Source organism: Salarias fasciatus, chromosome 9, assembly GCF_902148845.1.
Source record: "Salarias fasciatus chromosome 9, fSalaFa1.1, whole genome shotgun sequence".
NCBI lineage: Eukaryota > Metazoa > Chordata > Actinopteri > Blenniiformes > Blenniidae > Salarias > Salarias fasciatus.
Window position 1 is genome coordinate 16376800 of NC_043753.1, and position 72089 is coordinate 16448888.

The window sequence follows — 72089 nt, forward strand, 5'->3', positions numbered from 1 at the left end:
TGTTTGTGTTGGAGACAGGTGCCACAGTGTTGGCCAGTTTAAAGCTGATGGAATGAAAGATTCTCCAGTTCATTTTAAAAAAACCACAATTAAAAAGGACATAAAAAAACAGTAATGCATTGCTTAAATGATGAGCTAATCTCGCTTAATACTACAATGGTAATTTCAGTCAATGAAGTTGAAAACCTTAAAGTTTTTTTGTCAATAGTCTTAAATTGGTAGATTAAGTGATGAAGCGATTAGGTTGAGAACGAAGAACAAATTACCATAGCGTCGTCTTTTTAATGGATCACAATTGCCGCGATTATTACACAGTAATTATTGTAAATACTGAACGTTTAGTGATCGTGTGTGGGGTTATGATAATGAACAGTGTCATGAAGTGAAACCCTTGTTTTGTAGTGAAGTGAATGAGACTGGTTGGGTGAAAGCAATTGATGTTTATCTGACAAGTGCTTGATTTGTTATTTAAAAAAAAATCACTGCTAATATTGTAAAATGTTAAGATAGGGCGTGCTCTGTTCTTCACATTTCCTCCGCTGTCTAATGTCTTTGATAATTTCATGAGCTGCAGTTCCTTCTGTGGCCACCAGTAGCTTAGCAATGAAGGGGACACCAAACCAACCAAGCTGACTCTCCAGTGTCCCCTGCCTCAGTTTACATCTCCCTGTTATACGTTGCTCAACATGTGTGGAGATTTTGACTTCATCCTGACTTTTAACCAAGTGATCAGAAGGCCCGTGGTTTGTTCCTGTTGTAAATGAATGCTTAAACACATCAATCACAACAAACAAAGTCCAACTTTCTGCCGCTTTTTATTACAAAAAATAAGAACTGCTTCCATATGTTGGACTTGCCTTCCTTTTATTTGGTAGGATTTACTCTCAACATCTTTTGTTGACTTCATCTTTCATGCAGGTAAAATCTGGACTGTCCTTACTCTGTTCGATTTTTTTCTCCATTTCTATCCATTTCAGTGGAGTAAAGACTTGTATGTGACCTTATTTGTTTGGGTCGTCTTATTTCGGCAATTAATCTCAGGCAGATATATGTAAGACAAAAAGTTGAATTTATTTTCCACTTCACAGGAACTATTAGTGTATTAAGTGTGTTTGTTCCTTTGCTGCTGTTCGCCCTCAGTTTTTTCCAGGGTTGTTAAAACCCCGTGTTTATTTAGATGAGTTGGACGATACCTTATTTACCTTGTCCTCTTTGTCCACCATCAGGTTCTTCCAGATGTTCTCAGAGTGAATGATGCTGCGGTCCTCAATATTAAACAATAAACCAGAACATGACAAATGGATTTAATTTACCCCTTCTTCTTTTTTATTTCATCTTCAATGAGCTCCACGCGATGCTTGGAAATGTGGATGAAAGATTCCAGCACTTTACAAGATGTTTCCTCCAGGAGAAAAAGACAGTCCCATTAAGCATTTAGGGATATTTTTTTTTTCTCCCCAGTCCAGCCCAGGTGTATCTATCTGTCCAGCTAAGCAATACAACAGTTACACCATTTATGGACTGCCCAGTGTGCAGGTGGCAGACGAACTTCTGGGGCACACCTGCCAGCTGATTCGCCCATTAGACGCCGCACCGCGCTGTCTAAAGCCCCCGTTCCCCCGAGGTCGTCCCTCCGCACGCAGGTGCGCAGACAAAAACACGGTGACGGATTACTCCAGATTTAGCGATTGCTTCCTCGAAAACCTCTTTCACCGAATGTAAATGAGGCGGCTGGATGCGTGTTTTCTGTGCATTCCGGAGAGAGATCTTGTTTTCTTCGAGGAACGTTTCCAACTGGAAAGCATGCAGTGGAGTCAAATGAGGTGACCGTGTTGTTTTAATGCTAGGCCAGGCTTTATTTCATAAGACTGAATTTAGACTCCAACGTTGTAAAAATAGTTGTGAAATGCCTTCAGCTTTGAAGAGCTTTGCCCTCAGCCTAAAAAAATACATGTATACGTGCAAAAATATGGACTTTCACCTCATCAGAACCCGTGTTTTGCACTCTTCAGTTATTCTAAAATAATCAAATCAGATATATATATGTTTTACGTCAATAAAATTAAAGCAAAAACAAAATTGTTAAAAGTCTCCACTCCTCCCAAGAGGATACTTCGCTCAGCAACCAAACCATACTCCGACCACATGGTTCAGAGATGCTGCCAGGTCCAAGACCAGAAAAACTCTGCAGGAAACACTCATGGACGCAATAAAACAAAAAAGACCTCATCTTATCCAATCTATAAATCCGCATACCAAAAATAGATTTAATATCATGACTGATAATAATTACTATATGAATCAGATTTACCTTAAAGCTTTGTGAAATCTTTTGTTCATACAGGATTCAAACAGCAAAGCAGCTAATATGATCCACCAAACAGTGATAAAGGATGCGTTCAAGTGCTTTTCTCATGGTGGGAAATTTGCCAAGATTAAAAATTAAATAAAGAAACTGCAGATGATGAACTTTTCTTCCACAACGTAACAATATTAATTTGTCAAAGCTGGAAATGAACACGATAAACTTCATATAGAGCAGGAATTTATGGGAGAATATAAATAGATGGTGTTCCATTAATATTCTTAGAGGAATGCTTAGGCCTGGTGTTATTGTCCACCAGATTCATCAATGTTAGTAGTTATTTCCCAGACCCCCCACGGTTGCAATCCGTTATCCTTGCCGTCTTAGTAAACTGAATAATTTAGTTTAAGGAAATGCAATTCAGTTGCCTTCACACATTTGGGGAGACTCAGACTGACCCAAAACAAATGTATGACTCACGGCTGAGTGTACTTAAGTTATTGCGACCGGAGCCTAATAAATGCGTCGCGGTGAATTGTCTCGAGATCATTTGTTTTCACAGTGTTCAGCGTTTTTCTGACTTTGCACCAGAGGGCTTCAGTGAGGACACATTAGCTGGGCAGGGGAATGCCTTTTCCCAGCGTTATTTATGTTTTGAGCAAGGTACAAAGAAAAAAAGACCTGAAATTATTCCATTTGACCATCACTCCATTTCCAGAAGTCGTGACGTCTACTGTACATGCAGCTGTGATTTACATCCAGTTCTTTTACTCTCAAGGTCACGACTTAACCACCGTGCACCATCGGGGTGACCAGCGGACTGGAGACGAATAAAAATGATGAAGTTATTTGAAACCAGTTAAGACAGTGGCAGACTATACACCAAGACAGATATTTTAAATTAAAAGCATCTAACTAGCCCCGGAGGAGCGGGGCTTTCCATCGCATGTGGATCTCAACTCGAATCTATTATGATGTGACATACAAATGACTACTTCTCATGAGACAAAGCCTAAGAGTTGGATCGATGTAATGTGGTTGAAGCTCCGAGGGAGGGCTCATCTTTCCACCCTGTTCAAACCCCCTGCTTTAGATGACTGCCTCTTTACATAAATCCTTTGTTTTATGTGAACACGATGAACCAGAAAGTCAATATAACTTATGTACGTTACTTTGGAATTGAACAAGATGCCGCTTCATCCGAGCTGCGCAACCGATCGATTCTAGAAGAACACAACCCAAATTAGGAGTGAAGAGAAAGATTTAACTACTCCCCAAAAAGCATTTGCATTCAGTATTTCTGCACATGTAAATGATCCATTTGGTGTTTTGAGAAGCTTTTACATGCCGCTGCGTTGTTTGGTGTGGCGCGGTGATTTCATGCACTTCATCAAATGAAATTCTGAGTGCTGTATTTATCCTCGCCCATAAACAAAATAATCATTAACCAGCAATGCAAGGAAAGTGTTGTTTTTTTTTTTGTTTTTTTTTTGTTTTTTCATCTGGGTAAAATATGAGACCAGGTGAGGCTGTGTTTCTTGACAGGTCGCCATTTTCAGGCCCCTAATTTGGTCTCACTTGTGGCAGTGGCAACTCCCAGCACAGCAGCCAGACAATTATATCCAGGTGCAAGGATTTGATTCAACAAATTCTAGGTGGATCATTCCAGCTTGCTCCGAACTCCCCCTTCCCGCCCGCCCCTGCCTTACCCCCCTCTTCACAGTGTTGTCTCTCTTCTGGGCCAGCTTGGAGCAGATGCCCTTGAAAAATCTACAGCTCTCACGTGTGACGGAGGACCTTGACAAAAAAAAAAGGAAAGAAAGCTGAAGCACTTCCAGAAACTTGAAAGTCATGAACTGCGTTGTATATTACAATAATTGGAATGGCAGCAACTGGAAACATTCCCCTGAATATTCCAGAAGATAATGGGACATGCTAATGAGCATGGAATCAAGCCAATCAAAAAAATGAGAAAAGAGAAAGACAGAGGGGTGGAGATGGGAAGGTGCCCAGGAAAAAAAAAAAAAAAAAGAAGGAGAATCAAGTGAATGGTGTGGGGTGTGTGTGTGTGTGTGTGTGTGTGTGTGTGTGTGTGTGTGTGTGTGTGTGTGGGTGGGCCGTGTGCATCTGTGATGTATGTGTGCTCAGTCTTCTTGGAACAGCAGCACAGTCGAGTGTAGAACAGCGTTGTACGGCCCCGCCTGTCAAAACTGTTGATGCACATTTGGGGGAAAAAAAAAGTATAATTTGGGATCTCGCACCTGGCAGACGGTGGGATTTCATGCTATGCTGCGATGCCAGCGCGCTCCAGCGATGCCACTCCACAACTCACAGCTTATATCCTCTATTCGAGACACACACACAAAAAAAAAAAAACAACAACACAAGGGGCCCTTAAATATCAGCACTTCTCCCATGTAATTATACTAAATTTAAGCCTGCTTTAGACAACTCGGAGGGAACGTTGCCTGGTATCTAAATAACAAAGCGTTTTGTAGTAATTCAATTTATTTTAATATAGAGGAATGTTAATAGCAAACAGACTAGAAATTTATAACCAGCTGTGAGTCGGTTTTGTCCTGGGGGAGCAAATTATGTAGAATTAAACTAAAAGTAAACCGCTTGATAATTTATTGGTTTACATTAGGTTTTAAAGCGTTTAAATGATAATTATTACCTCAGGATGAACTTCTGGAGCGGCGCCTTATTAAAAATGCTAGACTGCATCTTCGGCGTACTGCAGATTCTGTCATCAGTGACACACTACATCTCAATCCTGCGGACAGCTGATTGGATTTACTCAAAAACTTGGGCTGGAAAAAGTCTCACGCTGGGAGTAAAATTGACTTAGGCCCGTATTCAGAGGGAAAGATGAAGGGCATCCAGTCTTATCGTTCTCCATCCCATGTCTCCCCGCAGCCCCGCGACTCTCCGTGTTATTCCAGCAGAATTTGCTACATGTGATGTCAACATCAAGCCGGGACGCCGAGTCGAGGGAGGCACAAGGAGTTGGATCAGAAGTGCTGCCAACATTTTTACAGCTTTGGAATCCATGTTCAGATGGATGAAAGATCACTTTGAGAGATAGACGCCGCAAAGCTGAGCAAATGGTGTAAATGAAGGCGTTTCTCCATGTCAGAAGTCCTTATCGTTTATTATTCATTCAGGCTATATTCGTATACGTATTTTACACCGAATGTAGAAAATGAAATGATGCTCTGCGTACATCATTCATGTTCACTCTGCAAAAGGGTAACATTTTATTGCATGTAGCGTGCGCATCTATTAGATAAGCCTTAACAGGGTTTCTAGAACTGTAATATATAAAAATGCAGACAGTGTAACCAGGGGGGCCGCGCATAATTTCATTCCCACTGCATCCTCACTGGGGTGCTGGTTCTCAGACTTCAGCCAGAACACAAGCCTTTATTTGATTTAGGGAACTCCCCCTCTCATGTGCCTCCTCCGCTCATGAAGTGTCCCAGTATGGAATGTCTGCATTATTACACTGCTGACAGAGATTGATGCTTCTCCAAACCATCTGCACATGCAACAATCCTCAACTTGAATCAACTTAATTGCAGACAAAGGAGGAGAAAGAGGGGGGGGGAACTTAAGGAGAAAAGAGGGAAAAGTGGGAAATGATACAAACTATTTAAATTTTGGAGGTTTTCCGGGCTGAAACATATGTTTGGAAGAACCCAAAAAAACAAAAACAAAAAAAGTTTTGTGATTGATGTTTGAGATTTTTAGTCAAACATCATCAGCAAACGTGTCAGGAATGAGTGATTTATTGGCTCGCTGCACGTGGCCACGCTTGGATTGGGTTGGGTTTTTTTTTTTTTTTATTACAGAGGCAATGTAAAGCCACTGAATGACATAAACTTCCAGTTGCTGATGAGTGAATGACATATCATCAGTCAGACGCTCACATTTAAGTCCTCTTGAAATAGACAACGCTAAGTGTCCTTTTGTTTCCTTCATTTATAGCGTCGTTTATAGTCAAAACCTTAACTCCGTGTCACTCGAGCCGGAGATGAAGCTAAAATACGGCACGCCCAGCGACTTTTATATCCTCTCAGTTTGAATAGAACACACATATGATTCACATAAGCAGGTATGTGATCATCTGCGTTCTCGACTCCTGAAGGCCCTGAGAACAAAAGCTGCTGCGCTCTCGTAAAGAGAATCAACCTGGAACCCGGTGGGATAAACTGTTCAGGCCTTACAGTACGTCACCATTGTGTTTAACAGGACGAGGGATCACAATGCTAATCCCCTGCTTCACACACACACACACACACACACACACACACACAGTCTCCATTCAGTTATAATTAACTTGCAGGGCTCTACTCTAACTCTATTTTAAAGAAGCATTTCTGTGGACTGTGAAAGACACAATTTAAAATTCAAAAAAATGGAAAACTTTTTTTATTCAAAGCATAATAAAGTTTGACTGTGATTTAACATCTCATTCCATCACTTTCTGGAATGTATTGAATTCTTGATCACGCAAATCAAAATAAACAAAGCCAGCGTTGCAGTGGCAGAGTTTCAACACTGAGGCTCAATTAAAGACGGCGGCTTTAAGCGTAAACCAATTTGACAGACTATACACACAGACTAAAGAGCCACGCAGAATGAAAATAAAAACATATATTAAGATGATTTGCAGAAGTGGCTGCATTCAGACAATCATTCCACTCGCCATTAGGTAGCAACATGCCGCCATTTATCTGCGCGGTGACGGACAGATACTGGCATTGCACAAGTTTGTAAAGAACCGTGAGTGAGAAGTTCAGCTGGACGCTCTTTTTCAGGACTTATCAACACTTGTCCATTAGACGCAAACCACTGCTGTGCGTGGCTTTGTACCAAATAGCTGAGTGTGGACGCAGGGCAGGGGGCTGTCATACATTAAGAAAACATGGAGCTGCAGACAAGTCATGTGACACTTGTCTTGCTATTAGCGTTGCTTCGAGTAAACAGACCCAGTGGCGTTAAATCATAATCTTATATTAATGTAGCACATATGATGATTCTAATGAAATGCCTTCTTCAGTGTTTGTGCTGCATGCAGAGCTTTAACGTTAACAAAAGCCGCTGACAGGTTCCCACTAAGCCTGAAAACGCCGCCGCGTCTGGCCTTAGGCTGAGCTGCGATGCTGCTTTTCCACAAGTGCAAAAGTTCCATCCGGATCAGAGCTACATTCCCATTATTTCCACCAAGTTTTGAGGTCGTTAGGCGTTCAAAGCTACGCCGTTTTTTTCAGATGGCAGTCTCATGTAGGGACTTGACCTTTTGTGAGTGCTAACATTTCATTTGCCCTTTCGCTGGAGTGGTTTTATCAAACCTGAACGCAGCAGAACTTGGCGCTCAAGGAGGACAAGTAGCCCGGATGTTGGATCGGGAGTGTCTTTAAGAAAAATTGAAGTTAAAGAGAGGGAGTCCACATGATTCACGACAAACAAACAAAGAACAACACGTCCCAACAATTACACACTTTGCAGTAAAAGCCTTTATTAATGCAGCATTTTTGTCAGACATTCCTCTTTGACAGCGAAGTGCTTCCATATGGACATAATGTCACGTACTCTCCAACGCAATGAGCTCACCTCACTAAAAACCGGATCCCTGATTAAATCAGGCTTGTTGTTTTCAGAATCCTCCCTCACTGACCGCGCCATGCTGCGTCACACAACAAATGCAGATGCTGCTCAAACCAAGTCGTAAAAAAATTTTTTTCATATGTTTTCAAACGTAAAAAAAAAAAAAAACACACACGCTGGCGTATTTGGATGTTTTGTTTGTTTGTTTCTCAGAAAGTGGCAGGGTGAGCTTTTTGGCCACAGTTGTAGTGTAATTTCCATTGCAGGTGGAAAGACCAATTAGTGATTAATTGGCGGGGGTGGAAAAATAATAAACGGCAAACACCTGGACCAAGCAGATTTGGACCAATCATTATCAATCAAACCATGAGTGAGCAACGGGCAACTGGAATTAATGGGATACACGCGCCTCGCGGCGTCGGAAATGTGTAGCATTTTATTTAGGAAATGATTATTAGCGTCCAAATTGAATCATCACAGTTGCCACTGTCACTCGATTAGATCAGATGGATTTCTTGCTTGCCAACGTGTTTTTGTACGACAATAACCGTTACAGGAAAACAAAAAAAAGCGTGGATTTGTTTTTGGACCATTTTCACGGTGGGAGTCAGGATGGGCCCCCATCGCACGAGCTGAACCGCACCGCCAACTCTCACATGCTCCGTCTCACGCCAAGTACTCATTTTTTGGTTAAACGTTGGACTTTAATGTTTTTCACATTACGTTTTGATCCAAATGCAATAAAAAAACATAAGTTTTCTCATGCAAACTTATGCCGCCTTTTTTGTTTCATTTGTAGTTTTGCTTAAAAGCTCTTGAATTATTTCACTATATTCACACTTAACGGAATGGGAAAAGGCTTCCCCCTGACCCTCTGCTGTCTGCTTCACACTTTCAAAAGTGCCGCTCTATCCTGAAAGGTGTGTTTATGTGTGTTTATAACAGTTTAAAATCCGCCCTCTTCCCCACTCGGCTCAGTAATTTCAACTTTTTAACACTTGATGTTGAAGAACAACCAGTTAGTCATGGGTTGTACTGTGTCCCAGTGGCTCACTCAGCTCAGGCCAAAATGATTCCAGAGCCGCCGGATGTGTTTAATATTGACGGCGAGGCGCTTTCTCACCATTTCTTCACATCCTTGTCAAGGGAGCAGAGGTCAGCGCGGCGTGCGGGAGCGGAGTGACACTGGTACATCACAGATTTTCATCTATTTTCACCTGAACCACTTTGTATCGCTCACTTAACGTTGACATGGGGGGGAAGGCAGAGTCGGAGGACATAAAATCGAAGAGTGTGATACTTACAGGGGCCGGCGGCCGGTCAGACCATGTGCTGTGCATCAGGCCATCAAATTCAAGGAGCTGGTATGACTTACTTCTCCGAACCTCGCCGTATTTCACTTTTTTATTTAGTCAAACAACATTTCATTTTGGACAGGCTTGGATGGCTCACACACTCGCTCTATTGAATTTCCAGCAGGCAAGATTTCAATTTTTTTTTTTTTTTTTGTTATTTAGTTTTCATTTCCAGTTGTAACTCCCCCCCCAAAAAATTCTAATTTTCCACATTTCTTCATCCTCTCTCACACAGATAGTGTGGACAGCAAAAGACAGCTGAAATGCTGCCCACTCAAGTTCAACACACACACACACACACACACACACACACACACACACACACACACACACACACACACACACACACACACACACATTGCTTCCAGGTCTTTCTTGGCGTCCAATAGCAGTCAAGTTGCATTTCCACCTGTGTCCTGCTGATGCAGCTGGTGAAAAAATGCTCCGTGCCAAGCGCACTGCTCTGATGATACTTTACGTACCACATTTCTGTTTGCCAACATTCACTTTTAATCACTCTTTTTCTACCATGCTTGTTCGATTAGAAGTGAGTGCGCCGTCAATGCAGAGAGGTGTTTGTAACATGCTGATTTGTTTAATTCGCCTCGTCACGGTGGAGCTGTTTGTTTAGGTCGGCCGTAATGTGGCTCTGAGGATTCGTTCCTATCATATTTTAAGTCGGGGATGGAGGTTTTAAGATTTGCAGGCACTGCCACAGCTCTATGTCAGAAACGCTTGAATAATAATGAATGGAAAATGTCTACAGATGCACAGACTCTCACAACAAACACACATTCAAGCATGTGCACTGGACTCTAATGATGGATGTACTTCCATTATGGGAATCAAACTGAACAACACTGAGCCAGAACAATTACAAAGCACCAAATGTTTTCAGAGAAGGAGGGGGAAAAAAAAGTGTTGATATTAGCATTGAAAATAGCAGCAATTGTGCATGCACAAGCCAACTAAGCAGAGAATTATGATTTCAAGGGGAGAATGAGTTCCTAGCAAGAAAGGGAAGAAATCCATTTTAATATATTTGTCCTAAAAAAAATAAATAAAGGGATATACATCCACCTTGTCTCTGGTAAATATACATTTTCTTCCACTGAACAAGACCCCAGCACAAAATTAAATCAAGAATTACTTTTTTTTAAAGAATGTGTTAATTTATTTCTGCTGTTACACCTCTTGCTTTTTTTCCCCCTGTGGGGAAATTTTAATCCACTGAAGGCAAATTATAAAATTAACTCTTTATCAGACAAGTGACCACGTTTGGCGAGCTGTGCGTTTGTTCTTGGTCCCTAAGAATAATAGACTAAAGAGATCCACAGAATGGAGCATGAAATGAAGTGTTGTTTGTCATCTGCTTTACACTTATGATCATAACACCATCATGTTTTCATCCAAGTTAGTGCAACACTGCATCTGATTTAAGTATTTCCCTTTAAAATATTATTTTTTGAATAAATTTGTAAAAGTATAGCCTATCTTACTTTAATGCAAATCACAAAAACACTAAAATCACAGAATTTTGGCATATACAAATAAGACACACGAACACCTTTACCTCAGTAAATGAAGTGAAACCAGTTTCTTCAAAACAAAAACAAAAAAAAAATCAATACCTCTCTAATCCTGTTCAAACTAATCAAAGAGAGAAATGCTATTAATGACATGCATATGGAACATATGCAGAAAACTAAATGGGTTAATCTAAACTAATTGCTGGAGTCTGTGAAGCACAGAGGGGCCATGCAACAGGATGAAATCTAAACATTTGTTCATATCAGGCTTACTTAATGTTGCAAAACACAATTAAATCTCGAGCTGTCTGACTGCAGCCATGTTTGCCTTCTCCACCTTCTGATGCTCTGTGACAAAAGACACTGTGGATCAGTAGAAACCTGTCAACGATTATCCCTGGCTGGTCATCCTCTTTGCAAAAGGAGGAAGAAGGGACAAAAAAAAAACAAGAGTCATTATCAGACTCATCAGATGAGCAGATGTCGTCAAGCTGCTCTGTAAGTGAGAAGACCTCTCCATTAAACAGAGCATTAAGGCGCCATATGCATGCCTCTTTTAGCCACATCACATCACAAATATGAAGCTGATTGGATTGTTCCTCGTGAATTAATTAAAAAAGAAATGATATGATTTTTGGGGTGTGGATGTAAACAAAGCAGGTGATGGATCATCAAACCTAGACTGTTGGTTTGACTGACAGCTTTTGTAATTTTTCATAAGTGCAGCTGATTTTTTTTGTTTGTTTGTTTTTTTGTGGGAGATAAAACTGAAAAAACAGCTTAAACAAGGGCGTGATAGCTATAAGATGCCACTATTCCCGAAGTGCCCTTGGGCCATATCCACAAACAAGAGGGCAGGTCTGCGTAAAGCGCGTCCACCTCAGTCCCTCCTGACTAAATAGGCTCTAGGTAAATGACACGGGGACTGTTTGCTGCTGCTGCTGTTGTTGTTGTTGTTGTGTTGTTGTGTTGTTTTTTCGGGGGCCGCGGAGGTGTGCAGCAGCCTCAACGCGCTAATTGGAGTGGCCTCATTTAGCAGCGCGTCAAAGTTGGGGGGGGGGGACGCGACAACACCGTGTCAGCGCCTCCACAAATCTCCCGCACGCTCCAAAACTTAATAGCGTGTCACACATCACGACTGATGCAGTGGGGGTCACCGTGAGCCGATGTTTCACCATAACGAAGCCTCCCCTCAGCCCCGGAGCCGGGGCCGCGCGGAGATTAATGTCCCAATCAATGTGCGTAAATACGAGGAGAAGAAGAAGGGGGAAAAAAAGGACGTGAACTTTGAACTGTGTAAGTCTGCATGATCACGAACCTGACATGTGGCAAAGGTCGAATGGAAATAACAAGATCATTAGAATAAGATTTTTTTTTTTTGTTCTCTTGAGTGTTCATTTAATTTAAATTCCAGGTTTTGTTTTTAAAGAAGTCGCGTGGAGTCAGTGGACTTTTCAAACTGCCTGCAAGAGCAGGAAATAAATCAATAAATGTAGAAAGTTTCAGCTGGAGGTTTCCCAAATTAAACGTGAAAGAAACTTGTGTGACTTTCAGACGAAATCGACTCCAAAAAAAAAAAAAAAAAAATCTTTAAAAAGTTTGATAATTGCGCGTCTTTAACAATTAATGATTTTAATGGAATAATTTGTCTTTTCCACCCACCCCAAGAATTCTGAGCAGTAACTTTTAAAAAATAGAGTTTAGAGCCACGTGTCAAAAAGTGCACACGCAAAAAAACCCTCCACTAATAACAGGTTGCATCTGCGCCCAGCCCCTCATGCATGAAGATAATAAATGGTTTTCTGTAAAATCAACGTGTGGATTATCATCGCATGCAAACTTAGATGTTCACTGTGGGATGGATTGCTCCATTACCCAGACTCTGGCAATGAAACAGTTTTATAGCTGCAAAAAAAAAAAAAAAAAAAAGTCAGAGTTTCTTGGAGGCGTTTTGAAAATGTCTGCATGCCAATAAACTAAAGTGGCCTTGACTTGAATTTGACCTTTTTGTAGAAGGACTCTTGAGCTCAGCAGATGGAGACTGTAGGACATCGTTTTTTTTTTTTTTTGCAAGTTATTTCACGCCTTGGAGTGTATAGCTTGCAGACTTTTCAAACTCCGCAGTGTTGAAAAAATAGATATATCACGTGTCTTTCCAGCCGCCGGAGACTTAATAGTTAAACCAAACTGCAAATGTTTAACTTATCGATTTAGATCTCAGTGAGTGACGGCAGCTGGGCATGCAGATCAGAGCGCTGGCAGAAGCATGGGCACCTCATCCATCAAGGATTAGAGCCTCCTTCTATTCTTAAAACTACACTCTGTTTATAGATGCAGGTTCCGGGGAAAAAAGGTGCTCGTTTAACTTGCATTTATCTACATTTAGAAAAGAAAACAATCTGCCTCTGGAGGAGGAGATCATCACAAAAGCCATCCAAAAAGTATTGAACAGCAATCAAGATCTTAGAAAACGCAGCTATTATTTCCCAGGAAATGAATGTGCTCTTGTGTGTTAAACATTTTGTCGTGATATAGCCTGCATCCGGAACACATTGTTTTCAGTAGGCCCACAAAAAAAAAATAAACTGCTAAATTTGACTTTTAAATGAGCACAAAGGATCGAATAGAAAAGATGGAGCTTTATTTTGTGTGATATTTTGGCGCGCAGATAAGCTGCAGAGTGCCTACCTTTGGTAACACAAACGTCAGGCTCGCTTTACTGGCCACAAGTGCTTGGTAATAAATATTCATGACGGCGGCGCCTGCGCTTTCCCGATATCTGAGTGTTTGTCATTTCCAGACATGAGCGTAAATACATTTAAAGTGGATGTTTTTCCCTGCGCTCCTGTTTGATCTGGAGTCACCGTCAGCTCCACAGCGCGGTGGAAGACGCGCCGCAGTCTGTCCTCGCTTCTTCTATTTTACGCGCATTTTCTTTTTTTTTTTCTTGCTTTGGACACCGCGTGCCGATCAGAGTAAAGTAACGCAACGTAGGGTCAAAAAAAAAAAAAAAAAGAAAGAAAAATATTAACAGAAAGCTATGTAGTTTAGGCGTGGCATGCAGGGTTTGCAGCGTTTGGTTGCGTTTTTGGACTCAAAAGTTGCAGCTTTTGTTTAGAGGATCAATGAACTCCAAACATAATGATGCAAATAACAATGCAATGAAACCAAACGAAACCCTAATTTATTCCAGGAGACTTTTTTTCCCATCATTACGACGCTGGAATGTTCTTTTTTTTTTCTACATTTAATGTACCAGATGGAGGCAAATCTGTTTCTATCTGATTTTGTATAAAACGCACGTGCAGGATCTCCCCAAACACACACACACACACACACACACACACATTCACACACGAGCTGTTTTTTTTTTTAACACGTCGACTTTAAACTATTTATATTTCCAGTTACATGTGCACATTTTCCCCATAAAGCTGCAAAGTGACTTCCTCGAACGAATTCCCCCGGAATGGAGTGCGCCTTTTCTCTGGCAAGTGCACCGGAGCAGCATCTTGCACTGGAACCAGATAGATAGTGTTAAATAGAGTCGAAAAAGTCATTTTATTACCATCCTTCATTTATCTCCAAATTTAATAGTCCGTGAAAAGAAAATATGAATACATTTCAATACATTTCAACAAATCATCTAAAGATGATGGGAGTTGTTCCTGTTTTTTTTTTTTTTTTTTTTTTTTTGCTGATTCCAAACAGGCACGCACACACACACACACACACACACACACACACACACACACACACACACACACACACACACACACCTTCCCCCTTGGTGCTACGTGTATATATTTTAAGGTTCAGATCGCCGTGTTTCTGTTGGGGTAGGGCGCAGCGGTCTTGACAAAGCAGCAGACTGACAGATCGTGGCTCCCTGCGCACTGGCAGTGTTAACCATGATCAGTGGCGGCTGCTGATGTGATCTCTGCCTAATGGGGCGGTCAAGCAAGCTGCAGCCAGGAACAATGAGGGGGCCACACTGACTCCCCGGCTCTGCCCAAACTCTATGCAATCCGACAAACGCAGGGGGAGAAAGGAGGAAAGGGGGGGAAAAAAGAAAAAAAAAAAAAAGGAAAATAAATTAGATTGGAAAATTAGATTCCCGAACAATTAAGTAACGCGGAATATTCCGGTTTGCACTGAGGAACAACCGCCGTGATTAATCGATTTAATTTGCGCATTACTGGAGGGCAAAGTGCTGGATGTTAATTTTGGATAAACAGAAGATGCAGAAGGGGGAGAAAAAGCATTTACTTATTATCGACTGTCAGGGAAGTTGTGACAGAGGCGATCACAGAGAAACCTTTTGGATTTAAATGAACACACGTACACACACACACACACACGCACGCGCCAGCACACACAGCAAAGAGTTGAAAATATCCCCAAAACGTGCAATATTTTTGATCGAAAAGTGCTCCAATCAGTGTTCTCTGAGCCTGGAGTTTCACACACAAGCATTCAAGTTGAGATCAACCTCAAACACTAAGAAAACCAAGAACCTCCAACCCGTTGCATTATTGTATTTTTCAATCCTTTAATATAGTACGAAATGTATCCAAACATTGTTTGTAAACTAAATTTTACATAACGAGCGCATTTCTCCATAAATACCGATCATTTCTAACATGTTACCGGTCCTTTACATGCGGATAAATATGGAAAATTGAGCTACTTACATGTAATAATACTTCCTTTCAGACAAAGCAATTGACAAGAGATTTTTATATTTATCACGTACATAAACAGATTGACACGGAATTTCAGGCTTTCACTACACGATTTATCGACATGACATTAAATAACAACAATGATACTGTGCTACTCAAACTGGACCTTGGACGAAAATGTTGCACTGAATAGGCTACAAAAGCACATTAATACTAAGAGTCGGTTAGGTCGACGTGTAGACTGTAGTAATACTGAATAATTCACATTTGGTACACAACTATAACATTCTTTTCAATGAAGTCTATTCATCGCAATATTCTTAAAACCATCTCATTTTTCCATATATCTAGGGACCACATTTTTTCACAAATTTTTCCCTTAAACTGTGATAGAACTATTTACAAAATAAAATATTACATTTTTTCCCCCCAACTCGGTGAAATCCTTATGTACAAAAATTCAGGCCCCTATACCCGCAGATAGCATGCTTTTTTCCCCCCAGATCTCTTGATCAGTCTCTCGGTAAAAATAAAGAAAAATATCGAAGAGGGGTGAGGGGAGGAAAGTAAAAATGGGTGGCTGTCTTCTCCTCCTTTTTCTTTTTTTTTTTAGTCCATGCATTCTCTTTCTGTGAAATTAAAAACGCCGTTTTGGGGCCTCCCGTGTTTTCTCAGTCCATGTTTCACTGGCTGACTTCATAAAGTCTTTCAATCCAAGCAGTTTTTTTTTCTTCCTTTTTTTTTTTTTAAATCAGTCTCTTTTCTTTTCTTTCTTTCTTTCTTTCCTTTCCAAAAATATTTACACGTACCATTCATTGAAATTTGACGACAGCGTGCTGTGGCTGGCTGTGTGGTGGACTGCTGAGGCTGCTGGTGATATGGAGCTGCTGCTCTGGTTCTCTGTGGACGGGGACACTATGGTGGGAGGCGTGGACGACTCGTACCCTGAACTGGCCGCTGGAGATGGCTGCGATCCCGGATTGGTGGATTCGTGGACCTGCGATCGTGGCAGAAAAAAAAAAAAGGATTTATTAAATAAAACACAAAGGAGGAAAAAAAAAATCTAAAAATAAATCGAAGACATGAGAATTTCGTCAAAACAAATTAAAAGTCCTAATCCGTCTGTGGGATTGTAAAACAAAAGCATACCCAAAACACAATTATTCTCATTAAGATCTTAATCTGATTTGTCGGCTGAAAAAAGAAAGAAAGAAAGTGTCAAAGTGAATTAACTCGTGTTTCTCCAATTGTGAAAGGAAAAGGGGGGAGGAAGGTGAATAAAAGCACCAGGATCTTTTTTTTCCCCTCCAGTTTAAGAGTTTCTTCCAGCAGAAAAAAAAAAATAATAAAACAGCAATAATAAATTCTACTATTTTACAAAAGCAATTCAGAGAAAATGCAGACACAGCAGAGGTTTTACCTTCATGTGTTTTCGGAGGGAGCTGGGGTGTGTGTATGACTTGTCGCACATTTTGCAGAGGTAGGGCTTGTCCGACGTGTGGACGTGCATGTGTTTCTTGCGGTCACTGCTGTTTGCAAACCGCCTGTCGCAGCCGTCAAACTCACACTTAAAGGGCTTCTCACCTGAATGAAGCAGGAGAAAAATGCAAGACTTAACAGTGGTAGAATTTAAATAAATCTTATCCAACATAATTTCTTCGTAAATTATCTAAAATTGTTTTAAAAAAATTATCCTCTTCCTTTCTGGTGAATAACTATTTCCACTGTAAATAAATTAATCTAAATGAATTTAAACATCTGTTATAAATAAGACCTTCCGTGAGAAATAACAAGCGCGTGCGTATTTCCTGAGGACTGAACTGTCAATGAAAACACTCCAGCTGCCAAATAAATATCATCCTGAATCTCATGCATATTTTCTTTGGGTGGGATTTGGACATATAGTCAGCACTGATCTGGCAGTAATGAGGCGCTCGGCCACTGCGGATCTTACCGGTGTGAGTCCTTTTGTGAATTTTTAGATTTTCCGATCGCGCGAATACTTTGCCACAGCCGGGGAACGGACACGGAAAGGGCTTTTCTCCGGTGTGAACTCTGATATGATTTACAAGTTTGTATTTGGCTTTGAATGGCTTTCCTTCTCTGGAGCATTCCTCCCAGAAGCAAATGTGGTTGGTCTGCTCTGGTCCCCCCACATGCTCCACCGTCAGGTGGGTCACCAGCTCGTGCATGGTGCTGAAAGTTTTGTTGCACGACTTTTTGGGGTTCGTCAGCTGCTCCGGCTCGATCCACTTGCAGATGAGCTCTTGCTTGATCGGCTGCCTCATGTATCGGAAGAAGGCCCCGGCTCCGTGGTGCGCGGCCATGTTCATATTCATGGGGCCGTAGCCGTGCAGCTGCGTGGAGGCGTAGTGGTCGGACCTCGGGCTCGTAACGTGGCCGTACTGGTCGGCCCGTCCGTACATGTCCCCCGAGAAGCCCAGCCGCATCTGGCTGTTGACCACGTTCGACGACGCGTGGCTCGCCGCCTGCTCGTGCAGCCCCGGGAAGAGCAGGTGCCCCGCCGCATCCGAGTGTCCGTGTGGCCCTGCAAAACTTCCGGAGGCGAACAAACTGTGCTGCGCCCCGGCGGCATCTCCGAAGCCCCGATTTCTGAAGAGAAAGTCCCTGGTGGAGTTGAAAGCCGCCGTGGAGTAAGAGCCAACGTGGGTCGGGTGGTGGTGGTGTCCCAGCGCGGCCGCCGCGTAGCCGGGCGCCTGGGAGGAGAACGCCGTCTGTCCGGAGCCGATGTCGTGGGAGCTGTGGTTTATTTTGAAGGCGCCCATCCCATCCGCGAACGGATTGATCCCCAACGCCACTTCTCTCTCCGTGACTTCGCCTGTTGAGTGATGCCGCGAGGAGCCGAAAGTAGTGACTCCTATGGTGGGATACTGCGGTCCTGCGTCCAAGAGCATCTTCAGTCTAGACTCGCCGAGACGACTGAGAGCAGAAATCAAAAAACCACGCACTGATATTCTTCCTCCCCCTCTCTGTATCTCTTGAAGCGCACAGGACTGAGCAAACTCTCCAATCCACCGGTTTTCTGTTTACTTTCTAAGACGCGAGGAATTCCCCTATACCGCGCATCCGATGCACACGCAGGATCATGTATACATGCAATATTGTCTTTTGCGGTTTATCTTCCTGTGGCGCAACTTTCACCTCCTCAGTCAGGCGGTGAGCTCTAGACTGATAGTCGCAATCATTCCTGCAGATAAATGAATTGAAAAGACAACACAGTCCAGCCCTGATGAATGGGAGAGGAGGGGGGTAGCCACGTGACCCCGGAGCGGCGCGCCCATTGGCGGAGCCTCCTTCCCCCCAATAACATCCACTCACCAAATAACAATCCACGGTGCAGGGCCCACACTTCTATTGGCCTCTTTGCATCATCAATCCCAGATATTGTGAGATTGCTGACTGTGAATTTGCTTAAAAGGGCTGAATAACAGCAAAACAAAAGTTGAGGAGCGGCAGACAACAATTGTGTGGAGGAGTAGAGAGTCAAAGCACGTTCTGCGGCCACATTCAGCCCAGAGTTTATAAACCAAACGTGTCACATTCTCTTTGTTAACCTGGGGCAATTAGGTTACCAAGCACGCCCCTTTGTTGTGTAATTGGAAACGTTTTGTCCAATTAAGAGATGGATGGATGGACGGATGGATGGACGGAAGGATGGACGGACAGGTTTAATGCACGCGAATGCAATACGCCAACATAACTCAGCCGAGTAAACAAACCTGGGGGCAGTTTAATGTGCGCCCACATGTGTGACACTTCCAGGTATGCGGATCGGAATCTAACGTGTTTTCCTTGAGACCCCGATGGGAAGGAAGCCCCGAGGTCTGATAAAAAAAAAAAAAAGTCCGTCCACTGTCATCGCCGTCGTAAAAGACCTGTTATTATCAACTTATCCCGTCTCACTTTGAAAGGAATCACGTTTAGTCGCGCGCGCGCGCTCCGTGTTTTGCAGGAGCGCCTCACTCGAACACGCCGTTTTCCCGTGTCCACTGGAGCTCACGCCGGTGAAACATCTGTGCTTTAGATTTCCACAGCACCCCGCGTCCATTAAGGTTACCTTGGATACGCAGGCCTGTATTTAACTTGGATCTAATGTATCCATCACGGTTTGGCTGTATTTGTGCAACTTGCTCATTTTTTTTTTTTCCTTTTTCTTTTGCAGGCCAGTGATGCATGGCCTTCGTGTAAAACGTTGTGGGTTGTCGAAGTTATCAAGTGGGATTTGCGGCGCTCTCTGCAGGAACCTCCGGCTGCTAGAGTTCAAAGCCACACGAACAGACGTGCCATGCGAACCATTAAAATATCTTCTTGGCTACCAGACTAGTTTCTACAAGGCATTCTCCAAGCCAGTCTTAGGAGACCAGGAAAAGAGAGGAAGTTTGGTTGTTCTCAACTTAACAAGTAGACCCTTCAACTTGAGGTGTACCACTATTCTGCTTTACGCAATTTGGAAGGATATATCAACAGGTGGAAAACGGTAAGAATGGAATATCACCGAGAGAAAAATATGGATAGTCAAAAGTGGAAGTCATGTACACAGAGTAGCCACAAGTGAGAGTAAATAGGAAACCGAGGCGAGGGACACTCGCTAGAGTTATGCACAACTTTAGAGTCGCGTTTTAACTCTGTGCGCCTCAAAGTGACTCTAACATATGTACTTCTACTCTGCAATAGATGCAACCTAATTAAAAGCCCATTAACCTTTTAGTGGCATGATCCTAATGTGCAGAATTCTAAAACTGCTTCCAGGAACTATTAGAGATTTACGGTAAAAGTTTCAAAACCAAAACTGCAAAAGGAGTAATTTAATGAGACCTCGCCACAAAAATCTGCTTTTTTGAGGATACCGTATAACTCCTCAGCTTAGTTGTCCCTGAGAGTGAGTGAGTGAGTGAGTGAGTGCCTGCAGAAGTTGGACCAGAAATAGCACTTCAAAGTTTTGCATTACGCCAGTGTTGTGATGCCTCTGAAGGCTACAGCTGTGAGCTGTGAACCCCATGCGTAAAGGCCATTTAATAAACATCTTTTAGATCCGTCATGTCTCAAAATATTGACTCAATTTCTAACGTGCTGGATAGGACGCTGTCAGCAACGACTTTGACAAGTCAATTCAGTGAAATTACCCCAGAAGAATATCGTTTTTAAACTTATTTACAAAGACTTTAACCCACTGATACGCGCTCAGGAGAATATTACAAATCAATCACTCCGATTTAAATAATACACATTGAACTGGCGCGTGAAGGTTTCCACAGGAAAATCTTAGCCACGGGAAAAAAAAACTGATAAAATAAACGGCTGTTATGATACATTTGTTTTGAACTCTTACATTCTTTACAAATGACTTGTATCTGAAAAACTAAACACTTTTAACACTTTTGACACCCAGAACTATGCGAAATTATTTAAAGTCCCCTTTAAGCAAGTTTTATCTCCTGACATATAAAAAAACAAATATAGTAGATGGATTAAAAAATAATTCAAATAAAAAAAATCATATTATATACAGTGTTTTTATTAAGAAAGTTAGTAAATAAATAATGAATAAAAAATCTGCAATTTCAATAGTTGTGATTTTTATGGAAAATGAGGCATTTTGAATCGTTACGCAGAGAAGTTCAACATTAGTGGTGACAGCAACATCCACACACTGGTCAACATTTGAAAAACTACTTAGTTTTTTTAAGGAAGGTCCGGTGCCCGGCTGTCGATTAACCCATGTTAGGATATTTATGAGTCATTTGGAGAGAAAATATACAACCACGCGGAATTTTTACATGATCTTTAACTGTAAGTTTTTTTTTTCTTTCAAACATTCAAACAAAATCAGAAAATACCATTAAGAAGGATTTATTTTAAGATGGACGAGATTGTAGTAACTGATACTTACAGTGCACACACGTTTTATTTTGAGCCTAAGTCTGCCACGGCACCACCTCCTGTGACCCTCATCTGCTGCCGTCCGGGGTCTAAAGCAAAATTACCCCGGATCATAACAACAGGTCCCGTCCATTACATTTTTTTTCCTCGGGACAATGGCCGCAGCTCGCTCTGCTCGCTCGCTCTGCGCACACGGATCCCACCAGGCAGAGCAGCGAGTCAACGCTGTAGAACGCGCTGAAGGACAAACGCTTGGATTTATAAATATGGACATTTATCAAAGCGCTTAATAATGGTATGTACTCCGGACTATTTTAAACGCCCACGTGGACTTTTTTCCCCCTTTTAACGACTACGCTGGCATGCGTAAAGCCGTGCGTAATTTGTGCGTAAAGTTCAGTCCTTCAGTCGCCGCAGTGCAAAATGAAGATATCACTGCATTATTTATGATCCTCACAACTTTTATAGGGACAATATGCATACTCTTGCGTGGCAGTCTGTTTTGTTGGCGCATAATCGGAGTGGGGAAATTGCTGTTTCATAGCCGCGCAGCCTTTGTTCGCCGGGACAAAAGAAAGGCGACTGTATATCTGGATCAACTTTTTTACGAGTTTTATTGTACAATAACCTTTGCATAACAACTATTTTTCTCAAGCGTCGCCCGAGGCAGTGCGCCTGCGCGCTGGCTGCTTGCTGTCACTAAGACATTTTTCTTCACGTTGGAAACTGTCACTGGTGACGTCAATCACGGAGCTCTGACCAATTAGAGCGCAGGGTGATTGTTTAGCTCCACGGGCTGCAGCGCCTACCATGAATCTCTATTCAGTATCAAAGCGTCCTGCTGCTGCCTCTCAACCGAATGGGATTCCATGTAGTCTGCAGATAGACTTAACTTTATAAAGTTTTTTTTTTCTTTATTTTTCATTGCGATTAAAATATATTTGTCATCATCATTATTATTTTGCCTGCTGTCAAGTTATTCTAAAATTAGGAAGTAATGAGCGTGGATGCATTGGGAAGCCCCGTGATGGACCCTACGTTTTCCAAACGGAACACGGCGCTGAGATTAGTTGACTTGGCAGGGGCTCACCACCATCACCATCATCACCACCATACCCCTCAGAGCGTGACAGGCTTCCCGGGGTTCAGCAGCCATCCACACTCAATGGCTCACTCGCACCCTGGGGAGATTACTGCGGAACCCCGCCTGGGGCCGAGTCCATTCGGGCCAGAACACATGGGGCACTCCGCGGCCCTCAAAATCAGCCCAGCCCATCATTATCCCCACCACCATCACCACCACCACAATCATCATATGGCAGGCCACAGTGAAGTGGTCTCCAGTCAAACGGGAGCTTTTGGCCCGGTTCAGGCGACGCCGGTCCCTTATTCTATGTCTCACACGGCCCAGGCTCTATCCGCAGGTAGGGATTTCCTCATCCGGAGAGATCTGACAGCTCAAGCCATGCCAGTACTGACTGACCAGCCTGCAGGTTCAGCCTCTCACCACGGAATGTTTGTTTCAACAACAGGTAGCTATCCCGGACACTATGGTCATCACCCCGACGCTGGGAACCATACTCTTTTCTCCGGACTCCATCACGAGCAGCCTTCTAGCGGATCACCGGGTGGCCAAGCCTTGAATGGACAAATAAGGTTAGGACTACCTGGAGAAATGTACGTTAGATCCGATCACTTGAGTCAAGTGGCAAGCTCCAGGGCTGATCCGTTCTCCGGCTCGCCTTTGCATGGCTACGGCGGTCTGAATCTGAACATGAATCTGAGCGCGCACCACCACCACCACCACCACCACCACGGAGCCGGGGCTTTTTTCCGCTACATGAGGCAGCCGATAAAGCAAGAGCTGATCTGCAAGTGGCTGGAGCCGGAGCTCTCGCCGAAGAAACTTTGCTCGAAAACTTACAGCACCATGCACGAGCTCGTCACGCATGTCACGGTGGAGCACGTCGGAGGACCGGAGCAAGCCAACCACATATGCTTTTGGGAAGAGTGTCCGAGGGAAGGCAAACCATTTAAAGCAAAGTACAAACTTGTAAATCACATCCGAGTGCACACCGGGGAGAAACCGTTTCCGTGCCCGTTCCCTGGCTGTGGGAAAGTGTTCGCGAGGTCGGAGAATCTAAAGATCCACAAAAGGACGCACACAGGTCAGTGGCTGCATTTCACTCTGCGAAATGTTGTAGAAATGTTGCAAAATGCGCTAAAATTAGTACAGTAAAATTAACAAATCGCATGCTGTAATTCTGATTTTTACTTTATATTCTCTGTCTCTGTGCAAGCAAGGAGTGATTTCTATAATTTATATAAAATGTAATTTGAAATTGTATTTTTTTTTTTTTAAATTTACATATAGAATCGTTATTACCGGGGGTAATTAATCAGTCAGACGCGTCAGGACGCAACAGCTCCTGCATGGCCACCTGTTTGTTGTTAGTTACAATCGGTGCTCGCAAGTTTTTTACAAAGGTTGGCTGTGGGGATTATGGTACAGCTCACTCAGGCGTTTGACGGTTCAACCTCTTGTTTACACCACAGCACAAAGACTGAGGCCCACGTCAGGTCCTGTCCAAGTAGTTCAGAGCATGCCAGACGTGACTGGCTGCAAAGTTGGGAAGGTGCATCTTCACATCAGTAACCGATATGATGATGATGATGTTTTTATTACCGCTATTTGTTTATTCACTATTTCTGTGCGTGCCTCTGTATTAATAATAGCTTGGATTCCTGGTAGTTTGGGATTTATAGTGGCTAATTTTACTTTAGTTTTAACTTACAAGTGTGCAGTGGAAGTTGAGCATCCTTCGTCTTATTTTCCCACTCAGCAATGTGAGAGTGAAATAAACTGTTTTAGGGGCGATCGAGTCTTTGCAGCCTTTAGCCAGAGCAACAAGTTGACAAGTGCATATGGTTTGAGGGATTTCCTAACAGGTTAGCATGGCTGCCTGCATGTATAATGGCTGAGTGTGGAGCTCCAGCTGAAGGCAGCTCTGGGTTTTACAGCAAAATCATGCAGGCTGATTATGCAAAATGACTCTTTGGTGGAGTGGTTTGCTTTGGATCTGGGAGGAGATAAAGGACTCCAAAATCGCAGAGTCAGATTTGTAAATAAATACAGTATCTGTATTATTTTTATTTTTATCCCCCCCCCCCCCCTGCATGCCACACACTCACTCTGCTCCATTTTTTTTCTCCACTCTGTGTTGCTTATTATTCATATAATTTGCTCACATTACCTAAGTACAAATCTGTTAAATTATTTCTGTGTGTTGACTCCCAAGGGGCCTGGTCCTGGTATCATGTTTAAAACCTATCCGAAAGTGTGGTTATGACTGGGGCTGCCCCTGGGGTCTGTTCCTCAACGGTTTCTTGTACTACACTAATATCCTTGATTGGCTCTCTCAACCCAACAGCTGAAGGTCAAATTGATATTCAACCCGCAAGTGTAATTAGACAGAGGCAATTACATATTCTCAAAAGCTTTAATCGGAGGAGAAAAATCAGCAGTGGATGATTTCCGTGTAATTTATTCAGATTGTCTTTTTTTGCCTTGTCATAATCAGGTAGAAATACTCGTTATTAAGGCACAAAATTAGACCAAGTCCATGAAAAAAAAAAAAATACAGGATTGAAAAAAGCAGGCAGACAGTGTGCGTTAGCACACAGTGGGTGAAGGCTGGCTGTGGCAATCCTTTCATCTATCATTGTTTTCAGTTGGTTTTGGGCCTGCTATGTCTGTGCTCATAGCTTGTCTGTTTTGACGTATGCCTGGATGCATGCAGTGTGCAGGTATAGACCCAGGACAGTAGGGGTGCAGCCCTCCTGTTTGCAGCAGGCTGAGGCAAGGGGGGTGGGGGGGGGGGGGGGGGGGGGATGTTTACTGAGAGAAATTAATAGAATTACTTCTTTATTTTTTTTTAAAGTTGCTTTAATTGCATTGTTACATCCCATTTTTTAAAATTAGTTTCACTTTTCATGCCTCTTTAAAGTAGTTTCACCACCAAAGACCTTGTGCATAGATGGAATTCTCACATGCTGAATATTGAATACCACTTTTGTTCCGTGCACGTCTCTGATTGATATTTTATCGTGTGTTTTATTTGCCCCGAACAGGTGAGAAGCCCTTCAAATGTGAATTTGACGGCTGTGACAGACGCTTCGCCAACAGCAGCGACCGGAAAAAGCACTCGCACGTCCACACCAGCGACAAGCCCTACAACTGCAAAGTGCGCGGCTGCGACAAGTCCTACACGCACCCCAGCTCCCTGAGGAAACACATGAAGGTGCACTGCAAGTCCCCCCCGCCCAGCTCGGGCTACGAGTCGTCCACCCCGTCCCTGGTCTCCCCGTCCTCGGACCTGGGCCGGGAGCCAGGCGGCGGCGGCTCCTCGGTGCTGTCGGAGCCGGTGGGGGCCTCCCAGCCCGCCAACCTGAGCGAGTGGTACGTGTGCCACAGCTCCGGTGCCAGCGGCCCCCAGACCCCGCCCAGCGGGCAGTCCACGCCGGACCCCTCCGACGAGCCGCCGTACAGGAACCCGGAGAGCAGGGACGCGTTTTAACGCAGCTTCGGTGCCACGAAACTCTTTGAAAAAGCTTAACTATTTAAATTAAGAAAAAAAAAAAAATGGTTTGGCTTTTGGTGCCTTTACGCCTGTGAAGGCCTTCTTGGTCCCCAACAAACAAGACGCTGAAAGCCCAGTGCCGCATCTCACCACATTGGACGGAAAGTGTGCAAACCACAAAGACCTGCTCATTTCCAGCCACAATAAAATAATATATTTTCGAATCCCACTTATTGAAAATGTTTGGCTCAGTGCCTATAAGCCCTGGCAGAGAGAGAGAGAGAGAGAGAGAGAGAGTCCTGTAAATGTGTTACACAGTGTGGTACATTACATTATTGTAGGCTAGAGGCATGTTGTTGTACAATGATTTTTTTGTAAATTCCGAGTTTCGACTTCAATATGTTTTTATTTATTTTTCAACGGGATATTTTGAGGATTTTTGTATCATCGAACCAAAGTGCATGTTTCAATTCGAGCAGAAAATTGTACATTTGTAAATTTTGTAACTTTCGATGTGTTGATGTGAATAGTTTTTTTTTTGTAAGGATCTGTCCGAGAGCAGTTTCTTACTGCGTATTACTGCGGATATCTGTGTTTACAACATGTGTGCAGAGGGTGGGAGACGACTCAGCCTGCAGTATCTGATATACGACCCGTGAAATTATAAATGTTCTATCAAAGTGGGCATTTTTTTGGTGATTTTTTTGTATCATTGTCGTAAATATTTTTATTTTTGTTCCTTCATCTTTTTTGAAATGAGCGGCACTCAGAACGCGTACCGGATTGCCTTGTACTTTGTGAGTATTTTGAATAAATCTTGTATGAGAAAAAGTGAGCCATGTGGAGGGATTTATAGAAAGTAGAAGAATATGTGCAACTTTTTTTTGTCTTGTTTAAATATTTTCCATAAAAATGTTACTTGTTTGAAACACTGGGTGTACATACTTTACATTTTTTTAATTAATTATAGAGCTTTTACATATATTTCTTTATTTTCTGAAGTGCTTTTCTCAGAGTTGACGGTTCAAATGGTGTTAAATCTCACTCAGGGGCTCAGCTGAGCTGGGGTTTGATGCAGACGTGGGCAGAGTTTGATGAAAGGCTACAATATTCTGATCCAGACTTCAAAGAGCATTTCGTACAAAGAGCCATTTTTTTCCTTCACGACGGTGAATCCTCACGGTGAATTAAGATTTCTATAGCAATAGCCAAGTCAAACTCAAATGATATGGGGCCAAGTCCGTGGACTCAAAAGCCCCGCTCTAAAGAATGTAATATTTGCTTCCCATGGGGTAGGAAACGGTAATCTGTGTCCTTTATACTGCAGACTAGAGCACTATAAAGAAGAAAAATATATTCTTTTGCTCCAGGCCCTACTTTACGACAATCAAAGAAGAAGCCGCTGAAACGCAGTTGTCCCACACTATAATAGACGAGCACTGCAAAAAAGGACACATTTAACCATAATCATATTTGAAGTTTTTTACGCATTAAATGCGTAAAAAACGTGTTTAAGCTTTTTTTCTACCTTTAATGATAACATTTCAATAATAGAGGAGTAAATTATTTTCATTGGAGGTATATTTTATTATTAATGATAAAAAAAATCAAACGGAATAAAAAAGGAGAGTGAAAACATGCAGCCCTCTAAAGGCCTGCAGACTCCTGGAGAAGTGGGAGAAGTTGTGGCTGCTGGAGCGATTCTCTCTCTCCTGGCCTCGACTGAAGGCAGAAGTGGGTGGAAACGACGCAGCTACAGCTCTATGCCACCTTTATAGAGTTTGGTTAAGTTCGTGACAGTTTGCTGTGTGGAGGAGACTCAATTCAAAACAGAGGAAGATGATGATGATGATGATGATGATGATGATGATGATGCCTCTTTTGGCACCAACTGTGGAGAGAGAGAGAGACGAAGGGAGAAAAAAAAACAAGATAGTTGGATCTCAATTGAAAGAGGGAGCCTTTGAAGTGGAAGTTAATATCATAGGGATTCTTCTAGGTCGTCTGAACGACGTTGATGACACGGAAAGCCTTTTGTCACCGATTTGTCGGGCTCCTTTCTTTCGGGCCGTCTAAAGCTTTTAGTTCCAGTCGTCAAAACGGACAAGAACTAACTGAGACGCGTAAAAACACGAGCCATTCAGCGCTCAAAGTGAAGGATAAGCAACATTTAAAAGGTTGTTTGATTAGAAAATAAGCAAAGGGGGCGAGGCAAAACATGAAGTCCATGTCACATGTGGCAGCCTCGCCCTTTCTTCTTATTTTAATTTTATTGTAAGCACAACCGAAAGAAAACGGCATTAAATCTATTAGAAAGTTCCACATTAAAAAAAAAAAAAGACTCAACAGTGCATTGGGGCCACAGGGCTGCTCGGCTGCTCTGTAACAGTTTAGTGACCTTTACTCGTAATGATTTATGATTTGGGCCACAGAGAAACATCCTGTCTGCACACATGCAGCGGGTGCATGCAAATTCTGCTTTGCTTAGAGCTAAAAAAAAGAAAAAAAAGTGAACTGTAGTGAGTGTGTGTGTGTGTGTGTGTGTGTGAGCAGAGATACAATATGAAGAGCGTTTTTGCTTTTACTGATAAAATAAAGTAAATTCCCAGAATCTTTAACAACTGACCGCAGGCTGAGAGACAGCCTCTGATCTGATATCAACTCTGAGGTCAAGAATCAAGAACAGGTGTGTGTGTGAGAGTGTGTGAGTGAGTGAATGTGTGTGTGTGTGTGTGTGTGTGTCCAACGGACAGAGCCTTTTCTTGTGCAACAACACTCATGCCAGTCCACTCAGGAAGCAAAACAGGAAGCTGGTAGTCGCAGTGCACTTTGACAGGAAATAAATATTCACATTAATTACAGGATAGACGGTGTTAACAAGGAAAGGAGGGGGGGGGGGGGGGGGGGAGAAGAAAGGGGGAGGTTTTGAACTTCCAAAGTGCTACAAAAAAAAAAGAAAGAAAGAAAGAAAGAAAATGAATCCATTTCAGTTTTCTTCCAGACGCTCTCACAGCCTGGCTGAGGCTCATTTGAGTGTGAAATATCATTTCTTTGTAAAATAATGGAGGCGGTAATCCTACTTCCGGAAACTGTCCGGCATTATTGAACAAAGCCCCTTTAATAGGGGGATTAGCAGTCTAGGAGTAAAAGGCTCGCCCCCCCCCTCCCCCTCCTCCCTCCCCTCCTCCCTCCCCACCCGCTCTCCTCCACGCCCACCCCACGCTCCACACTGCACCATCAGCACCTCCAGCACCAACCAGGTCATAATTATCTGGAAAGAAGTGGCCGAAATTGGCGTGGAAGATTAAAATTAGAGGCTGAGGGAGGACAGGTGCAGGAGAGCCAGGGCAGGGAAAGAGAAACAGCCAGTAGAATAACTTTATATAACTTTACAGAAATAAATAAAGACGTTTTTAATCGTGCGTAAAAGTCTAAATCTACAATAATACTTTTAGTGGATTTCTCATTTTAACCCTTTACAGAACATTTTATGAAATAAACACTCCCAAGAGTGTTGTCTAGGAATATTTCATAAAAAAAGTACTTGAAAAGTGTCTAAATTGTCCTATTTATATATGCACACAGGTACTCTAAATTTGACTTAGTAAAAACACTACCGGTATGTTTGAGATGGTCTATATGTTACTGGACCACTGTTTCTCATATTTTTTTAAACTATATTTTCAATTTAAACATGCAGGTAACTGTCTAATAAACATGCCTTATATCTATAGCTATAATCATTTGTATAATTATTAGTATAAAAGTGACAGGAAATGTCCAAGTTTGGTGATTTGATAAATAATTAGTATCACTTTATTGATATTCCACTTTTTTTCCTCTTAAAGGGACATTTCAATTTATTTTTTCAGACTGTGATCGAGTGTGCTTGACTGAGGTTAAAAAGACAAACTGCTCACCCACAACTTAACTACAAGCATAAAGCTCGTCGTGAATATTGATTTTTCTTTTTTTTTTTTTTCCACACTGATACCATCCAAGGTTACTTTCCGGTGGGGATGTGCGCGGTCACGTGACGGTGATGTATAGGCTAGCACGAGCTTCCGTCATAAAGATTTATGGCAGCCTTTAAAGCTAAATTAACTGTATTCAACGTATAAAAAAAAAAAAAGGTGAGGAAGCGAAGTGGAGGCTACACCCCTGCGGTAGCTTTTGTATATAGCAGGCAGAGAGCGCATAAGTCACGATCTGAAGGGAAGAACAGAGAAGGAGAGAGAGAGAGAGAGAGAGAGAGAGAGAGAGAGAGAGAGAGAGAGAGAGAGAGAGAGTCAGGAGGACCTTATAGGCCGCCCCCCCCCCCCCCCCCCCCCTCCTTTTCCTCCACTCTCCATCCACTCCGCTGGTTTTCAGGATTACCGTCATCCACAGACTTCGGGAAACTTAAGTTATTTCACTTCCATACACGAGCGGACTCCCTCCAAGACAGAATCAGCCCCCCCAGTAGCTCATATAAGGCCCGAACACGGATTTCTAACAGCCTCCACATTATATGGCAGAATGTGCCACATACTTCACACCTGCAGTCTGAATAGCAGCTCCCTTTCAGTGTATGATACGCCTGTTGGCCTTGGGCTCAATGCAGCTGCATGAATGAATCAGAGACCCGCTTATTTGGTCTCTTTTGATGTAAGATTCCCTTCTTCTCATTTGATCTCGCGGGGCTGAGGCTGGAGTCTATCTAGTTAGCAGGAGCCGTGATGACTTCTTTTATTGAAGGGCGCGATTACGCACACGCAAGGAGAACTTGTTGCAGCACACATATGGATCTAAATATTATTGCTGTCTATTCACATGATATACGTGCATGAGGAGAAAATGCAAAGAATTTGTGCGTATTTTATTCTGTAGTAGTAGCAATATAAACTGTAATTTGTTGACAAATTCATCCTCTTCCTGCGCCTTTCTGTAAATGCAAACACGGTTTGCAAAAAAATGCACACATACAAAGGCTTTAAAAAAGCCATATATCACTCAGTGTAAACGATTATAAATTTAAATACAAGGCGGATAAATCGATCGGGTTATTTGTCACATGTTAAATTTATCATCATCTGTCTGCTTTCGCGTGATCTGTAGAGACATTAATATTTATCAAAAACGGCACTCATAGCACGGGCGTCCGATTTAGTGCAATTCGAGTAAATATATACAATAAAAAAAATAACTACACAGTAGAAGATAAACTAAAATGTTAAAAACAGATATATTGAGGCCCCAGAGGCCTTAATCCTCAACTTCTTTACTCTAAAGAAGATCCTGCACAGAACAAAGCCACTTCAGTTCAGGCTGAACCAGCCAAAGCTGAAGTAAAAAAAAAAAAAAAAAAGAAGAAGAGAGATAAATAAAAAAATAACAATTTCTCTGCTTCTGCACTGGAAGTGGTTCACAAACAAGGAAATGAACCGTTTTAGGACAAAAACCCTCCTACTGATTTAGCCAAAGCCATAATGGCAAAAGTGCCTTCATACCCTCGATAAAAGAGACAGTATATCATCATATATCAACAGAACGGAGTATTAGGAGATACAAATGTTTCCAGCATTATGAATCATTGGTTTATCTGCACTATTTCACACGTCAGATGGGAAATATGTTTCCAAACAGACTCGAGCTAATGCACAGTTTGAGAAGAAACATAATGCATGGGATCACTCTGCAGCATGGAAGACTTTGGGTCATTTCGCCATCTCCCGCAGGAAAGACATTACGCCTCTCATATTTACATACTCTTTAATATTTGTCAAACATTCATAAATTACGCACTAATGAAATGTTCGACGGTCCTTGGAGATCAAGCTAATGAAGACATAGACTTTTCGCTTCTGACACATCTCTCTATCACGCTCTATTAACTATTATTATACTTATGTCAGGCCACCGCTGACACGTTACGACACCGGGATCACCTGCTGGAGGTGGGCACGCCGTGGGATACAAATGGAGTCCATCTATAACGCCAATAGCCTGTAAAAACTATTAAATAGGGAGATTATTTCTTAACGCGCGTTTCAGGATTGTACGATTTCTGCGAGCATTACACTGCACAAAGATTCCACAAAACTTACTTTTTTACTACCACCCCCCTTTAAGTAGCAATTCCGTTTTATTTGGCTTTTTTTTAAAATTTATTTATTTATTTTAAAACAGAATACGTTGAAGTAAAATCCCCCGCTTGGACATTCCGCCTCTTGCTTGAAGAAAAATAAACCCTCTGCAATGGCTGACTTGTTAAATTGATATTTTTTTGCAGCGCGCGCTGCTTGTGTGACCACTACAACGTCAAGAGGCACTTGCAGGACTGAACCTGTGAAACCAAGGCAGAGAAACAAGGGAAGAGCGCGCGGAGAGGAGAGGAGGGGGGGCCGGACACACACACTCATACACACACACACACACACACACGGTGGAGTGTCGCCGGTGTGCAGTTAATTTCCGTACAGGCACATCATTTATGCATTCATTCGTTCACATGATCATTATTTCTCCACTCTCTGACCCAAACCTTTGCGCATCGCCTCGCGCTGATCAAACAAACAAAAAAAAAAAAAAAAAAAAAAAAAGCGGCGCAGCAACTTGGAAGACTTTAGAAACGCAGTGAATGGAGGGAGGTTTTGTCATCGCCACAATATAGATCCTTGGAGACGTGTTTATTTGACAGAGCAAATCCCCAGCGTGTCAAGGTTGTCATATTCCCCCTCAATGTCCAATGCAAATGCCGCGGCGTAATCAGATGCAGCAGCATGACGCGTTTATTACTTTGTCAATCATCCTGATACGACAGTATTGAAACAAAGCGAGTCCACGTCCGCTAATAGAATTAAAGAAAAGCCTTTCAGCGGCAGGCGATTTCAGTTTGATGCGTAAACCAGACCAAAGTCCCCCTAAAGGAGGTCAGTGGGGCTTTATTTGTCCGGAAACTTTAGTCTCAGAATTCGTTTTAGTAATAATAATGATAATAATAATAATAATAATAATAATAATAATAATAATAATAATAATAATAATTTTAGGCACTTGATTCTCAATAAAGTGCCACTTTTTTCCCCCAATATTAATATTCCTACGTCCTAGAGGACGCTATACGAGGCTTATCCTCCCCGTCCATGAGTTAATTCATCAAAAGAAAAAGTTTCAATAAGATTTTTTCCCCCCTTGCTTCCAATAATAAACCCACCACTGCGACATTCTTTCAGCTTAAGCTATCTTCATATAGTGATTTGTGGAGCCTAGGGAACTCCTCAGAGCAGAGCCAAGCCCAGAGGATTTTTTTTTTTTTTTTTTTTTTTTTTGAAAAAGTCCATTTATTTCTGAAAAATTCACCACCAGGCACGGTTTAAAAATTTACTACTAACTGTTTTGTTTTCATTCCAAAGGAGTAGAAAAGGCCTCCCAAAAAATGAGCACAATCAGGAGCAGGAGCAGACAAGGTAAGACTCGCTTTCCCCCTCAAATTATACTACAGAGTGTATGGTGGAAAAACGTTACGCGCGTGAATGATATGTGAGAGTGTGTTAAGAGCTGTCAGGAAATCAGCCTCTCGGTCCTTTACCCCGGCGTTAAGGCTGTCTAATTTCTAGGCATAATTAACTTTATGCTCAAAATCAATTGTTTCCTGTACACAGCCAGGGTCCAGGACTGCAAGCCGTGAGAGGCCTATTTGAGCATGTGAGAAAGCAGGAAGCAGCCCTACCTGCCACTCATTAAGCCCACAAAAACTCAATACAAAGAGGGGGGAAGAAGGATTAGACCTGCTCGTTATACCTGCCGCGCAATTAACACTACTTATTCTTCTAATCCCTCTGTTCTAGAAATAATTGAACTTGCAATAATAATACAAAAAAAAAAAAAAAACACGCACGACCCAAAGGATGAATTGTAGAAAAATGGGTATTTTTTGGAGGGGAGTGGAAAGATAATGATAATAATAACAACAATAATAATACGTTTATTATACGTTGTTCTCTGCCTTTCTCTCCTTCTGTGGGGGCTGGGGAGGCGGGGAAGGGTGCGAGGAGCTGATTTGTGGATATTCCTCCTCTTGTTTTCAGGGGATTCAGGTATTGAGAATCAGCATCTTCCTCCTCCGGCAGAAGGCGGGTAATCAACCCCCCCCCCCCCCCCCCCCCCCCCCCCCTCCAGAGAGCCGAGGTAGCCGCAACTCTTTTGTCCCCGTTGTGTTGTAGGTGAATCGGAGCACACTTGAACTGAAAGGGGACTTGACCTTTGCCTTTATGTTTTCCCCCTAATGTTTGTCTAAATCACAATTCTCCTTTGTGAGGGGACATGCGCTGCCGTGACACGTCCTATTGAGCGGATGGATGGTCGCAGGCGCACAGCGCGCACAGCGCGCCAGCGGTTTTTTTTTTAGAGGTGTTTGTAAACTTTCCCCCCCCCCCCCCCCCCCTTTTCCTGGTGCCAACTCACAAAAAAGAAAAAAGAAAATACACTAGGAGAAGATGAGGAGAGAAAATGTGCAGAGACGTGAGCGCAGAGTGATCAGATCAGACCGACGGGTGATTAATTTCTCGCTCCTGTCTGCTGTAAACATGTTTAAAACGCATTTACGGACCCCCGCGACGCGTCTGGGCGCGCGTGCTTCATACTGTAGGAGGGGAAAACTTGTTACCATTCATGTCACCGCAGAGGTCTACCTACATCTCTGCTGGATGGACGCACGGGTCAGTGGAGCTCGTGGAGGTGGGATCCCTCCAGGATTCTGTCATTGTTCTCAGAGAACTACTGTAAACAAACAGGGCAGCTTACAGTTTAACAACTTCTGGTCACACAAAGATATTAACCCAACTTTCAATATGTTTTTAGGATTCCTAAAAAAAAAGTTCACATTTACAGAGAAAATAAGTGCAAATCCAACATCATTTGCTATTTTGTCTTCCAATTTTGACAAATGACTCAACAAAAGCCTGACTTCTCCAGACACACTCTTTCTGCAGATGTGTGTGTGTTTTTATATTCTGTTCACGCTGCTTCACCGGCAATAAGAGAGATGACTTTTGGAACCAATTTCAGTCACAAGCAGTGGTTAGTTGTATCAGATATTTGAAGTTTGTCCCACTTCTGGACCGGATTGGACTGTCTGGTTGGCCGGTTTTAGCCCTCGGGCCTCATGTTTGACGCCGCTTCTAAATGAAGACAGCGACTGCTGATTTATTGCCAAGCAGCTTGCAAAGAGCACACGTTTCTAGATGTTACAATTCTCAATTTAATGCAAAAAAAAAAGTGCCTAAACACCACCAGAAAGGAACAACTTCTTATTTCCGAGTGTTTGCGAGGCGCGTGCGCCAGTCCTATATGAACTATATCAGTTGCACTGTAAGCAGAGATACGATCAAACTGTAAACAAGATAAATGGGTCAAGAAAACGACCTGAAAAGGGAGGGAAAAAACAGTCAAAAAGAGGAATCCATGCGCACACATACGTGCGGCTTTCCTAAAGGATTTATTTTGACGCACACAGCTCCCTCAACAACACCCACCCGCTAACAGCGTAGTGGTTCTGGCCCTCCTTCCAACAGGCTTTTGACACGTTGTAACACTCTAGTTGTCAGTTTTCACAGTATCTTTATTTCTGTGTCGAGCCCCGCCGCAGTGACTGCGGGCTCTCAGTAAACTGCGGCCCAGTTGCTTGGGAGTGATAGAAATACTAACGGAGTCACTAAACCACTGCTGTTTATGACAGAGGGGACACGGTCTGCGCCTATAGGGGAGCGGGAATGTGTTCATTTATCACGAGTGGCGGCGGCGTGCGAGATGGCACGAGGAGCAGAGACAGCAGAAAGCCCCTTTTCTTCCGCACAAAGCTGCGTTAAATAACTCTATATGGTGATGATTGCACTGCTGAGCAGGAGATAGTGCCATTCACTCCACTGAGAGAGCGCGCATGCACAATAAATATCTCTTTCGAGGTGCGTGTGATTCAGGAAACCGCACTGACAAAAGTGCACTGATAATGTGGAAAAAGGGACCAACGTAATGCGTGATTTCATATTCTGCAAGTCTACACTGATGCTGAAGAGTCTCATTCTTAAAGGTAAAGGTTCATTTACAGGATGTACAGTGAGGAGCACAGAAGAAAAACAATCAAATACAACAATGAAGGAACGTTAAGATTGGGTTAAGACCAATAGTTAGAAATACAGAACAGATAAATGCAAGAAAATATGACATAAATATTAATAAAAAGCCACATTCACTGCGTCCCCAGAATAAATTCCATGTCTACTTGAGTGGTGGAAAGTTTTTTCATATTAAGTAGTGCAATTAAAAGTACCAATAGGGTCTGATTCACAGAATAAATTAGATAAATCCTCGAAAATGTCTGTAAAACTAAAATGTCAACACATCCAACTCTTTTGCTTCAAATCCACTCACTGACTTCTCTGGTGGCTCCAGCTAATGGGCCTCAGAGGCACCAAAAGCCCTCATTTGCTCCATGTGTGCATCTGATGACAAGCCTTCAAAAGGTGAATTTGGAATATTTTGGCACCAGTAAACTGTTACTAATGCATACATGACTCTTCAGCAGCAGTAACACGTCTTCAAAAGTCGGAGTGTTTCCCCAAAGAGGAGCCGTTGCACCCTTTACAGTATTCACCAGTGCGTCTCTCTGCTCAGAGGTGAAGATGAGAGGGTGAAAACAAGAATTATCCACTTCACAATGTCAAAACTCTCCCGAGACTTGCGGGATATCATAATTACTGTGCAGGGCAGATATGAAATGTAGAGTCTTGCGACCTTCAGGGCGCAAAGGGAATGTGTGGAATTTCATATGCTTACCATTTAGGCTGCACAAGAACCTGCAAATTGAGTTACTGCGCGAGTGCAACACTTTCTCAAAAACGTTTTTTTGTTCTTTGCACATAAACGGCAGGATATAATCTGTTAAAAGCTGATGGAATAGGAGAAAAAAAGTTGTTTTGGCACTATAGCTGTGCAAACTGAACGTTGCGTAACGCATATCCTGTAATATCGTGGAACTATTTTGTATTTATTCATATTATGAGGAATGACAAAGGGAGGGATCTTTGTTGTTTTCAGTCTTTGTGCCAGTCTGATTTTTTTTTTTTTAACAGTGGAAATAGGAAAGGCAGTCCTCCCCTATCAGACTCTTCTCTCCATAACTTTGTTCCTCTCGGTCTGCAGATCAAAGGCCTCCAGAATTGGTGTCCTGAAGATGTACATTGTTGAGATGACATGGCCACAAAGCGCAGAGAAAGCGTGGTCTATCAGACATGTCAGCCGGCAGAAAGGAGAGGGAGGAGAGGCTGAGAAAGGCCTGGGTGTCGATTTAATACCCCAACTGGAGGAATTTGGAGCTGTTCAGCTGCGGCCAAGTCACTTCTCTCTCTCTCCACTCTTCTCCCAGCAAGCATGTGCGATCTGTGTGTGTGTGTGTGTGTGTGTGTGGGGAAGTATTTGCGAAACATGGAGACAAGAAGGTACTAATGTACAATGGAAACCAAATGTCGGTATTTTATCAGTGAATTTATTTATTTTTTTATTTTTCCTATTTAGAAAGCATAATTTTAGAAAAAAAAATTCTTCTCACATTTCAGTTGCTAATAATTATTAATAATTCATAAACTTTTGCAAGAAAAGTTAAACAGTAATTTTTTTTTAAAGTGTGCCTTTGGTTAAAAAATTGAGAAATAGTGTAAGAGGCGTTTGTGACCTGCTGCCTCAACAAAGAGTTTGAAAAGCATCCGGAGTAAAGTGGAGCCCAGACACTCGCAGAATAAATATTTGTATTCATTTGAGAAATGAGGATTTGAACAAGAAGACAAAACCCGACAAAGGCACAAAAAAGCAAGCATGAATGCGAGCATTGTCCCCGGCTTTGAACTTCTGATTCACCATATCATAACCCCTGCGAGGAAAAAAACATCAATATCCCCGCGGAAAGGACGCGTTTCTATGGGAAACTAAAGACATTTTTTTTTTCTTTTTGCGCAGAGCAGATCTGGCGCAGAGAAAAGGAGGCAAATGAAAGGGATCAAAGGCTCGGCTGAGGAGGGTTTTCTCTTTTTTAAGTGAGAAAAAGATAGACGATGTTGACTTTTTTTTTCAGTGCAGGGAACGATTTCAAGACACGCTTTGTTTTGGTTGGGCAGTAAAAGCTTTACGCACAGTTTCTCCAAAATGAATATGGATTTTCTAAAAAAAAAAAAAAAAAAAAAAGACAAAAAGTGACGCTTTAAAACTGATGGATGAATTAAATAAAAAAAGCCCTGACCACATATTCTCCTCCAGAATTACAGATCGAAAGCGATTACTACTTTATAAAACATGGGGAAAGCATTTTTGCTTTAATATACTCGAGCACAGTGGGTAAAAACTAGCTGCTGCACACCTGGAATAGAAATAAAGTCATGTTAAACTTCCTCGGGCTGTATTTTTTCCGCCTATAAAACCCGACAGGACCCGAGAAGCTGATGGCTGAAATGTCTCAATTGGAAACGGCCTGCGCGCATTTGATCCGTGCGCCCTTTCAGGTACCCTGACACGCAGGCGGCAGAGGGAGAGAGAGAGGGGGGGGGGGGGCAAAAAAACAGTAAAATAAACAGGACTAACAGGAGACTAGTCCCTTTGTTGTGCCAAAGGCAGCTGCCCAGCCCTCTATTATCGCGGAGCAGACTGACCGCATCCTTCCCACTGCCCCCTCACCAACCCACTGCACAAAAAGAGAGGGATGTTCTGCTTGCATGGGTAACACTGTCGTTCCAGCCCTTAGCAGTCCTCTTACACTCCATTGAAAGGAGTGGGAGTAGTGGACACAGCCTGATCTGCCGAGCACAAAAGCTCTCCGTAGAGTCCCATTGGAGTGAAAGGAATGAAGGGGCTGGAAATTTCTGAAAGAGGGTCGGAAGATTTAGAGAAAGAACGGAAGTTTTGTTGTTGTGCTTGATTTCCTTCCCTAACAAGGGACGGGGTGAATGCAGAAACCCTCTTAAAGTCAGTTTACTCAGCTTTTAACAGGCACCGGACAATTGGTTCACCTGCCTGGGATGGCTTGGACACAAAGGCTCCAATTTAAAGCTGCATTTCATATTTTACTAGACTCCTTTTTTTTCCTTTTCTTATTTTTACATTATATTCTTTAAATCCTTTTAAACTCAGAGCAAAGTTACTTTGGACCTCACAAACAAAAATGCTGGGTTTTGTTTTTTTTTTGTTTTTTTTTACCCATAAAACACAAAAGTGACTTTCACTAAACTTGTGTTGTGACATTTCCATTATGCGTTAAAAAATGAAAGAAGGCATAATCACTGATCTTACATTACATCATATATTTGAATATTTTTAAATTTTGCACTTTTGACATACAAGTTTGGACATTTTCAGTCCATAAAGTAATTTTTGAGTGCAGACATGAAGTCTAAATGTAAAATCGAGAAGTACAGTGGCACACAAGAAAATATCAGCACTTAATCATGCACACATTTATGCTTCTTTAAAAAAAAAAAACTACATGACCTGCAAAGTATAAGTTTGATTGAACAAACAAATAACTTTTTGATTGTTTACCTACATTTACTAAAGACTTGCACACATTCTATGAACTTATAATTATCATTTAGGTAATTTTTTTCACTCATTCTATCATTTTTCTTATAGAATTCTTATTTCTGTGATCAGACAGAATTAGCACGGATTAGTTGAGAAGGCAGCCTTTTTAATCAACAAGGATGAGGCCGTGTTTGATGCAATTAGAAGAATCAGATATGAAACGTGCGGCCTGGCAGAGGGGAGAGCGGGAGGCGGGCGTGCCCTCGGGGGAGTCCCATGCTGGCAGGGTTTATGTGGACACAGACACTTTCAACAGGGTTTGAATATGACCCTGTTGTTTCAAAATGGCCTCCTGATTTATACCCATCAAGGTTTTAAGGGGCCTGTCATGTCTGCTGAAATAGAGGTGTTGACAGGCGCACTTGACAGCTCCTGGCTCACACTGTTTTAATGTTGGTGTTATGACATTGCTGCCTGATTCGGTGAACTGTACACTAACCACGTCCAGAACAATATGCTTTATGTGCTGGTTGCAATCTTTTGACTTTCACTGAGCATCCTCTTGTGTGTCAGTTTGCGAACCGTTGATTTGACCGTTATTTTGCAGGTCAGAGGTCGTCACCGGCGACCAGGACAAACCGGACGGAGACAGGACTTTGGACTGCTGTGCAAAGAAAACGCAGGTATTCCACTTCAGGCTTGCTACATTTTCTGGAATAAATGCTCGTGCCGCGGGACGGAAATCCTCTGAGAAACACACACACAGCCCGAGAATCCTCTTTGAAGGCGCATTCCATAGGTCACAGTGCAGACACCACACAGTCAGCCCGTTTCATCCCCATCAACATTTGTGTGGGCTGCACAGCCGCCCCGAGGCCCAGACAGACGCGCTCGGGATTTCTCAGTCTATAGTTAGCAGAAGGCCAACTCCTCTGGCTCCCAGCAGAACCTCCAGTTTTGACTCATCCAACCTGTGAATATCGAACATGAGAAATTCAGAATTTCACCTGAGCTGTATTCGCTGTAATTGAACTGTAAGCGAGTATCCATCAATGTGGCGCTTAAACTACACACAGCAGGTCTCTCGCGCGCTGTGCAAATAAAGGAGAGCCTTTGTTTTGTTAGCAGGTTTATTCCATACTTACATGTATGCTATTTTAACTGGCTGTGCACACTGTGACGGTGCACGGCCTCTTGTGTTCTAATTGCATCGTCTTGAGCCTTGTCATTCAGACACTAGCATGTGAAGCATGTAAACCCCACGGCCGGCTATATATCAGCCCGCTTTGTTTGACATTTATACACAGCAACAGTCTTATGTAATTATGAGCTTACTGTTCTGTCAAATATTAAACGCCTTGTAAAACAGTCCGTTATTCATAATCCAGAGTGAATCGAGCCGTGCTATCTGCTACAGTGGAGGAGGAGGAGGGTAAAATATAATCCTTGACATACAGTAAACACCATTATGGTCATAAACGCGTGCGTGTTTACGACGCCAGCAGACACCAGTAACTCATCACACTCTTAAAAACAGCACCCACTCTCATTCTGGAAGTTAGTGCTACAACTCATGTTCCAATGCAGTTTTACATAATCTGCATGAATCTGTGTCCCGGTGGTGCTGTAATGGACACAGCATATTGATCAGTTCATATAGTGCAACTTATTTGGATAATTTTCACTACGCACAGTTCCCACGTATAATTTTTCCATGTTTTCATCCTGTGAAACATGCAAAGTTTAAAATATGAAAAGAAACATAAAATTTCACAAATAGCTGAAATTGTTGAGCAAATATCTAGTGCTGCAAACTGTCACTTCTTATAGAGAGTAATCACAAAACCTGATTTTCAGAACTGATTTGTTTTTGGTAAATCCAAAAAAATGATGCACGTAATAAAATATAATGCGCAATAATTTAGATTAAACCAAAAAACGTCTTGGAAATTTGGAACATTGATCAAAGTCACTCAAAAGCAAATTGCAGGCAGTCATAATTGACTGTTTTAACTTTACACAAGTGACACCAATTCAGAGTAAAGTCTGCTACTTTCTACTGATTGAATAAAGTGACTAAATACAAGTGCAGTGACTTATGAAATTGAGAATTATAAACTCAATTATGTGGTATAAATGACAAAACTATCCTGTTGTATGAAGCAGAATTGATTTTATGGTCAATATGGATGTTTTGTCGTGTGTTTAAGATGCAGTAAATGTACAGTTTGAGAGGGCAATGTTTTTTTGAACTACAAACAAACAACAAGCGGCAGTTTAAACAGATCAACGGCTTTGTGACAAATATCTGACATCTGTGCGATTCCACCGGGATCTACACAAACTTTTATTTTGGGATCCAAAATGTTTCTTCTGTCAGCAGATAAAAGCTTTCTTTTCTTTACTTTTAATGGTTTATTGAAGCTTTTGGCTGTTTCCTTGTCGAAATGACGCTACTATCATGAAATTTATAATGAAATGATTATAATAACAAAGTGATACATGTACTTTATAAATACAGAGAGCTGACAAAAAACAAAAACAAGACAAAAAATACTGCTGGCAGCCTCACATATTGAACGCAGCAGCAACAGAAGCATCGGTAAACACATGAAGAGGATCCTTATTCTCAAAGTGTTGTGCAGCTTATGTTTTCATTTAGTATTATCATGTAGAATAATCTTGTGTTGGTTTTCAGTTATATATGTCATCACCCTCTAAAACTGATAGTCAAAGTCTTTTTTTTCCTTGAGGTTTTTGGAAAACCAAAGACAACTGTGCCAAATATGGAATAGTTGATAAAACAGCCCCCTCAGCCCAAAAAACAGTGAAAAAAAAGCAACAACAACAACAAAAAATATAAGAGGAAAATGCAATATAATGTTTCTTTGGTTGAGAACATTCATTGACTAGTTTAGTTTTGGTTCCATTTGTTTTTGTAAACATTTTACTTGAAGAAAAACCTAAATTGAAAAAAGTACAAAAAAAAAATTCTGCCAAAACAACTAAAGTCCTGTAATTCATCGAATTATTAAATCAACATCTGATATCATGAAACTCACAAAAACAACTTTGTTTCACCTTCAACAAATTGTATAAAACACTAATTTTACTGTTTCAACCAGACTTTATTTCTTTTTTACAGATTGAATAGATTAAATCATACTGAAATCTAAATAGTTAGCTTCAAATATTTCTAAAACTGTGTTCTGAAACAGTTTCTCTCAGATTGAAGCCTAATTCCAGAAAGATTCAGAAAGTGTCTGGCTAATTGTTGGCGGGCGACAGTTTGACACACATTTCAGCGCGAGCCTTTGACAGACTGAGCGGCGGCCTGACGGAGGCTTGCGAGGGCTCGGAGAAAGTAATGCTGAACACATGGAGCAGTGTCCGGTCGGACCCGTCTGGTTCCCACCGCGGGGAACTCGACGTGTGGGAATAGAGGCTCCACGCATGGCCGCCATGCATTGGCCCTTACGCTTCGCACATGTAGGTAAACAATCCCGCCTTGTCTGCCGAGAGGCCTGCGTTTATACATGGGTGCAAAACATGTGTTGCGGCCAAAGTCGCATCAAAGGTCACTGAGCTATGCTTTGAACACTTCAAAGCCGGGGGATGAGACTGTAGCTTTTAAGTTTTATGGCAGGTGTAAGCAGGGGTTGCTGACCGGCCCAGGGTGGTCTGCTCCCTGGTCTGCCGGCGGTTAGCGCGGGCCCAGGGAGATGGCGGCGTGTCCGGAGAGAAAACGTCGGGGGCGGGGATGGACCCCGGTGACCAGGGCCGCGTCCAAAATGGCCTCGCGCGGCGCGGCGCGCCACATTTGGAGTCCTCGGATCTGAGGGGGCTTTCTGGGAGCAGACTGGACGCAGGCAGACGTCCACTTCAAGGGTCTCTGGTTTCAGAGGACCACAGCAGGGTACATCTGAGGCCTGTCTCAGTCCCATTTGGAAACAGATACATTGGCAGAGAGGAGCGGCGGGGCCAAAGCCTGTTGACCATACCAGCGAGTGACCACAACGCCGCACTCCTCCCTGACAGACCAGAAACAGACCCGGGAGCAAGTTCAAAGGATCCAAAGGGGTCTTGTCAAAGTTCATTTGCTGGAGTTCATTCATCTCAGCACCTGATGTGGTTCACTGCTTTGTCAGGCATTTCTGTTCAGATGCGAGACTTCAAAGATGGATGCACTTTTGGTTCTCATTCAGAACGAGTCATTTTCCGACAACATGACACTGACGCCTAATAAGGATTTTGTAATTTCCCGTTAATGATGATCCGGAGTGTGTTTTCTGGTATTCCACGTTGCTTTTATGGCCGACTTGTAACAGATGAGAACAGATAGAGCTGAACATTGTGATGTTTCCTTCATGATAATTTCCTTTTTTTTTTTCTTTTTTTTAGCCTTGTTGGTTTTGCTCTCTATCAGAATGAGAATGGATATTGCTAAATTTGCTAAAATGACTCCACTTACAAATATACTCGGATCTCCTGCCTCAAGCTGCACAAGTCCACGTTCTGCAAAGAGCTCTAAATTCACACAGTCGGGAGCGCTTTAATACACCACATTATGAACATTGAAATCAACACAAAGTGGCTTAATAACTCCTCCGGTGACAGAGCCTGCTGAATTGATCATTCTGAACGCTTTACAATATCCATAATTATGCGAGTGGAATACAAGGTGCTGTGCGTCTGGTTGATGATCCTGGAATGACAGGTCTATAACAGCCCTCGCTCCTCCAGATAGTTGGAGACCCACATGCACATTGAGAAAAGCCATTACAGGCCCAGGGTGAAGCAGGTGTGTTTGCGGCACTTCACAGATGGCTGGGAGTGTTGTTAATGAGAGAATAGTAAACACCAGAAAACTTTTATCTCCGACGCGCGATTCTTTTAACGAGTGTGCAACTCCGTAACGTGTCACGGCGTTGAAATGCGAGGCCGATTAGCGCGCGATTCCACTGACCTTTCAGCGAATAAGGTTACGCTAAGAAGCTGTGGCGTACAGATCGTCGGCCGTCTGAAGTGACATGAGGTTCACTGCAAAGACATCGATCTTTCCAGTGAAGACTGTATTTGCTTTAGGGTAAAATATTGATTTTCAAACCCTTTTATAGATTAAAGTGACCCAGCTTTTTAATGGACTCATTCATCAAAGGCTGAAAGGAACTATTTCTTCCTCTGCCTTGTTACACTGTACAGGCAGATCATAAAAACTATCTTTTTTGGCACAATCTTGAAAATCTGTGGAAAGAAAGTGAATAAATGTGGCAATATAGTTTTAACAACCACATTAACCTCTACAGCAAATCATGATATTGATTAGCATCAGCAATACAAGCTTTGGTTTTACTCGATAAGGGATGAAAGTAGGTGAAATCTCCTTAAAAAAATAGTTAGAGAACCAGCATGTCTGGCTTTTTAGCTGCTTAATACACAGTGCAAATGACACGTTTTTCTTCTTGAAATGACGAAACTTCTAACTGAATCTTTATTAATTGTTTCCCATTATAATGGAACATTTTGCAACACCCAGAGAAACATTATCCTCCCAGAGTGTTCAGACTTGTGTTTTATTGTTTCAGTGAGATGCTGAAGTGCGATGATTAAAAGAGCATTACCTGGGCCTGGTGCCTCCTTGAATGAGCCATGCTAAATGGGTTGCGCTCGGCGTTGTGATAAATGGAGCTTCCGAAGACACGTTCAACACGCTTTGTTTTTCTGTCTCCAGTCATCACCTATTATTAAAGACAAATTCTCAATATCTCTCTGGGAGTCCAATTAAGGATTTACATTGTGACAGTATTTTTCACTTTAATTACTATACGTGGCGCAAGCTTTGACGTATTTCCTTATTTATCAAACAACACAGTGGAATAAAATTCATCAAGTGTACAGAGAGTATCAGCCTGTAATTGCAGCTTCTTTTCAACAGAGAATATGTTTATGTAGAAACTAAAAATGCTAAACTGAAGACTATTTAATCTTCGATCACAGCTGCAGAGACCTGTTCATATGTGGATAAAGAATTTTTTTTAAATATGATTACAATTCACTAACGCAATAACTCAGCTATTGCTGTAATATTAAACCACAGGTTTCCGAATAACAATAAGTTGTGAGACTTAGGAGAAAATGTATGGTCACTGCTCTAAATTTCATTTCACCTCACACTGGGCCCACAGTGGGAGTCTCTATGTAAGTAGCCGTGCGCTGAAATATCAGCGCATGCCAGTGTTCGCCATGATGCCTCGTGGCCACTGCACTCGGCTGGCACACGGCGCTTGACTCCTGCATTCTGGGATCCGCTCTCAATACTTAAAACCTAAATGCCTCATTGTTGGAGATGACTGCAATAGTGTTGAAGTTAAGTGGCTTAAAATTGAAATATCCTGTGGGTTTGCAGCCGGCATATGGAGCCAATAAAAGTCCCGTGGCCCTGGATAAATGTTAATTTTTCTTTTTGTGGGTCTGCAGGGTAAGAGGAATGATGACACTTTCTCCACTAAACATGCAGATATTCTTTGAATAATCATCTCATTGTTTTTTTTTTTCTTCTTTTTTTTTTTAAAGTGATAAATTAAAGATAGTATGACAATCCTCTTAAAGTGATGGTTCCCTGGAAGCAGGGCCTGCAGTAGTTTGGAGCTACCCATGGCATTCCGCTTAATGCCCAATTTTCATTCAGCATCTTTACCAGCTCCTTGGTGTGACCCTGCAAATATCCTCTGGGCCTCTTCATTAGTCCATGGAGCCTGTGTGCAAAAGGCTCTCCAGTTAATTTGCCCTGGCAGGACGGTTTCCCCGACTGGAGGCAGGCTGGGGAAAACCGGCCCGCCCGACTCACTGGAAACATTCATACATGCAACACTTGATGCAAATATATATTGCAGGTTTGTGTTTCTCCGTGGCTTTAACACACTCCTCATCCATTTTAAGTGCTTCAGAAAATCTCACACACCACTCATTGGCTTGTTTATTGCCAGCTTTCTGCTCTGATCTTGTCATGCGCCGGTGATCCGAGCACGACAGTGTGTGTGTGTGTTTTTTTTTCTTCTTCTTCTTCTGCTTCTTTTTTTTTTTCTTTTTTCTGCATTGTTTGGCCGACCACTTGCTGCTACAATTGACCTGCAAGTGGAGCTGATGACCAAGATGACTAACCCCTGGGGAGCCCAAGTCAGGGAAATCATGCGAGAGATGGAGAGAGACAGAGAGGGAGAGCAAGAGACCAAGACCGGGCTCGCACAACGCTGGCACGCAATCACACACACACACACACACAAACACACACACTGCACTGCACTTTCACGGCGCTCACAGTGGCTGGGCTCTCTGGTTGAAGCGTCTGCGGCGAGCAGAGATGCCACATTTATGCAGCACAGGGCCGTCATTTCTTTGGGGCTTCCAGTGGGCTCCCAGGGAGATGCTGGCAGGACGCGGCCGGCTCTGACAGGTGCTGCCATCCTGACAGTGCGGCTCGGCCACCGACCAGACAAGAGTTGTCTGCTCAAACCGCGGAGGAACCCAGAACCGTGCTGCGAGCGTGATCCCAACTTGGCAACGTCCGCAGCACCAATCACTGGAGCTGATTTAATTGTGTCACTCTTGGGGAAAAACAAGTTGGGGGAAGAATGGAAGTGAAAGGCATGGCTGCACCAACACATTCCCACCAGCATTTATTGTTACACACTTTTTTTTTTTTTAAATGCAGCTCTAAAATATCTCCTCGGTATCCAGTTGGGGCATTTTCTCTTCCCAAATTGCCAAAGCAGGGTGTAAAGTCCAATAGGTGTAATGTTGTTTGTTATCAGAGGCAGACAGGGGAAGTGTGTGAAGGAACCACTTTCATAGCAGACAAGCTCTCACCATGAAACATTTGGAAACATGTCTTCCTCCCCTGCAGGATTGTGTGGCTGCACATGGAAAACATTAAGCTTTTTACAGATTGAATACGGATGGGCCAATAAATGTCAGGAATTTCAAAAAAGCGGGGACCCAAACTAAACGGGGTGGGACTCGATCAATTGCCTCCAATCCGGTGATGCATTCAATAAGAGAGCGAGCATTCCTCGCCACATCCCACCTTGCAGTTTGCTGTCTGCTCTGTAATTAGCTCCGGCAAGGTATTGTTTCCATGACAGCAAGAGCAAGCACATGGTAGACACAACATAGACAGGGAAATGAAGAGAGAATGAGGAAAATATAGACCAGGTGGAAATTTTAGACACATCTGTAAAACAGTAATGAGACATTCACAGTTCACCTTGCTGATTTCTCAGTGCCACTCCTCTCTGCATTGAAAGCAGAGCGGCGAGGTTGAAGCTGTGGAGGGAGAGAGAGAGAGGGGGGGGGGGGGGGGATGAAAAACCTGCTGCCTTTAAAGAGAAATGAGATTAACATAGTCTCATAGTGCTGTAAAGAGATCAGGTGACAGTGTGAGGAAGGCACATTAAAATACCATGTTGACGAGATTGAATGTGTCAGCTTTAATTTGGGGGACTTTGGCTGAGCGGAGCTGCAGATGATCGGCTCAATACTTTGGCTGGACGGGGTCCAAGTCTGTCTCCTTGGAGGAGTCACTGGGGCATGGGACTGTGTCCACACACTCCAAGGAGAGGAGGACAGTCCGCAGAGCAGCCCTCCGCATGGATTTGTTAAAAGTCTGTGTGGATTTGTTTCTTTTTTTTTTAATGAAAAGTTCCCTGACCGCTTTGGTTCTTGATCCCAACCTTTAAGATTGTAAATTTAATTGTAAATATAATCATTTGAAAGTCTGAAGAAGCATCTGTTGTAGCCATTTACACACGTTCTAGTCAACAGAAGTCATTGATGCAAGGCATTTTCACTTTCCTCAGGTTGGTTTGAAGAAAGAGCGTGTCCTCCATCAGCTCCCTGTCATATTTACCCACTCCGATGCAAAACAAGTTTACTTCTGCCAGTCTAACTTTGAGCAGTTTGGATCATAAAGTTGTACTTATGAAGTGACCATTTTTCTGCTCATCCCTCAGCTCGGAGGTTTGCAGGGGGTCCGATCGTTGGAGTGAAATCATAGGTCTACAGATGTTTTCAAGATGTTTTTTCTGTCAGTTGCAGATTATCCCCTGTAGCAAAATCTCATTAAAGTGCAATTTACAGAGCTGCACTGATGTTGCCATCAACCAAAATTAAAAGCATTAATTTTTCAAAGAAGTTCACCGAAGTCCTCACAATAAATGATGGAGCACTTTGGAAGAATGATTTGCCAAAGTATTATTTTGGAGAAAGAAATTAACTGACATTAACGGAGCGGGGGGATTGGACATAGGCTGCAAAAAAGATGTGCAAATGTGGCCATTTAGTCAGAGCGTGTCGGTACGGAGACATGCATATTAAGGCTACCATGCTGGGATAGATGAGGGAAGAGGGAAATATGAAACCCTGATGGAGGTTATGACACAGGCGCAGAGAGGGAGTGTGCACTGGAGGGCTCAGGCGCCCACTCTCTGCTGAATGCACTGAAAACCATCAAAACCTGCACGGAAATAAAGTTTCCCCCAGAACTCTCAAGGGGTTTGGATTCAACTATGAGGACAGAATTTTTTTGTTTTGTATTTAAATGTCATGTATGGCTTATATATGTAAAACCCACACACTTTGAAGAGAAAAGTTATAAGTTTATTTATTTTTACTACTTTCAAAAGCTGAATGCAGAGTGATTTGAATTTTCTTTCTAGTCTCATAATTGTTGCTTATTGAATTTTTGAACAAAAATCAATTCAAAATGACTGACATAAACACTATTTTAACTGAGTAAGATATCTAGAAATGTGGAACAAAAAACATCTATAGGTAAATGAATAAAAAGTAAATTAGATATGATCATTTGTGTTTTTCAAGGTGTTAAAAAATGTCCACACATTGCAGGGGGTGGAGATGATCCTGTTGTTACTACATGCTTAACACTGGATACTTTGACTGCTTATAATAATAAACACTACCTCAGTAATTATTAAAAGTGTAAACTTAAATTGTGTTTTAAATAATAATAATAATAATAATAATAATAATAATAATGATAATAATAATAATAATAATAATAATAATAATAATAATAATAATAATAATAATTTATTAAGAATGTAACAAACTTTATTGTCATTCTTTCAGTGAATATTTCAGGAATTGTATTCACCCTGGGGACAGATTTTAATATAACTATATATGCATTACAAATCACAATTGATTACTGAATGGACGTGGAGCATGGAAGTACAGCTCCATCTTCTCTGTACATTAAAATTAATGCCATTTAATGGTCTCTAAGCTGTGCAGAGTGCGCGGTCCCTGCAACAGTCCTGCAAGCTGCAGGGATGCAGTGATTTATAGAGATGGGGATGTTCTCCCGTGGACCACGTAGGGGAACATAAAAAAAAAGTAGAGCATAATATTGTATAGTCGGCTGATTTATGTTAGCATTTATGAATCGGAAACGGTGCAATTAACATTCATAGGCTCGTGGTTTGAATTAATGCAAGTTTGCGTGAGAGTTAAAGGCCTGTGCAGGACAAGCAAGTGATCACACTAGATCAAAGTTTGCAAAAGGATGAATTATTATTATTATTATTATTATTATTATTATTATTATTATTATTATTATTATTATTATTATTATTGATTTTTTTTTGTTTTTTTATTAATTCCAAAGTTGAGCGTCTGTCTGGCCGGATATAGGTTTAATGGAGTTAACTGGAGAGAGAGATGTCACAGCAGGCTGCAGCCAGCCTGCCCGCTGCACAGAGAGCGGACTAAAGGGAAAATGCATGGCTCTCTCCCTGCTGACGGTCTGTGCGCCACTTGTTTTTGTCCTCGGCTCACACCGTCGGGGCGGCGTGCCAAAGCCTATCAACTTAATATCAAAGACGCGGAGCGTCGGATCTTTCCCCACTCTGCATTTTTACCTTATTTCATCCCAATCCCACCTGCTGTCGCGGGTTAAGTTATTTAAATGCAGCTTCTATTGGGAGGCTGCACACGCATCCACGCTCAAAATGCCATTGTCTTTTTTTTTTTTTTTTCCTGTTTCATCCTTAAAATGCGGAAATCATTTGCAGGGAAATTATAGGCCTCGCGAGGGCAGGTCTTTTGCATACTAATTTTGTTAGACTTACCTCCCGTGGTCAATGTTCGGCGTGACCATTAGTGAGAGCACTAGAATTTATTTTATTCCATTGAAATGTGTTTTTGGAGTAATGTGGCGGAGGCACGTCGTGCCAGCTCCGAGACAAATGGCTGGATGGTCTTTGTTTTGAGGACTCAGGCCTGCGGAAGTTGCAGAAGTGGGAACCAGTGCAGGTACAGAGGCCTCCCCTTCTGCTGCCACCTGGTGCACTCTCCCTCTTTTTTTCCCCTTGCATATATATATAAAAAAAGTTAAAGCTGGAGAACTTTTAACTGGTCATTCTCCATCAACTCTGACTTTTTATTTCTGCGGCTCCTCTGCGCATGATAGAATTACACAGGCCTATATTTCTGCTCAAATTATGTGGATTCTACAGACAGCTTTTTTAAAAGGTGAAAGGAAATATTTTTAACAGCCTAAAAAATAAACACTTATCCAGCTTTGGGATTTGTAAGGAGGAAAAAAGGAGAAAAAAAAATAGGTGGAGCAGGGAAGCTGAGGCAACAGAGATTTTAGCGTTGCCTCCATTGGGGGGTTGGTGAGTTTGAATGGCAGAGAGAAGGGGAGGGAGGGAAGAGCTTCAAAAGCTGCTTACCAGCAGGTGGCGGCAGCATAACGTTTGAGCAGCCCCACCCCTTCAGCTCCTGGGTTGTGGACTTTCTGCTAATATTGACAGGTGTTTTATCCTCCAGCTCAGGAGAAATTAAAACTGTCAACATATCAGCAAATATGATCTTATTGATCACTGATGAGTGAAATTCAAAGCTGTTGTTACATGTCGTGTGGAAGGATTGAGATGATATTTTAAAGGGGGGGGAAAAAAACACTTGTCTGTGGTCAGTAATGACCACCGAGTCTGAATCGCAGACTAAAGCGTCCTCGTGTCTAATTTGACAGGGATCTATGTGCCGCTTGTCGGACGCGCGATAACAAAAGAACTTGCCGACACCTGAATAGACAAGATAGGCATCAAGGTCCTTTGTGATGACTTATCCTCGGCGGTCAGCTCCCTTTTGTGCCGTGAGTCATCGAGAAGATGAATCACACGGCGCATTTTTAATTTCCCTGCCATGGCCGTGGTCCAGGACGCGGTGGGTCAGATGGAAATGAGCTAGTGGACAGGCCGGCGACATCAGCCGGCGGAGGGCTGCGGCACTTAAGACATGATGTACGACGGTCATTACCGGAGGCAGGTCAGGAGGGAGTCCGGGTCGTCCTCGCCACCAAAGAGAAACAGCGGAGGAGGCAGAAAGTGTCTGGCCAGTTTAGAAAATGCCACATCTCTTCAGACCTTCCCCGGGAATGCATGCGGGGCCCCTGATGGGCGAACGGTCCCTCAAGACAGCGAGGGATTATTACCCATCCTCACCTCTTGCTCTTTGTTCTTGTACAGTATACGGCTGAGGCGCATGACATGCTCTTTCCCTCTCGAGTTGCATCACAAATAATGGCTTGACATATGTGCTACTTATCAACACGTCTGCAGACAAGTTGGCAAGTCACACGTCTATTTTAGTTTTGAGGTCGGCTGATTAGCGGTGCGGATACGGGACCGAGCACATGTGTCACTTGCACTCTTCATGTTGGCATGGTGTAACTCCAGCGCAGTAGAAGGTCGGGCTAATTACCGAACGTGTGACGGCCTTTTCTCCCTCTACCTTTGATTGAAGGCTTGACTTTTCCCTCCTAAGTCGTCTTGTGAAATGGTTCCTCTTTGTGAACCCGCTTCTGGGTGGGACACCGGAGCCGCCGGCCGCCAACGTGGGGGCCTGCACGTTGTGTCCCGTGTCACAATATTTGGAGTATCAAAGAAAGCAAATGGACTCAGGCAAATCAAGGTGTGAACGTCATTGAATGTCTCCAAAGGGTCATTCAAAAAAAAAAAATTAAACAAAAGTGCCTGAAAAGTACAAAGATGATTGCATTCAAAGCCAGTTCAAACATCGCATCTCCAACTCAACCGGAGGACAGGGCGTCAAAGAGATGGAGGAGCGAATCAGGCAAGGAGGGGGAAAAAAAAAAAGAAAGGAAATAACCAAAATGAAAGAATATGCTGGACCACCTCTCGAGCAAGTACAAGCGTGGCATCTGTGTCAGATGTTGTTAATTAACGTCAGTATGTTCCTCACTGGCTCTTGGCTTCCTGTCCTCCGTGCAGGGCGGATACTGGAATAGGAGTGCTCGTAGGGAACAAGTGTGTGTGTGTGCATGTGTGTGTGAGTGTGTGTGTGTGTGTGTGTGCTGGGGCTGAGGGGTTAGAAACAGCAGTGGTGGGGGGTGTTAATCCCACTCATTATAATTCCGGTCTGTGGCCTGTCTTGGGAAGGGACTACAGAGGCCTACTGCTGCAGCTTATCAATATGTATTTCAGATGTTTCACCTCTCCGAGTGGCTAACGGCGAATCTCTGCTGCTTTTCCCTTTGTCTTCATGTCAACATAATACATCAGCAGAAGAAACCTAACAGAAACCTGTAAAAGAATGAGGAGATTATCTTAAATTTAATATTTTAGATATGGATTTTTACTTTTTGAGGCCGAAACATCCTCAATGAGAGTATGATCATTGATATGATGCCTCCGGAGAAGGAAGATAACATATGGCGTGTTGCTCCTGTAGGACCTGACCTTCATTCTCAATCCTGCATTTATGAGCACCTTCTTTGTGTGGCTGTAGTGGATGGTGGAAATCTAAAATGTGCAGCATGAAAAATGATGAGAGAGAAACGATCACAATGGATCACAAACTGTAAATGCCCTTCTACTTTAAAAACAAACTGATACACACCATTTGTGGGCTACATCTACTGAAAACTTACTCATGCAGGATCCAACTTAAATTTCTTAAGCGGCACAATGAAAAGTGTTTAGAACTTTTCCTCCCCGCATTTTCTTCCATTTGTTTTTGAAACACAATAAACCCTGTGTCAAGTTGTTGTACATTTTGTTATGTCTTTGGGGGAAATCAAAGACTTTAAAAACAGTAAATTATTTTTAATGCTTGCACAAAAATAATAGGCCATTTTCTAAATGATGTGCCATGCTGGCGCCCGGGATCATCAGGATGCCAGTTTTGCCTCCCTGTTGATCGGCTAATTTGAGAAAGGAGCGCACCTGGTGTGTCTTATTGCGTGCACAAGTGCCGAGAAATGGCACTCTATCTACTGCGTTTGGTTATTTCCATGCGGCGCGGAGGTACTGACGATGTTAGCATTAACGGCCCATTAAAATGAAGAAGAATGAAGTCATTGCCACAAAGAAAAGGGGAGAAGTTTCTGTCCCTTTGCTAAATGAGGGAGTGAAGCGGGTCGAGGCAAAAAGGGGGGAAAGTGGAGCCTTCAACATGGCCACCGTGACCTGTAATGACCAGTGTTCAGCTTTTATAAGCCTTCCACTGAGCAGGGCCTCAGATTAATGTAGACAGGAGCGTGACAGCAGTGGTCTGAATGGACTGCTGTAGGGACCCCATTGGGGCTTGTTCCAGGCTGTGTGTGCTTGGTGGTAAAGAGCGGAGAGGCTGTAACGTGCAGATGTTAGAAGCATCTCGGACCGTCCGCTAACCCAGAAAAAGCTCCGAAAACCCATTAAAACGGACTGCGGCGGCGGATGGCTATGTGTCTGACTATTGAAGTATATGTGCTGTTTATCACTCTCACCTGCCTTCGCTGGCAGTGCTGAGACGTGGCGCCTGCAGCTGCTTCCAGGGGAGCCCCGGGAGCTTATCTCCTCAACAGGTTTTTGCGTTGCTGTGGAAAGCAAATCAGGGCAGGCTCAGCTGAGGAGCGGAGCACAGTTTGGGGTGGCGCCACACCTCGGCACTAATTTCAGGGTTAGCAGAACGCCCAACAGGAGAACGGCATCGCCATGGCAACAGTTAACAGCTAAAAGCACTGTCTACAATCTGATAGGGGCCCCAAATAATCAGTCATCATGACACATAGCCGATTATAGCCGTCTTTTTGCAACATGGAAAATTTCAGCAACCGCTAAATCTTGTGGGTTTTTTTTTTTTTTTTTTTTTTTTGTTCTGTGTTCATGCAAACTGTGAGCATTAGCATCCGCGTTGCGTGCAAAACCTGAAAAGCAGCACATTCATTACATTTTAAATCCCTTTATGTTCACGCTAAGCTTTGTTCCATCTTCCGATTTAGGAGCAAAGCTCCTCTTATTTAGCATTAGCACACTATCAAAAAGTAATAACACAAGGACAATAGCTTTATCCATTTGTCTTTTCTCATTTATTTTTTAGCAGATGCACTCTGTAATAAAAACACCATTACATCTGCTTTCCAAACCAGCCAGGCAAATTTACTCTCTCCACGTCTGTACTTGATGTTGAAATCACTTCTTTTTTTTTTTCCCTCCCTCCTCCCAGTGTACGGCGAGTGATATAAAAAGCGAATGAAGAGCATGAGAGTAGATGGCGAATCGGAGAGAGGGAGTGATAGTCAGTCAGGGGCAACCACAATATACTTTCCATCAGGATCTAGTCAATTTATCAGCAGAGAGATGTTATTAGCTTCCAGATAGCTGCAGCAAAAGCATGTAGGTATTTTCCTCCCCATCAGTCTCCTTTTATATTTTTAGATGTTCTTTATGTGAGTACAATGGCCTCAATATCAAACATTTTAAATGATGCTTGAAATACCAGTCACTTGACTTTGATGTCACAGGCAATTAAATCCAACCTTACCCCTTTCCACCCTTAATAACAGCAATCTCGCCCGACCTAGTGCCTAATTAATATGTGCTATTTGTCACTTTGCCTTGACACATGTATATCAAAGTGGGGGTGGGGAGAAGGGCTGGAGGGGTGAAGAGGTGGCTTCGGCGTGGCGGGGGGAGTGGGAGGTGGAGGGCAGTGGTTGGAGAGTGGTATGCCGAGCGTTTTTTTTTTTTTTTTGTTTTTTTTCATGAGGTGCAAAAAGGTAGCGCTCCTCTCTCCGTCTCCTCGCTGCCAAGTGAACTGCAGGTGGAGAGTCGTTTGATTTCATAAGGGGGCATAAAGCGAGATGTTAGCCTTGGGTAAAGTGCCACGCAAAATGCAAGCACAGTACTTACGGGGATAGTAGCAGGTGAGGATAAAATGTTTATCCCAAAAGTAGGTGATAAAAGTAATCTGCTCTGAACACAGTCATGATATTTTCCCTCTGACGGGGAGGATTTTCCATGTAATGACACATTTCCACATGCCTAATTTTGGGATGTAAATGTTTATTTATCCATAATTTTGTGCCTTTTAGGATATCATCATCCTTCACTGGAGTTTGAATGTGGCAAAGCGGTGCTTATAATTAGGCATGTGCTTGTTTGTGCGTATGCATGCATGTGTATTGTGTACTGTGTACGGGCACATGCCTCGTCATTGCCAGTTTCCACTATGGCCCCGCGGGTGGTAGGGCAGCGCTGCAACATTGCAATGAAATCAATGATCCATGCTTCTTTAGATGTGACCAACAAACTAAGTTGTCATCTCATTCGGAGACAAAAGCGGTGACGGGGTGGGGGTGGAAACTGAAAACACAGTGCAGCAGAGCCACAGAGATTACAGCGCTAACGTTACACGGTGTTGATGCCAGTGCTGCTCTCAGTGGGGTCAGCAGACAAACGCTCTCTGATATACATCCACGCTGTACCCCGCCCTCCCCGCCCTCCTCCTCTCAGTTTCCGCCTCAAACCTTCTGCCAAACGCTGCCAGACTCTCACATCTGCGCCGAAAATGAATTGTATCCCAGAGCCCTCTGAGTCAAGGATTCACTTGTAAAGAATGCAGTTTTATTGGATGAACAGACTAATGTACCATGCAATGTAGTTGCACTAGCATTTTATGCCACATTGAAAGAGTCAATTAATTTGCATAATTCAAACGAGCATGTACTGCCACTCTGAAGGCATGGCTAGGCATCTTGGCTAGTCACGTCAGCTCCTCCATTTCTGATAAATTAATCATTCCTGCCATACAATTAATTACATTTATGACAATTTGAACCTTTGTCCCACCCACCGGCCCAGCAGTTTTACAACCGGGCTGCAATATCAGAGCATCCTGATGAAACCCCGGTGATTTAGTGAACACCTTAACGGAGAGCCTCTGCCTAGGGCTGAATAAAATTAATATTTTGTTTCCCATCTGGTGGAATCAGCAGAATTAATGAGGGAAGGAGGCCCGTAGCTACACACAATCCAGGGATCAATCTGCCTCTCTCCGCTGGTTGCTACTCTATGCTGGAGGTGTGTGTGTGTGTGTGTGTGTGTGAAGTTGGGGGGGCGGGGCGGGTGGGAGCCGAGGGGCGGGTGAGATGAGGGAGATAGTAGGCTGTGCTCTTCTATAGCATGGGCATTGTTCACCCACAAGGCGCTACGGAGATCACAACTGTAAATGAGTGATTACAGCGGTGCCAGTCACTCCTGGCAGCCGTGACGGACAGCACAGCTCCTTACCCACCTCCACCCCACTGATTAATTTTCAGTTGTGGCGGCCCGTCTGTCTGTCTCTGCCTCCGTCACTTGTTTACAGCCTCTAATTGAATTGCAGCGGGCCAAACGTCTCGGAGCTGGCTGGTGTGGAGCGCTGGCGGTGAAGTGGCGAGGTGATGCGGCGGAGCGAGGCTGGTTCAGCGCCGCAACAGCTCAGCACTGGGGGCCGCATGTGGCTCCTGTCGCCATGGGGACGGCCGGGGGTCAGAGGAGTTTTTTATCTGTCAAAGCGGGAAACCGCTGCAATCAGAAGATGCTTAACATTGTGGATTGTTAGATTTTTGTTGTCTTTTGACAGATGGTCACCTATTTTTTCTTTCATTTTTCTAGATAATTTCATTCTTCCATTTTTTTTTGTAAGTCATTCTTTCACTATTTTTTTTAACCTTTCTCTAACCGGTGGACCAAATGGAGCATCCGCTCTTTCGTCACAAACATTTTAGTTCTGTTAGAGCAAAGACAGGACGTTACATGATTTGTCAAGTTTCAGCTGTTTGTTTTTTTCCATTATCTCAGCTAGAGTACTCACTTTAACGTGAAAGCAGACAAATGCATAAAAATGCACTGCATTTATATTAATGCAGATATATCTATACATTTAAGTAAAGTTAACTTATTCATTGATGGAAATACAGTCATCAATAATGTGCGGATTATTAGGCGAAGCATTCAAATATATATAAAATGATAAAAAAATTTTTAAGGCATTTGGGAAATGAAAACTTTCCTCTTTCTCAAAGCAATACCAATATAATGTTATAGTGAAGCTGTCACGTGTTCATTTCAATTATTCATTCGGGACCGCTGCCCAATTTGCCGTTTCGGTCATGCATTTACTAGGAAGTGAAGAGAAAGCCAGACAGAATGTACTTGTGTGACAGAACAGGCACTCCCACCATGTCATCCAATCTGGGCACCCCATTACCTCCTTCTCTTGCCCCTTGTGTGTCAGTGTGGGAGTATCTGTCTGTGTCTGTGTCCGCGTGCGAGCCGGCCCCGCCTCCTTTTCTGCCTTCGCTCGCTCCATGTGGCGTTTCGCCGCCTAGAGAAGGTGCGAGTCGTCTCTTTGAAGTATCACTTCAATTACGGGGTTTAACCCCGCAGGTCAGCCCCTTGATTATTTACACAAAGCTGGTGTAATTCTGGTGGAAAGCCTCGCCTTTGCCATGAATACAAAGCCACGCTTCCCTCTAATGGAGTGAATTTCTCGCCGGTGCCCGTCCCGTTTTGACCTGCGTCTGATAGGGTTGCGTCACGTGACACGCCTTGCCTCGCGAGATGAAGACACACCTGTAATACAGACGCATTAATAACACCGTGATGCTTCAAACCACTCATGCAGGGAAAGGTGAGAGCTAATATTATCTTCTGGCACGGGAGACGGTTTGAAAACATTTCTGTTGGGCATTAAGAAGTTCACCTTGGGCGTCTGTGATGATGGTTACAAGCAACATGACACCATCAAAGATGCCTCAATGATTTCTTTTTTTCCTCTGTCTCTCCTTTCCAACAATAAAAAGCTTGTTGATGTGTTTTGTCTGCTTGGCTCGCCTGATAAATTGGGGCCGTGTAAAAACTGATCTTTCCAAAAATGGCATTGAATAATAGATTGTTTTGTTGATCAGGTTGCTGTTTACTTACCCTTTTAAATCCCTATTCGGTCTCCTCTCAGCTGGTGGCCTTCAATTGACTTCTTGTTATTTTTTCATGAAGTGAAGGGAGACCGACACCAAGTGCTCCTATCACTCCTTCTTAAATAATATAAACAAGAGAACAACAACAAAAAAAAAAAGGTAAAGTCTAAGTCATCTTCCCTGTTTGTTCATTTCAGCCGAGATGGCCCTCGTTCGCTGGAGCATGATGCGTGCAATGAAAATACGAGGGTCCTCTTCTCTCCGTGGCCCCGTGCGCACCACCCCCATAAAAGTTGCAACTGCCAGCTCAGGTGGAAAAATGTTGCAGAGTAAAAGATGTATTCAATAAATAGAGAGGGACAGCATGGGGCCTGGGGAAAGTGTGCATGAGACGGAGGTTTGGGGAGTGGAATAATGGAGGAGAAGGGAGATGGGGCATGAGTGTACATTAAACAGCGGTGCTTGACGCCTGCGAGCGGAAGCGCACCGCTGGGAATATAACTCTTAACTAGTATTGTCTCCTTTCAATTTAAAGGAAGAACAAGGGCTGTCATCTAAATAATTCTTCCTTTTAAAAAAAAATGTTCATTATTACCTGGTATACCTCTAATTGTAGAATTTCTGTATCTACAATTATTGTTTGTGATGCAAGATGTTTCATTTGGTTCCACGTCAGTATTTATAACTGCCCTGTACAGAGTCAGAGGTTCAGCAGCTCCGAGGTGTGTTCACAGTGTCACAAAGAAAAAAAAATCTATCAGCCCAGACTTAGCAGCAAAATTTCAGAGTATGATATTCATCATCACATATTTTAAGCTGGTTTTGATTGAACTTCAGGAAAGTGCATTATAGTCATTTAGTAAATACCCCTGTTGGAAATACGGCAATGATTCACAGCCAGGGGGGGGCGTTTGGATTCATACCTGTGAGTGGTTACAGATGAAGATTTATTAAAAAAAGATGAAGAAAAAAGTCATTTATGCCTCTACAAGTGAAGACTGACTGATGAACTTGGGATCATTCACACTCATAACTACTCATAATTGAGTTTCCATTCAAAAACCCATAAATATACAGGAAGAACATGTAAACTCCACACAGAGGCTCCATTCTCTCACTTATAATGGGGAAGTGAGGGGAGAGCGTCAACCACTACATCTCCTCATGTGGCCATGCAGGGCGATTGATGCTGCGAAACATGGTAGAAGTTAAACAGTTAGAGTTCCAAACTGTGGAAATATCTGAAAGCAGTGAGGTTATATCAAACGCTATCATTTGACCATGTTTCAGCAGTTGTGTGACGTTAATTCAACCTCAAATCCTACAATATGCACAGCTTCCTGTCCTACCTAACCTAACTCCCATCCTATTGATCAGTCTGGGATTTTTGGCTCCGGAAGAAAATATGGCGTTCAAACATACTAGCATTAAAAATACTTTAGAGCATACAAATACAGTATTTCAGAGGTGAAAAAAAGAAAGAGAATCAGTTTTTAAATTGATCAATGTGCCGAAGCGAAAAACTGAAACATTGGTACATGGTGAAATAGTTAAAATATGCAGATGAATGGCATTGATCTTTATTGATGAATAATGTAACATGATGTGGATAAATCGTTCAGATAATGAATATTGAACCAATGGAGCTGCAACAGTTTAAATTTAGCTTCAGGTTGTAACAGAAAACATTAACAGAGGATGATAAGTGTAGTGGGTGACCCTGCCATCTGATGATGCCTTTCTATGTGGAGTTTGCATGTTTCTGTGGGTTTGATCCCACATTGCGAAAACATTTAAGGTCAATAAAAAAGCGTAGACTTGCCTGTAGTTGTGCTTGCCCTGTGCAACGTGCACCTTGTCTTCATCATTAGTAGTGATTGGTCAAAAGTCACGTAAGAACAACTGTTGATTTGTTCAAGACTTGCTTCTGGTCAAGCTGCTTATGGTTGATGAATTGTTGAAATAAAGAGATTCAGTACATATGACAAAAAAAAAAAAATCACTCATATAAGCCTCATTTTATAAGGTCATAAAGGCAATTCAAGTTTGAAGTGAGCACTATTCCGAATATCGGCAGCATCCACACCGACTGAATGTAGTTTAAAAGAATCAAATGAACAAACTTGTGAATGATTGTGTTGCATACCTTCTGGTTAAATCCAACTGAAACAAAAGAAAATAACAATTACGACCAGAAAAGTGGTGATATATCGCACAAAGAAAGGTGGAAAACACTTAGTGAACATATATTGAAGATGCGACTTCCCGAAGTCGGTAGTTTGGTTGTCGGCACGCTAACCCATAAGGAAACGTCTGCGCGCCTTCGCGTCTCACAATGAGAGCGATTACACGGGATATTTGGATCTTGATGAAAGACTTTCTTCAATCCATCAATTTGATACATACCTGTCAGAAAAAAAAACCCAGAGATGTGCTATTGTAGTCCTGTGATAGTTGGATGCTGGGAGGCTGGTGATGGGCCGTGAGTGACAGCCGCTCCCCTGATTGTCAGCCCAGCACTCCCCTGACCTCCTGCGAGTCTGTTTGTAAGCCGCCACATACAGTAAGGCCGTCTCCCACCACCGCCGGCATTTCCATAAAGAAGAAATGATTCAGTGGATATGTGGAGATGACAGCGTGAACACAGAAGAAAATGACAATCATCTTGATCTTTTGTCCAAATTTCCGCCGGGTATAAAGAGAGAAATTCAAGCAGTGTCATGGAAAATACTTTTCAATGTGGTTTGATTGACTAGAATAAGACGGAGTCATTTTAGAGATGGATGCTCTTGTCTAAACTATTATCCCCTGCTATAGTAGATGGACGCAAATTTTCTCCAACCTTTCTTAATTTGAATAACATAAACAGCTGGCCCTCTGCGCTTTAAAAAGCGAGCCAGCCGGAAGCCGCGGAGCTGAAAACCAACAATGTCTTGGTGGCGCGCCTTTGTGTCGCTGAAGCACAGTCATTACACCTCCTTCTGTCTATTTTAGACAAGGCATCAATTTGAAGACGTAAGGTATCACAGTGCAGAAAATGTCACATTTTCTCTGTCAACGGAGCCAATGTTTCTCTTTCCGTGGCCCCGATGAAAGGAGTGGCCTCGGCATGTATCTCTGCCATCTTTCCATTCCCCACGGAGATATTTGAGTGCGAGATGAGTCTCCCTCCATGCTGTGTACACAGAGAGGAACGGGAATTGGTGCGGGTGCACACTTAGCAAGTTTTTTTTTCTTCTCACCAATAGAAACAGAGCAAAAGTATTCAATTTACAACATCTGCTCCACTTCAATAATTCAATGCATTTGAATGTTTTATAAGTAAACTGTGTCATCTGTAGGAGGAAGGAAGTGGCGTTGTAATGGGAGCTGTTTTCACTTGGTGTTGTCTCTCACACAAACATGGATGGGGTGATGTATGCCCTCGCACAGTTAACCCTTTTCTGGCTTGACCCTTCACCCCAAAATTCATTTATTTGCATGCACAACGTTTTCCCTATCTGGTTACCGTCAAATGACTTAGCGTTACACTCAAACTATGAATCAGTATTGTTGAGAAAAAGACTTTGGCCTCCATGAAACTGAACTGTGACAATTCCTCTGCACATTATAGTTGTTGTCGTTACGGCCGGAAGACAACCAACCGCCTAATAGGATCAAAAATGAAGCAACAATGATTTCAGGCATGCAGCCCTGCTTTATTAACACGCCTTTATCTCTGATATCATCAAAAGGCTATCATCAACTAAAAGTTAACAGCATAAACCCTGAGCTCCTCTATCTCCTGAATGCGACGCGCCATCATTTGCTGTGTTTTTTTTCTGCCCCCGTGACTGATTATCATTACCTTTTCTTGCAAATACCATGCTCATTACGTTAGTGTACAGCCAAAACATTAGTAGAGGGAGCCTATCTCTCTCCCATGAAGGGAGAGGAGAGGAGAAGAGCTATGGAGGCAGATTTTCCCCTAGCCTCAGCAGCCAGCCCTGGCGCGCTTGGCTATTAACCACAATGAACATGGGCTTTGTTATTAACATCTGTTCATCAGGGATCGGGCCCAGGCCTAATCACCCCTCACACCTTCTGTTTCTGCACAAGAAGAGAGGCAATCAAGGGCATCATTTGGCAGCTGGCTGGAACTACTAATGCTTTTCTCCTGCTCTACTCTGCCGCCCGCCCCCCCACCCCCCTCCTCTCATCGCCTTTTCTCTCTTCCCTGCCATCATTTTTCCCTCTTTTTTCTCCCTTTATCCTCAAAAAAAAAAAAACAATCTCTCTCTCTCCTCTTATGGGATTATGTTATTTGAGAGGAAAACACACACATACAGACCGACGCAGACGTGTGGCGAAAAACACGGACACACAAATGGACACGGAGGCAGAGAAGCGAGGCTTTGATAGCGGTGAGACGGTAGATTTACTGATGGCCGTAACAGTCCGGCGCCGTGGGTGGCTCACATGAACTCAACCTCATCTCGGTCGCTCCGGCCCGCTCCTCCCACCGTATCGGGGGGCAGATGTTCGCAGGTTCGGATCAGCCGCCGAAAAACAGCGTTCAGGCAGGGTGCAAAAGAGAAGAGACAGACGCGGGAAGAGATAGGGAGGCAGAAGTGAGAACCGGCAATAACGAGAAAGTCAGAGATAATAGCAACACTGACAGATTAGCAGTGGGAGATGCTGGATGTCAATAAAAAGCCCTGCTACAGATTCATTCATTTCTTGAACGTAATGCTGCGGTTGAAATATGTGATGCTCGTATATCTCAAGAGTTACTTCTTTTGAAAATTGCAACTTTCTCTCGCTATTTTTTTTTTTTTTTTCCTTCTTCCATTTATTTCTTTATTTTTCGTTCTGGCTCTCTCTGCATGCTCGTCTGTGTCACTGCCGCTGCGACCATATGATATGTATTTTTCTGCAGTGACTTATGCCAAAGATTGCAGCATTTGTTGTCATCGGATTAATCCCTTTGTCAGCTCTGGCCTCTTGAACACATTGTGTCTCCTTCTGTTACCCACAGGAAGGAAGGAATGGGGCATCTGTGTTTGGGTTGGCTATGTCTAAATCAGCACTCCTTGTCCTATTGCAATGAGGATACACACATGCACATGTACACACCCACTCTCTCTCTCTCTCTCTCTCTCTCTCTCTCTCTCTGTCGCTCTTCCAGTCCTGGATGTCTGTTTCTAACTGAGAACAACATGTCCTCTTGTGTCTCTGTAGCGGGGCTTCTCAACACAAAGCCTTTTCATGTGTGCGTGCGGGTCTGTGATGGCTGTCACGTTCCGGCTAAGTTCTCCGCGGCTGTCAGCTCGAGATGATGTTTACCGGGACGCTGCTGTCAATCACAAAAGTTGCTGTTAGTGACAGTGCGAGTGAAAGGGTTCACGCCATCCAAGAAAACTCAAGCAACACATGCAAGTTATGTGAATTAATATTGAAGATCGACTAAATATATTCTCAATTTTCTAATGTATAAAGTTATTTTCTTATGATGGCAAAGATAGTTCCAAAAGCCTAAAGGGGTAGTTTTAACTACAGTTAAAAGAAAAAAAAACACACAAAAAAAAACAAGCAAATAAAAACCCAAATCCAATTTCACATCCATGCAACTAGCACACTGCACCGTTATCATTACAGAATCATAAATGAACTCCTTGATTGCACCAAATCACCTGTGTTAAAGAAACACTCAGGTAAATATTTAAATACCAAATGAATTTTTTAAGTAATAAAGTGCTGAAATATAGTCAAGTACTAAGTAAACGTCAGTTTTTAACTTTACTGGTATTTTTTCGAGGCACAAGACAACTCCGATGCAATTTTTACGAGCTATAAGTTACTTTTTTTTTTTTAACTTTATTGGCTGGTACTGATATCAAAAATATTCCAGTAAATCTCATCTCGGACCACTCGATGTCACTGTGTGCTGCTACTTTCTGTATTTGAGTGAAAAAATGTCTGTGTCTTACATAGTGTAACTTAAATGTGTTTTGTTTTTTCACTTTTAATGGTGTGTCTTTTGACACATGTGACTTATAGTCCGGAAAATAGGTTTCTACGTCACTGATACAGCGGCTCAATCACTGCAAAGATCAATCGTGATTCACTTTGTGTCATAGTATCAAGTCAGACACTGAATCTAAAATAAACTGGAAACAATCTGACTGGGGATACATGAAACGCAAATAAATATTTTAACTTAAAGAAAAGTGGAAACGGGAAGGTTTAGCACTGAAACAACTTGACTGCTCTGTCTGAACTGTTGCCTTCAGCTGCTTTGACTTTATTGTAACTCTGAATTGTGAAGTTCATAGTTTGACAAATGTGATGCGCAGAAAGTAAAGATACCTGTTTTTCAGTGTAGCAAATAAAAGTAAAACATCATAGGAAAAAAACCCTTAAAAATCCAATTAAACGCGGTAAGGGAGGACGAACAGAGAATCGGAGTTTGGATTTTCTCTGGGGTACGATTGGCGGTTCTCAGGAGAATATCCAGAGTTATATCCAGAGTCTTTTCATAATAAAAGTGGTCACTGGAGGGCGGCTCATTCTGCCATTGGGGGTCACTTATATTGACAACCTCTAACAATTCTCCCATTAATATGACTTCAGAACAAATAGTAATGCAATGAACATTCTTAAGCATCCTGGACGACCTCAGAAATGTCCTGATGTTTGAAAGAGGTCATCACCCATCCATATCGAAACCACGAGGCCTCCATATGCTCCCGTGCACGTGATCGCATGTGAAATCGGAGCATCTCTGTGTCAGTTTGCCCTCCTGTTAACAGGCCTAATTGACTTCAGATATTTGCACTCGAATCTAAAGCGGGCTTTCTTAGAACACTTAGGCAACACAAAAACATGATAGGAAGTCTTCCGCCCCCCGCCATGTGTACCACTGCTAAGTGTGAGCAGGATTTGTCTAATTAGCCCGTTTGTAGGCTCGGAGCATCACTTTTAATGAGGTATCAGGTCCTCAAGGTCATTTCCGTTTTCTCCAGCTTGTGTATACGTCTTTGTGTGCCACGTGTGAGTGTGTGTGTTTTCTCGCTCCCCTTCTGTTTGTTTGGATTCTCCTTTTTAATTGAAAATGTTGACTCAGGTTGTCTCCATCTGTTAGGAGAGGAGCAGCATGACCGCAGATAATTATGACCTTTGCAGTCTGTTTTCTACCACAATGCTGTTCTTTCATGGGAAGCAGTGCTTGTAATATGTACATATATATATATATATATATATATATATATATATATATATATATATATATATATATATATATATATATAGTTGAACTTTCTTCTGATTATATTACCCAAAGATACTTGCTACTGTGCAATCATAACTAGAGAATTGACTCTGAATGTGTAAAGACTCATTTCCTTTTCCTCCATTGTCATACCACCACACGTTTGTCTGTAATTCATATTTGCTTCCTGCCCTCACCCTCTTTTTCCATTTCTAGCCGCAGGGGTCAAAGATAAAGCACTCGCTTGACGTTAGTCAACAATAGCTTTTTGGTCATGGCTCACAAGGTCCACACTTTGCCTCCAAAGACAAGGGTCGTCAATTTTATTGTTTAAAAGTCATTCTGCCTAACCTCTATGACTCCATTTTCTTTCATTTCTTGACCTAACTACCCGTTCAGTTCTCGTCTCCCTCTCGCTCGATGGCTTCAGTGCGTATGTATTCACGGCGCAAGAGCTCTTTCATTTCCAGTGTTCCCTTCATTGTCGTCTCATTCTTCATGGACAGTTCTATTTCTGTAATGGTGCATGGTCCACCATTATCTCTCTATCACACAATTGTCTGTCTAAGACATTTGCCCATATACAGATTGAGCGTTTCACCCCGGTGTCACCTGGGCTGGCTTCGTCGGGAGCGTCTGAATCGGTCTGACACCTTGAACCGAGCCGGGGCTCACACAGCTGGCACCGCCGGCGGAGCCGTACTGCCACCCACATAAATACCTGTGATTCAATGGGAGGAAGCATGCCCACAGTGGAAATGATAACAGTGGAACTGGTGTAGGCCCGTATAGCCGGGGGAGTTCTAGTGTCCCTCCTCTGTCAAAGTAAAAACAGTGAGGTGCTAAACACCTTCCATCCCTGCAGTGGCGGGGGGCTCACAATGCCATTAGAAAAAGTGTGGAGAAACACTCGGAGTGTCAATTCCTCAGGCTGGTTATACTGCAAAAACTCAGTGTGTCCGCGGATGCTATAGTTATGCCAGTAGGACGGAGTGACGGGAGGTGGGTGGTCAGATAGTTATACGAGCGGGATAAAGATGGACGGGGCGCAGATGTAGGACGTGAAGCATGCACTGTGCTACTGTACATGTGGCCTGAGTGTTTACTGACAGGTGTGGCGTAATGAGGAAACTGGAGTGAGGTGCAGAGGACTCCGCGTGCATTAACCTACATAAAGACGCATGCACAGCCTACAGCAGAGGCCTACATCTCTATAGACGCACATACACAGTTGGGTGTGATAGCAAAGAAAAGTAGACCGGGCCTTGATGGGTTAAACGGCCATGTCCCCCCTGTGTTGAGGGGGAATGTGCTCCTGTGCTGTGAGCGATCGCTTCCTCTCTCAGGGGCTCCAGCATGGGGCCAGACTGGTGGCTGTTAGCTGGAGATGGATGACTTCTCATCCTGCCTCTTCCGACAAGCAGAGAGCACGGGCAGAAAACAACACACACACACACACACACACACACACACACACAGAAAGAAAGAAAAAAAAAAAAAAACCTTAACGTGTAACCCCGATCTGTACGGCTGAGAGTGCACGACAGTGCATTACATTCCTGAGAGGAGGGGCGCTGTGGATAAACACACGGGTATGGTGTATGGGCCGGCACTTCGGTATTCAGTACTGCCTAAGATGCTGTTATGTCCCTTTAAATTACCTGAATGAGAGACCCAAATATAGTGACTCCTCAAGTGTCAGTTTTGAAAAAATTGGCAGAAAAATATTTATTTTCATGGTTAAGATACATTAGAAGTACATAAAATTGACATGGGCCACATTGATACCCTTACTTTATCTTCAAATACCATTCAAAACTTGGTATGATACGTAAGGAGTAAAGTACTGCTGCTTATATTTAAATTTAAAAGTCAACTAATGTGTATACAAATGAAAACTCTCATTGTGTGCAATAAGAGAGCAAAAATACTTCATTCTTTACCACCTCTGTCCGGGAGTAAAAATAAATTCATTGGAGTAACGAAATTCAATTTCCCAGCAAGGTGCAAAAATAATAGGAGAATATTATTCTTTATTAGTTTAACTGAGAGCAAATTGTATTAGTGTGTATTAAATGCTCGGATCCCAAATTAAAAGCTATACGATAGAGAAGGAGAATGTGTTTCAGCTGCTCTGTCCTGGAGTCGCCCTGGAGCGTATCGCGTGTTGTTTGACTTGGCACCGGTCGATGCCCTTCTTGATGCAACCTGAGCAGTTCAGTAGGTTTAAGAGAGAGATGCACAGTGGCGATATGTCAGCAGTGGGATTCGAACCCGTGAACTACTTGTTACAAGCTTGTGAACCAGCTTTTTTAAAATTTGCATTGAATTGCTGGAGCTGAATGATGATGAATTTATGCAAAACTTACTTCAGTTATATCAAATCCAACCAAACAGTGAGATGTTTAACCGTGTGTGTGACCACATACACTCCATCTCCACTCTACACGGTCCAAAAACGCAGGTCACCCTCAAAAGCTCAGTACGGAGAGCGGACTGATCCCGCAGTGTTGACTTTAACATAACGTCCTGCCTTCCACTCCGCAGTGTTCAGAGAGGCCCGAACAATGCATGTGAAGTGAAGTCCTCTCAGCAGGTGGGGGTTCAAACGTGTCCCAAACCAGAGGCACCTTGGGAGGGATCGGATGGCTGCTGCCTTTAGGCCTGGCCAAAGTTTGACCCGCGGTGAAAAACAGGCCTGTTCCACACCATTGCTGCCCCGCGCCCCCCCGCCCCGAGCTAAAACAACACCGCGGGAAAGTGTGCGTCAATACGGGGTTTAGGTTTGGGTTGAAACGGCGAGTGTGTAAGTGGTGAAAAAGGGCATGTTAAAAAGTGTGTGTGCAGCTGAAAACACTGACCCAAACTTGGGTAAACACACACCCTCGTGGTTTTTTTTTCTTTGAACTCGTGACGTGCAGCTGAACGTATCAGCGCACACACACACACACACACACACGCGCGCACACGACCTCTGTGTGTGTGTGTGAGGCAGTCTTCATGTGAGGTCAGATATGTGTGTATTTTTATAGCTCTACATCAAAGTGCAGCGTCTTTTGCTATTTTAAAAACACTTTTAGATTTAATCCCGAACGGTTTTCACACAACGGTCGTCTCAGCAGCTTATTCTTCATTCATCTGCTCCCACAGGTTCTGAAACGCCACGAGACATGAGTTTACTTTTAGGTTGATGGGAGTCGATATCCTCTGCACTAACTTTTCACTGCGCGGTATGATACGGGAAAGGCATGTATTAAACACTGAGAATAGGTCAGACACGCGATAGGGCCGGGGCTACTGAACGTCTCAACCACCGCTGATGGCCACCAGCTGCTAAGCCCCGCCCTCTGGTCAGTGAGTGATGGGCCAAACTTGACCTTCTCCCTGATCGGCACGGGGTCTGGGGCCGAGGGATTGAAAACATCCTCTCAGTGATGGCTGGAGACGCGAGAAACACGGCCTGCCAGTCACACACACACACACACACACACACACTCCGTGGTATCAGAAAAGAGCTGGCAGTGGCATGCCAGACATGTCACCCATGCGCCAGGCAGACTTCGCAGGCCAAGCTGAGCCAGCAGGATGCCGCAGGTCACTAACTTTACCAGATGCGAGGGGAGGGGGAGCGTTCAGAAAGGTACAGCATTATCAGAGCGATCTGAGCGTTTTGTCTTTAAACTTCAAGCAATTAATTCATTGCCTTTAATTGGAGCAAGCGATCATTGTTCAGTGACTGTGTGAATCCAATCCATACATGCATGTTTGTCATTACATATAGGAGTATTGGATTTGGAAATGCTTAATGAGGCATTGTCTTGGTTGTATGGGTGGTGGGATGTCTTGGAAAAAAAAGAACACAATGTGTTTTTTTTTCAAGGTAAACATGACCAACCAGCATTTTGATCACAATAGAAATGATTAGCTCTGATATTATTTGAGGAAAACGAGGCTGGCAATCATACATACTCGGACGCACATATACACAGTTGAACAACATACAGAAATATATGAAAAGTCAATATTAGCCATAATATTAGTGTACAGGTTTGAATGGAATCAACATGATATTGTTTGACTTTAAAAAAAACAAAGAAAACAACGTGAAAGCAACAGTAAGTCTTTTTTAATTGTTCTCTCGACGCTGAGAAATAAATCAATATATTTCTTGAAGTCTTACACCTTGGCAAAATTCCTGTCAAGTAATTTTTTTAGGATGGACAAATCAACTCCTCTTTCCAGGCAAAAAGACTGCCAAAAGTCCATTTCCATTTGTTCCCCTCAGGCCTGATCGGGAGCTCAAACGATCCAGTGGTGGATCTGTTCGCTTTTGACCTAACAGCTGATGTGACATACGAAAGTCACACACCTCTGAGGTCTGCGGCGGGGCTTTTCCGTGCCAAGGGGGCAGGTGGAACAGACCAACATGTGCTGAAATCCACATGCGATGTGGTGCTGGGCTGAGGTAGCCACACATAACGCGAGAGGGGACATCTCCCGATAGTCATGCTTGAGAAACGGCATGAGAAAATGATGTGCGCCCGGGTGGTCAAATGCTCTTTTTGTCTCTCAGCAGACAACCAGTGCTGCTTTTGTTGCTGTTCATCACTTTGAAGGAGGACCCATGGTGGGTGTTTACGGTTCCTCGCTTCCTCCTGGTTCTGCATGCTTCCATGCTCCCCTCGCCAAACGAGCGGGAGCTTTTGTTGAAGGAGGGGAAGTTAAAAAAAAAAAAAAAACTTGTAGGAGCTTATAATATATGGTGTGAATATATGGGCTGGTGAGTAATAAACCAAACATCCATTCAAGTCACGATGCGCGGTGGCACACTTCTTCACATCTGTATGAACCCAGTCAGTCCGTCAGTATCTATTTCAACTAGCTGGAGCATATTGTAGCCATTCATTAGGCCCAGATTGATTCTTGCGTGGATATACATAAAAGCCAACAGAATGGTATTGCTTCGAGTTGGCATCTATAAATTGTGGAGATATAGTGTCGGCAGATAGAAGGCATATGGCCATGGTAGGACACTGCTCCCTGTAATTGAGCAGCAGAGCAAGCAGTCCATAAAGATGCCAAGACATAGTTAAATATTTATGTAGATGAATGGAGTAATAAATAAATGGTTAAATGAATAATGGCTTGACTAACGTGATCGCAATAGATAAGTCATGTTTTATTCAAGACCTCTAACCCGTTTAGAGAGGGAAGAAGACGTTACTCTAATGAGTCGTTTGTTTAAATTCCCTCTGAGTAAAAGTAAGGGAATGGTATTTGGACAAAGCTGGATTTTCTTGAGTTCAGTTTAATAATCTCACTCCCTTAATTAAAGCTAGGCGCCCACCCTTTTCTGAGCAGATACTCTACAAAGTTGCCTTTGGTGATTTGAAGTAACGCCTCATTGTGTTATATCAAACATGGTTTCCATTGTCACTGAAAAAAAAAATCTGCTGTAAAGTTAATCGACACTTTAGTAATATTGGAATATTACAGTTCTTTTATTCTACAAAACTCATTTCTTCCCTTTATAGACAGATAAAAGTCACCCTGTGCTTTTTTCCTGTTGGGGATCTTGTATGTCTGTGGACTCCCCACAGTGCCTGAGCAGATTGCTGTGGTAGTATGCCCTCTACAGGCCGAACCTGGAACTGAGAGCCCAGGCAGGACGACTGCTTCTCAAACCTTCATTTGTAAACCCACTATAAAACGTGAACACTTAAAATCACCACAAAGAATACATAATATATCCTACCTGCATCTGCATTTGAAAACATTTTCCTTGTTTTAATATTTTTTTTATACAAAATAAGACAATCCAAAAGTGTTATTTTGGAAAAATCCCAAAAGTGGCCAGCACCGTTGCTTTACCACACCCAGATCCTTTAAAATTCTTTTTTGAGTGGACACAAGGGAAAAACTGTCAACAGCACTGACACAGATCCCCACTGTGAAGTCAGGACCACATCAGACATGAAGCTGTCCACAGCATGCCATCAGGATTTCACTCTTTGTCCTTCAGATTCTTTTCTCCTCTTCGTCTGGATGAAAAACGAGGCC

At 42.8% G+C, this 72089-nt stretch overlaps 2 protein-coding genes across 3 annotated transcripts; one reads left to right on the forward strand and one right to left on the reverse strand.

Annotated features, from left to right (window-relative positions):
- Positions 1–16191: 16191 nt before the first annotated feature.
- zic1 (zic family member 1 (odd-paired homolog, Drosophila)) lies at positions 16192–18713 on the reverse strand. Its single transcript, XM_030099442.1, has 3 exons — positions 17442–18713; positions 16908–17071; positions 16192–16484 (listed from the first exon to the last, which is right to left on the reverse strand). Exons 1-3 carry the CDS (start codon positions 18400–18402, stop codon positions 16287–16289), a joined length of 1323 nt encoding a protein of 440 aa, XP_029955302.1. The 5' UTR covers positions 18403–18713; the 3' UTR covers positions 16192–16286.
- Positions 18714–21726: 3013 nt separating this feature from the next.
- Positions 21727–25973, forward strand: zic4 (zic family member 4). Of its 2 annotated transcripts, XM_030099441.1 has the most exons (3): positions 21727–22812; positions 22921–23556; positions 25520–25973. In XM_030099441.1, the coding sequence occupies exons 1-3, from the start codon at positions 22386–22388 to the stop codon at positions 25963–25965; spliced, it is 1509 nt and encodes a 502-aa protein (XP_029955301.1). In that variant the 5' UTR covers positions 21727–22385; the 3' UTR covers positions 25966–25973. The 2 variants fall into 2 exon arrangements, with proteins under 2 accessions (XP_029955301.1, XP_029955300.1); XM_030099440.1 differs by having other exon boundaries at positions 21727–23556.
- The last annotated feature ends 46116 nt before the right edge of the window (positions 25974–72089 follow it).

Bases quoted from the DNA above. Each gene is read 5' to 3' on its own strand.
- zic1 (XM_030099442.1), bottom strand. From the start codon at position 18,402: ATGCTCTTGGACGCAGGACCGCAGTATCCCACCATAGGAGTCACTACT. The intron at 17,072-17,441 runs GTAAGATCCGCA...TGCTTCATTCAG, and splicing joins TCACAAAAGGACTCACACCG to GTGAGAAGCCCTTTAAGTGT. The intron at 16,485-16,907 runs GTAAAACCTCTG...CCACGATCGCAG, and splicing joins CCCTCCGAAAACACATGAAG to GTCCACGAATCCACCAATCC.
- zic4 (XM_030099440.1), top strand. From the start codon at position 22,386: ATGAGCGTGGATGCATTGGGAAGCCCCGTGATGGACCCTACGTTTTCC. The intron at 23,557-25,519 runs GTCAGTGGCTGC...TGCCCCGAACAG, and splicing joins CCACAAAAGGACGCACACAG to GTGAGAAGCCCTTCAAATGT.